This window comes from Pezoporus flaviventris, unplaced genomic scaffold, assembly GCF_033815535.1.
Source record: "Pezoporus flaviventris isolate CSIRO_AGI_PZ_B2104156 unplaced genomic scaffold, CSIRO_AGI_Pfla_v1 ptg000030l, whole genome shotgun sequence".
NCBI classification, from domain to species: Eukaryota; Metazoa; Chordata; class Aves; order Psittaciformes; family Psittacidae; genus Pezoporus; species Pezoporus flaviventris.
In genome coordinates, this window is record NW_026892578.1 from 6,229,994 (window position 1) to 6,301,534 (window position 71,541).

The following is a 71,541-nucleotide window of genomic DNA, read 5'->3' on the forward strand; positions in this document are numbered from 1 at the left end:
GTGAGGTGTCCCTGCCCATGGCAGGGGGGGTTGGAACTAGATGATCTTAAGGTCCTTTCCAACCCTAATTATTCTAGGATTCCAAGTGATGCCTTCTATTAGTCTATCTGTTGAAGTCAGAAAAAAGGTACAAGATTTCAGACATGATAGATGGCTTTTAAGGTTGGTAGTACAATGTATTTGTCAGTCGGGGAGAGACAATGTCTTACAGTAAAAACCAGATTTACATATGCTGTTGCACCTAGATACAGTCCCTCACTGATGTTTACTTCATCCTTCTTCTCCCCAGTAGGTGTGATACCCTTGCTCTAATGACTTACACTTCAGACTCTGAAACCTGAAGGGAGACATTTACTTTAGGTATCTCACTACAGTGAAAAAATAATAATAAAAATAACTCATCTGCCCAACACAGAATGTATTTGAGTAGAGACACTGTTTACCCCTGCTGCACTGCAGTACTGATGCTTGATTACATCTTTTAAAAGTAACATGTTATCACTACTTCTTCTTGCCCATATGTTTTACAGTATTATTGAATGTAATGCTTGAAACAGTTCTTTCATCAGAAAAACAGCCTATGAAAGCTGTCACAGGTGTGGCTGCTGTCACGGCATGGGTAACTTCAATTCTGGTATTTTGCAACTTTTAAGAGCATTTATTTACTCTGTTATTTTAAAATAATACACACAGTCTGGGGCTACCATAATGCACAGGATTATAAATCTCTGCCATACGCAGTGTCTCACTGTGCTGCTACTGAAACTTTCTGGAATGTAACTAGATCTGCTTTGTGTGCTCCCGAATTCAAGTCTGTAGGAGAAAGTGTGATAAACTATGCAGGGACTCTCAGCCTATAAAGCACGAACTATTTCATGCTGTTGTACAGTAGCAGTAGTTTCTGCTTTTACACTATCCCTTAACTAAACCATAGAAGAAACAAGAGCAGAACCAGCAGTTACCATCATCTGCGATGTGAAATAGTACCTCTGCACAAGAGCTGAGGTCTTGCTGCAGCTGCCGGGTTGGTTGACGGTGAACTCCTGTGCCATTTTCACTGGTGTTTTACAGTCATTATTTCCACACAGTGGCTAGCACCAGCCTGCCGTTAAAGGCTACTTACTGCAGTCTTGGTTTCTCAAGTGATGGGACCTGGTTGGAAAGGTCCTTAAAGCTCGTCCAGTTCCAACCCCACTACCATTGGGCAGGGACACCTTCAACTAGACCAGGTTGCTCAAAGCATTATCCAGCCTGGAGTTGAATGTTTTCAGGGATGGGGCAGCCACAGCTTCTCTAGGCAACCTGTTCAGCGCCTCATCACCTTCATACTGAATAACTTCCTCCTTCTATCTAGTCTAAATTTAAACGTGCCCCACCGGGAAGCAGCCCCGTTCGCACCTGCCGGGTGCACGCACACAGACAGCGCCGAGCACCGCGTGCGCCTGACGGACAGCCCGGGCTGCCCGGAGCAGCAGGACTTCTTTCGGAGACCCCTCACCGCGCTCCCGCCCCGCCGCCAGGCGCCGCTGGAGCGCCGCTACCATAGAGATCGCTACCATAGAGATCGCTACCATAGAGATCGCTACCATAGAGAGAGAGCGTTGCCGCCCCTTGCCGGCTGGGGACTTTTCCGCTATGCGGAAGCGGAAGAGGCCTGGCGGCGCGCGGAGTGGCAGGGGCTGGGGTAGGCAGCGGCGGCGGAGCCAGCCCAGCGGATGCCGGTGAGGTCGGGCGCCGGTGGGATCCCTGCAGGGGGCAGTGGGCAGTGGGCAGTGCTCTGGTGGTCCGGGGACGCGTACAGGAGGAGAAGGAGGAGGGTGCTGATAATGCTGCCCGGCACGTCCCGCTCGGGGCGGGGGGCCTTTCTCGGCGGCGTGTCCCCGGGTTCTCGCCCCGCCGCCTGGGCTCCTCTCACCAGGGGCAGTTGTCGGCTTTCCCGCAGCCGGTGGTGGTCGGTGGCGCCGGTGCGGGTCACGGCGCTTCCCCGCCTCCTACTGCTGCGGCTGCTGCGAGGGAGGGTGGTGGGGCTCCAGGCCTTTAAATAAAAGGAGTGTTTTTCTCTCCTTGCAGACACCTTCCAAGCCTTCCTGCTGGAGGAGTTGGGCTCTGCCTGGGCACCGGCCTGCTGGGATTTCCTGGTTGTTATGTAGACTTCAAAGCGGTGTAACATTGCTCTGCCAGTCCCTTCCTTCCTGAGAAAGGGTAGCTGCTTTCTGAGCGATCACATACCAACTTCACGTATCCCTAAGATTGTCATCAGCTTCTTGTTTTTTGTTTTTTCTTTTTTTTTTTTTCCGGAGGCCTTACTGAGGTTTTATTACTTAAAGGCTTTAGTAGTCATAAAGTAATTTAAGATGTTTGTACTACTCAGTTTTAACTCTGTAATTGACTCTTGTATTAAGAGACATTGTTTTACCTTGGGATTGGTTAAATGGCCAAAGAATTCAATTATTTATGGATAAGGGCTATTTTGTTTGACTAGTGTTGGCCTGTGACTTAAACTCGCATCTTTTATTTCTTTTATCCTATGCTTTTTCTGTGTTATGGCTGCTGCAACAATAGTTCATGATACATCAGAAGCTGTAGAGCTCTGTGCTCCCTGTGGGTTATACCTTAAACCCATTACAAAAATGACCATCAGTGTGGCACTCCCTCAGCTGAAACAACCAGGAAAATCCATTTCAAACTGGGAAGTGATGGAAAGATTGAAAGGGATGGTGCAAACTCATCAGTTTTCCACTCTGCGGATTTCTAAAAGTACAATGGATTTCATCCGGTTTGAAGGAGAGGTTGAAAATAAAAGTTTGGTTAAATCCTTCCTGGCATGCCTCGATGGCAAAACAATAAAGTTGAGTGGCTTCTCTGACATTTTGAAAGTCCGTGCTGCAGAATACAAGATTGACTTTCCAACCAGGCATGACTGGGACTCATTTTTCCGCGATGCAAAAGATATGAATGAAACTTTGCCTGGGGAAAGGCCAGATACTATTCACTTAGAGGGCTTACCTTGTAAGTGGTTTGCAGCAAAGGACTCTGGCTCTGAAAAGCCAAGTGAAGAAATCCTTATAAAAGTGTTCAGGAACTTTGGAGAAATACGTAATGTGGACATACCCATGCTGGACCCGTACAGAGAAGAAATGACTGGCAGGAATTTTCACACTTTCAGTTTTGGAGGCCATTTAAATTTTGAAGCTTATGTTCAGTATCAAGAGTATGCAGGTTTCATTAAGGCCATGAATGCCCTGCGAGGGATGAAGCTCATGTATAAAGGTGATGATGGAAAAGCAGTGGCTTGCAATATAAAGGTGAGAAACTGCAAGCTTTTGTTTTTTTTTTTTTGTGAGAAACCAAGTGCGATTGTTATGTCCCTAGTGCTTAAAACCTGCGTCTGTATACTGTAGTGATGACAACACGTAACACTAACAGCACAAGCATAGTTTTATGGAGCAGCTATAAGATAATATTTAAAGGGAAATGATGCAAGAAAGAGGTGGTGTTAAATTGTGAATAAAGCGTGTGGGGGAGGTGGTGTTGCTTTTTTAATGAGACAGTTCTAGAAGGAACTGCTTGATGGAAGGACCAAGTATGCAAACATGACCTGCTGAATAGTTTTTAGAAAGCAATATGTGTTTATGTATTTTGTTATTTAAAATTCTAATTCTGAACAAGTTCAGACATACTTCACCAGAAGGCTGACTTTAAAGCACATTGTTTTCTCTTGTGTTCACTACAGATAGAAAGATTTGGGGAGAATTTCACAACCTCTGTGTTTGGTTCCTGCACTCATGATGAGGTCCACCAGACAAGTGTCAGAACTCTGAAGTTCAATAGCATATGGCTGGTACAGCCTGGGGAAGACACAGTTAATCATTAGTGTGCTTCACATACAGAAAGGCCCCATAAAAATTTAAGTGATAACATTTATCTGAAGCAGTTTGCTGTAAATGCAGCCTTCATCATGTATAATATTCACATACTGAGTTTTCTAGATCTATTTTTTTTTGTAACCTCATTGTCTTAGAAAAGACAGCTATGACAGGAGAGAACAAGACAGTCTGTTCAGATGTAGTATCTATGAAAGCATGACCTGAAGAAAACTTGCTCCACTATGTTTGTAGGTGGTCTGTGCACGAATGTATCGGCTGAGTAAAATGTTTGCAGATCTGTTTCAATATGCTCAGTAGTCACTCACCAAATCAGAAAGTGGATTTCAGAAAAAAGCTTGAGTATTCCTGTGTGTAATGTGGGAACATGCAAATATTTAGTCGGTATAAGTAAAATACTGTAATCTTTTATGTTGTTGTCAAAGGTTGTTGGTTGGAAGCTGTTTGTACCTTGACCCTCAAGGTTTTCAAGGGGATGTGAAATTCAAAGTGTCACGTGCAGGGGATCAGGGTTCCCAAATTTAGTTTGGCTGTGTGGAAGGAAGCGTGCCTTGCTGGCAGCTGTCCTGGGGGTTGATAGGAAAGAGAGAGGGCTGCCTTTGCAACTCTGCAGTCAGGATAAGATCTCTTTCATATAAGGTCACACCTTGCCTGTCCTTCTAGCCTGTTGGTGAAATACCATTTTATGTAGAGCCTGGGTGAATTAAACTACAGAGTATGTGCTACTTGTTCTCTGCACCATGGTTCATGACCATGGACCTGTGGAAATGTCTCATAGATCCTCCTGCCTGCACACAGGTGGTACCTAGAATGGGAGATTAGGACACCAGCCCTAGTGTCCTGTTCCAGCATGCAGATAGACATGGCCAGGGTGTGCTCATATGTCCTATAAGCTGAGCATTTTCCTAGGTCTCAGTGCTCAGATGTGTGTAACGTTCTTTTCTTTCGTGTTCCCAGTCACTGACTTACTGCTTCAGGTCAGTGTACCTCAATTTGGGAATCTTGGTGTTAGGACTGATGTGGAAGCGCTTGCTTAAACCAGGTGCAGAATGTTGCAGGACTGTTTCTTCTGCTGAATTTCAAGATCACGGTTTTAGACAGAAAGAAAGGCCTTTATTTAGGCTCATTTTTACCTACTGCTCTACAGTCTTTAACAGCATACAGGAGTTGAAAGAGTTCTGTATGTTTCTGTTCTGACAGATTGAAAGCATTGGACAGCCAGGGCCTAAACCGCACTAGGGTTTACTTTTTAATGTCAGACACATATACAGGTGTAAACTGGCACCTGATTGTTCACGTGTGCCAGCATTTAGTTCCCAGTTACCTGGTTATAGTACTCTGTACTTGCTCTGGGCACAGAGAGAAGTTCCCTTTGTTTCAGAAAAGGTTTTATATTTCTGATTTTACTTACATTGCATTTTGGATAGTTTTGTGCTAGATTAAAATTGTTGGGGCTTGTGCAGGTTGTCAGGGATTTATTTTATTTTTTTTCCCCTGTCTACTTGTTAAAACTGTTTTCAATTGTATCCTGTAAAGGTTTCTTTTGACTCAACAAAACACCTCAGTGATGCATCAATTAAGAAGCGTCAGCTTGAAAGGCAAAAGCTTCAAGAGCTTGAAAAACAGAGAGAAGAACAAAAACGTAAAGAGAAAGAAGCTGAAGAAAAAAAAAAAGAGGAAGAAAGGTATTTATCACTTATGCCTGATTCCTAAAAATAAAACTGAGCAATAACAAAACTGTAGTTTCTTCTTGTATCAGCATTGGCAAATAGAAAATAACTATACACAGGTTGGCTTTCAACTTCTGTAGCTAAAGTGAAACACTTAAAACTGAGAATGTTGTGTTCCTTTTGAGGAATCAAATCAGGGATTATGACATTTGGAGAAAGTGTTTTACACCTTTTTTGGTGTTTTTTTCCCCGCTAACTGTAATTCCAAGAGCTGGGAGTTTAGATAGTGTGTAGTCATTCTGTGATGGAAAAATCTGCATTATAACTGAAGAACAGAAAATAATGCACTAGTTCTACTACTAGAAAACTTTGATACTGTAAAGCTTATTTGTTGTATCCTTCAGTCCTTTTCCTGGAAAGGCATGAGATACAAGCATACCTTAACAGTGACATTTTAAGAAAATATATAGGGGTGTAAATGTCATAAGACATTTACTATTCAGAATATAAACAAAAAAGGAGCAAAATGTTTCAGAGGTTGTGCGGTGTCCATTTGCCTTGATGTGTATAAATTCTCACTAGGTCATCTAGTAGGAGCCACGGATTGCAAAAATACTCAATTTCCTAAAAATTATGCCATTTGACACCTGATCTAGAAGCCCTCGGCCTTTCATGGAAGCTACCGTTTTTTCCCTGTGACTGAAAAAAACCCCACCAGCTCCTGCACACATTCATGGGCTTGGTAGTTTTCTCACTATGATGATTCGCTGCCCGGTTGCCTGATGTGTTATTCTCTCTGGTTGAACTGGTTTAAAAAAATAATATTTCTGTTGTAGCCATGTTTTATGTTTGGATCCCAATTTGTTTTAAAATATTGGCAGGCTGAGGATTGTTTGCTACCGCAACTCGTGATGAAAATTTTCACTGTTTTCTACTTCTGTTTTCCAGTAATCAAAAGCTTTACGTAGAAACAAATTTACTTAAAGTACAAAATACACTTTTACATAGAGTAGAAGTCTAAAATTGTACCTGCCCTGGATAAGGTAAAAATGTTAATCTCTTTCTAGGAAGCAGAGAGAGCTTGAAGAATATGAGAGAGAGAGAAAAAGAGAAGAAAAGTTGCGAAAGAGGGAACAGAAACAGAAAGATCGTGAAGTTCGACGAAACAAAAAGCAACTTGAAAAGCTTCAAGCTGAAGAACAGAAAAAACTGCAAGAGAAGATAAAGTTAGAAGAGAGAAAGCTCCTGTTAGCTCAGAGAAATCTTCAGTCTATTAGACTAATTGCAGAACTGCTAAGCAGAGCAAAGGTAACTTCAATATTTGGGAAGCTAATGAAGAATCCAGCAGAACAAAGCCGTTTACTGACTTGGGAGGGGGCAGAGAGTTCTGTTCATTAAACAACAGATTTAGTACTTCAGATACTATTTCTTGGATCAAAAATTCAGAAAAGTGCAATGAAACTGTATTTCTCCCTTGGTAAAATATGCACAAATAGGTAAATGGAAGAATGAACTTAAACCTGAAGTCCTAAGTAGCATTTTTTATCTGTAAACTAATTGGCATGATTGCTCTTAAGTGTAGTAAAAGAGTGTATAAGCATGATGAAGTGAACTAAATACAGAGGGTAAAGGTGCAGGGCTCCTCATTCTAATTTGAATCTGTTTCCTGTTTGGCTTTCAGCAGTTCCATTAACTATTCTTTGCTGTTTCAGAGAATGAGCTTTCATTGATTGATGTTTGAGAATGTGCAGAATGATTTTTCTGTAGGAAAAGTGCTGTCAGCTAAGGTTTTGAATGTTAGATCCTCTAACAATATTTTTATTTTTCACTGAAGCAGGATGTCATTTGCCTAAGATTTGGATGAGGTTATGTTAGGGTGTAATGTAATGTATGTCAAGTATTTTCTGTAGAAAAGAAAAACTGTGTGCCAAAGAACAGTATTTTTCCTTGATGCCAGTGTACCTCAGGAGAGTTTTTGACCTCATACAGTGCTGTGTGGTCGGTTACATGCTAATAAAAGGGAGGAATACTTCTTGCAGGCTTTGTAACTTAGCAGCTGTGAAACATAAAGGTCATCTGATCAAATAGAGCAGCGTGTTTCTTTCACTCCTGCAGTTTTGAAGTCTACACTAAGCCTGTCTGGGTCAGAATAAAAGAAAAAAGTTTGAACCTTCTTTTTCAGGACCATGAGTTTCTAAAGTGGTTGAAAAAATGAGAATCAGTTTCTGCTTTATATGTTTAATGATTTGGACCCACTGTAAAGATATCCTTTTGGATATGGTTTTTATGGGCCCACTGTAAGGTCATCTAGGAACCACAGATTGCAATAATCTAAGAGAAATTAATGTTTTAAATTTGAAGCCTTCAAGTGCTAGCCCTGATAAATACATTTTAATACTTCAAATTTCACTTGTTGTTCTAGCTTATGTGTTACTTTCATCATATCAAGGAACCATAAAGACCAAGCTTTGGTTTTGCCTTGTCAAACAGATGGGAGAAACGTAACACTCAAAAGAGTTTGTGGACGTCAATAGTTTGAGATTATTGATGTCTCGCCTAACAGCAGTTTTGTGTTAGTGCGTTCTTTTTGTTTGTATTTTCTTTCCCTTTAAGAAAGAAACAGTAATTTTTTGGCAGGATGGTTCAGTTTGTTATATTTTCTTGCCAAATTGCTGCTTTTACATTATGGTATAACTTGAAAGTGTGAACAAGATTTACAAATATTTTTTTGTTTACTCTTTCCTTTGACTATCTTTCAGACAGTAAAGCTTTTGGAGCAAGAACAGAATGAAGAAAGGATTTGTCTTCAGCAGCTAGAGGAGAGACGAAGGCTCCAGGAGGCTGAACTGAAACGCGTGGAAGAAGAAAAGGAAAGAGCACTGGGGTTGCAGAGAAAAGAAAAGGAACTGAGGGAAAAACTACTGAACAATCTTCTGAGCAAGAAAATGGATGCAATTAATCAAAGCAAAGAAGAAACTGAAGCATCTCAGTCTGATGTGCTGAAAACCCCTAGTGGTGTTCCACACACTGTGTCTTCCAGCTGCATCACTTCTACCTCAGGACAGGCTGTTACAAGCAAACTGGCTTCCAGCTCTCAAGGTGACATTGCAGCCTCTGAAAATGTAAACGCTCAATGCAAGTACTTGAATGGCAATATTAATGACAAAGTTCATGTCAAAGAAGGTCAGAAATTTCATACCACAAACTCTGAGAGGTGTCCTCAGAAAAGAAGTTCAGGGGTACTTTCATGTCTTCCTGTCAGTAACCAGCAACAAAAGAGCCTCTCTAACTCTGACCAGAATACTTGCAGGAAGGACTTGCGCTGTGAGCAGCGCAAACATAGCACAGAGCCAAGAAGGAGAAAGAGCCGGTCGTGTAGCAGCGTAAACACTGATGAGAGTAAGGGTAAACGCGAGAGGAACAGGCACAGAAGAGATGAGAGTTACCAGAATGAAAAGCACAGGAAAGAAACGAGGTATTATAGACACTCTAGCAGAAGTTACAGTCCTCGACGAAGCCATAGTCCTCGTCGAAGAAGTGTAAGCCCTAGACGTTCACGTTGCAGAAGAACACGCAGTAGGGAACGTAAACGAGACAGACGAGAAAGAAGTCGTAGTCATAGAAGTGTGAGCAGGAGGTGGAGGCACCGGAGATCACTGAGTAAGCAAAGGAGTACTTGAGTGGGTAGTGGAGGCCTTGGCTTCTTGGAGAAGCTGTGGCTGGACAAAAAGGCCAGAAAGTTGTAAACGAGACCTCTTCGGTGTGACTGCTGTAGAAAACACGTTTGTTTCAACCAGTGGTTAATTTCATCTAGTCCCTGAAGTCAAGAAGATAGATGACTGATTTTTTTAACGTTCCTTCATGCTTTGTTGTCTCTTTCTAGGTTTCTACCACAATGTACAGGTATAACCACTTGTGCTTGTGCTCGAGTTCCTACAGTGCTAAAAGCCAACCTGTTTTCTTGGTTTTCAGTTTTCTAAACCTTAATTTTAGTCAATTTAGTTTTTATTATCACCTGCTTTGGCTTGAGAAGTACTGGGTGCCAGTTAGAGGAACTCCAGATGTGACAAGCCTTTTCACACATATTTGATTTAAAATGCTTTCTGCTGCATTCAATTAAATCACTTGTAACAGAGTAGAGTTTTTGCTGATTGAGATGCATAGCAGGACTTTTGCATAGTTCTTAAAACTGACTATAGAGATACACAGGAGATCTTTTTTAAACTGCTGTAATTCCTTCATACGTCTGTAGGGTGCCAAGCTTTGGTGCCCGAATTACTCTGGCATGTAATGCTGTTGGTATAATACTGCTTTCCATGGAAGAGAGGTGCACTGATGTAGGAAGTAAGAAGCAATGTTAAAATGGTTGAAAAATTTTTCTGGTATTTTGTTGACATATTTGGCTTTGTAACTACTTCAGGTGGTGTAGAGCCACTTGAAGCATTTTTTCAGGTACATACAGAGGTAGCCATTGTCTTTGATAAAGGGGCCTTCTTGCTAAATTATTTTTACTTGTGGTGTTGGAAAGTAAGGCTGCAGTGTCTCTTATTAAATCCATTTAAGAATACTTTTGCTTCTAAAATGCAGCTCAGGAATATTAAAAGCTATAACATTACAGTGAAAGAGTCTATTTTGCCTTTTTATGGTAAATTAAAAAGAAACTGTTTCCAGTGAACTGAAGTTGCTGGTTTTGTATGTCAGTGTATTAAAATCTGCTAAAGTGTCATGCGAGAACCCATTTGCTGAAAAAAATCACTCAACACATTTGAATAATGAAGCTTAAACACTCTTCTCAATGGTCCTGTGATGTGCAGCTCTGTCAACTGTTAATTCATCAGTATGTGTACTCTTTATCTTCAGCCTTCAGATGCCGTTTTAATCACAATTATCTGTCAAATCAAAGTGTATCCCTTTCCTGCAGTGCCTGAGGAACACTTTGGGGCTGCAGCTCAGCCAGATCCCTGGCTGTCTGATTTTGCATTACTTTCAGTGAATTCATGTGGGGGCTGTTTCTTTCTAGACCATGCTGCTGAAATCTTGTAGTTACTAGCTGTGGAAAGAATTTTGTCTTCCTGGTAAGTCATGGCTTTAATGATCTCCAATTAATTCTATTACTTACCGAGTTTTTGTGACTTCTCTTGTGAGTTTCACCACTGTCTTGGGGGCCAAGGGCTAGACTGACTTACCTTAATCATCTCAACACCAGAAATTTCTTGAATTCTAAGTAGTTGCTTTCTGTGGAGAGTTCATTTTTCTTCTGTGTCTGTTAAAGTGTTAAAGGCCTATCTGCCTGATGATAAGTTCATCTTCAGCAATGATTTAGCTAAAATCTAGTCTCATGTTGGCTGCAAATATTTCATAAGGTGGGTGGGATGCCTGTTTGTAAATGCATGCAATTCTTCTTAGCCTGCTATTAAAAACTGACATACTGCCCATGGTAGCACCATTTTAAAAAAAGGAAAAGTGTATTCTGTCTGCAGTTACACAAGAAGTTAAACTAATGGCTGTTGGCACCAGTGTCTTTCAGCTCCTGATTAAATTTTTACTAGAATTTCTGCAGTATATTTCTATTTAGATTTCCACTGGGATTGATGGATCGGGTGGGGGTCTTGATGGTGTATTACGTAGGCAACTGGGGAGATGCCGCTTTACGATGCTATGTTCGGGAAGTCATCAAGCTAAGAGTGCAGTGTCATTGCCAAGAGTAGAAGCAGTTAAAGCAGTGGCATTCACCAAAAAATGTTCAAGTTCTATGAGAAGAATCCAATAGATGCTGTTGTTTGATACTGAAAAAAAGACTCTGCTTGTTGGGGCACAGGGAGGGCATCAAGAGCAGGTTTCATATCCCACCCCAAAATGATTAAATTCCATAAGCTCCCCTGACGTTTAGGGCAGTCACTGAAGCCAGAGAAGAGAGTTGTGGGGAAGATCTTCAGCTCTCAAGTTTTGATAATCATTCAGCTTAACACACTATATCCAGCACTGGCTTCATGCAATGTCGTAAAAGTGCAGTAACGTGAAGTAACTCAGGTTTTTATAGTGTTTGTATTATTACTTTTTTTCACAGCAGCCTATGGAAGAAAAGCCTGAAAGTGTTTTGAAGTCACTTGCAAATACTTTCCAAAATGCAGAGGGCATGTAAAACAAGTCCGCTTTCAGTCAGACAGCTGAGCCCTGTAAAAACTTCTTAAATCTCCTAGTAGGTAAAGCTGCCTAATAACTGCTCAGCGCAGTGTTTATCTAGTCTTAGCAGTATTGTTGCTCCAGGTATATAGTTTGTATCAAAGCTCTCCAAGACTTTTTTGGTGCTGAATCCTCTGAAATCATCTATCCTTGCTTTGGGTCTGCTGTGATGGAGTTAACCTTCTTCATAGCTGCTGGTGTGGTGCTGTGTTTTGGACTTGTGACAATGTTGTTAACCCAGCAGTGCTTTTACCTATTGCAGGGCAGTGCTTGTACAGTGTCAAGGCTGCCTCTGTTTTGCATATTGTGCGCAACTTCCCCCTGAATGGGTACTAAGGTTGGGAGGGAACAGAGCTGGGACAGCTGACCCCAGCTGACCAAAGGGATATCCTCTGCAATATAATATCAAGCTCAACAATAAAAATGAGGGCTTTTGTCTTTCCAAGGTTGCTCCAACACGATCTGGGTGTCAGTTTGCTTGTGGTCTTTATTGATGATAGGCTTTGAACTGCAAGGAAACTTGGAAAGACTTGAAACTGTAATCTTTTAATAAGATCACAAATATAAATTATGTCCAATATAGTTTATTCAGGTTTTAATTATGGCTGAGGTATGTGCTTGTACAAAACCCTCGATGATGCAGTAACTTCAAGAATATAATTTTCAATAGAAAACAATTGCTCTTTGTTCTGTATTGATTATCACTCAGTACATTTCTATCAGTTATTTTCTAAAGGGTCTTAGTGTTTGAAATGAAAGAACGTAGGATACCAGCAGGCTTTATAATGTCTTCTAGAAGCTGAAATACCAAAGTTACTGATACTTTTCCCTGCTCTGAAAGAGTGTGATGCTGACTGCTTGAATCTGACCTGCTTGCTGACTTTCAGGAGCTGTCTAAAAGCAGATAAAACTAGTTGGTCTTTTTTCTTACATTTCAATGTATGTCTGAGTGACCTTGAATTCATATGAAAAGATAAGTATTTAATGTCCACCCTTCGCTGGGTTAGCTGCTTTGAAGCAATGTCCTTTTGAAATTAATTTCAAACTTTGGCTAACAAACTTTGGTCTAATTAATGGAGGAGTTCCAATAATCAGTTACTGCTCTTGTTTAATTATTGAATGTGCAGTGCTCAAATCACACTGCAGTTACAGGCTGTAATATTAAGGAAACTGAACAGTAAAGGATTTAGCAACTAATACTAAAGACATATCAAAGTAATAAATACTCCTGAAACACTGAATTTATGTTGGCAGGGTTGAATACTGAGTACAGTCTAACTTAGCTACTATGCTGCCTCTACTTTCATACCTGTAGCTACTAGAAATCCAATCCAATGAGAGTGCCTGCAGACTGGTCAGAGAGGATTATGTACCGGTAGTAACCTGACTCTCTCTGTCTAGGATTGTCATGAGTTGCATGATACTTGGGACCCATTGCGTCAAAGTTACATATCTTACTCCATTTGTCTGGCAATATTCAGTGTTTGTTTTGGTGGCTTTGTTCTGGTGGGTTGTAAGCAGGAATATAGATTTATTCACTATTTGTATCAGAACATCAAGGATCTGAGTGAGCAAGAATGAAAGTCTGTGGTTTTTTTTCTCCATTAGACTACTGTTTGATAAGTTGGAGCTTGGATGTCAGCTTTCATCTTGACTGAATGCATGGCAGCCCCAGGGGCATAGGGTGGAGATGCAGAAAGAAATCTCGAGCCAGTGGGATCCCACCTTGCTCATGAGGATGTGTAGGGTCCAGAAGTGTATTAATCATCTGTTGATACAAGGTAGCATGTGACCTCTTATCATCTGAGGATGAGGACCCTGCTTACCACAAACCACTTGCAGAAAGGTCCGAGCTGCAGTGGGTGGGAAGGTTGTGGGCCAGAGCTCCTGTAAAGTAATTTTGATGATGTATAATTCGTATTGCCAGAACTAATTGATATTAGTAAGGAGTGGTTACCAAAGATGTGGCCATACTCATGTTTTCATCTAATTGACTCTACCTTCGAAGAGTAATGTGTTCAATGACCTAGAATAAGTGCATATGCATGATTAGGTATGCATATAAAAACATTTGATGTTATCTGGAAGGATTGTCTTGAAAGCTGTTAGGGAAAATGGGATATTTTTGCAGTGAGCACAGGGCTATGCCAGGGACTGTGAATCTGTAACTGCAAACCAGTGAGACTTGATTACTGACCACACCAGTGTTAGCTTTAGGGCAGTTCTGAAACATGTATCAGATTGTGTAACAGACTATTACCACTACTCATGTTTGATAGCAGTGGTAGAGATGTTGGTAGAGTCTATATAAGACAACAGTTAAGCCAACTAGTTTGGTAGATGCCTTAAGTCATAAATGGGTGAGCAAACTTGACCACTGATGTCGTCTATTGCTATGCAAGTTAAGGGTGGGGTTTTATTATAATTAAGAGGTAATATATGTATTGCCTGTGTTTTGATCTGGTATTCTGACTTTCAGGTTTGGTTATAATTTGGATACAACACCTATTTCATAGAATAGTTAGGGTTGGAAAGGACCTTAAGATCATCAAGTTCCAACCCCCCTGCCATGGGCAGGGACACCTCACACTAAACCATATTACCCAAGGCCTCATCCAACCTCGTCTTAAACACTGCCAGGGATGGAGCATTCACAACCCTATTCCAGTGCCTCATCACCCTAACAGGAAATAATTTCCTCCTTATATCTAGTCTAAACTTCCTGTTTAAGTTTTAACCTGTTACCCTTTGTCCTGTCACTACAGTCCCTAATGAAGAGTCCCTCCCCAGCATCCCTATAGGCCCCCTTCAGATACTGGAAGGCTGCTGTGAGGTCTCCACACAGCATTCTCTTCTCCAGGATGAACAGCCCCAACTTTCTCAGCCTGTCTTCATATGGGAGGTGCTCCAGTCCCTTGATGGTCCTTGTGGTACTCCTCTGGACTTGTTCCAACAGTTCCATGTCCTTTTTATGTTGAGGACACCAGAACTACACACAGTACTCCAAGTGAGGTCTCACAAGAGCAGAGTACAGGGGCAGGATCACCTCCTTCGACCTGCTGGTCATGCTCCTTTTGAGGCAGCCCAGGATACGGTTGGCTTTCTGGCTGCAAGCACACACTGCTAGCTCATGTTCATTTTCTCATCGACCAGCACCCCCAAGTCTTTCTCCACAGGGCTGCTCTGAATCTCTTCTCTGCCCAGTCTGTAGCTGTGCCTGGGATTGCTCCGACCCAGCTGTAGGACCTTGCACTTGGCATGGTTAAACTTCATGAGGTTGGCATCAGCCTACCTCACAAGCATGTCAAGGTCCCTCTGGATGGCATTTCTTCCCTCCAGGGTATCAACCAAACCACACAGCTTGGTGTCATTGGCAAACCTGCTGAGGGTGCACTCAATCTCACTGTCTATGTCAGCGACAAAGATGTTGAACAAGACCGGTCCCAACACCGATCCCTGAGGGACACCACCTGTTAGTGGTCTCCAGCCGGACATTGAGCCATTGACCACAACTCTTTGTGTGCGGCCATCCAGCCAGTTCTTTATCCACCAAGTGGTCCATCCATCAAATTGATGTTGCTCCGATTTAGAGACAAGGACGTCATGTGGGACAGTGTTGAAGGCTTTACACAAGTCCAGGTAGATGACATCAACTGCTCTACCCCTGTCCATCTGTTCTGTAGCCCCATCATAGAATGCCACTAAATTGGTCAGACAGGATTTCCCCTTAGTGAAGCCATGCTGGCTGTCACCAAGCACCTTGTTGTTTTTCATGTGCCTTAGCGTGCCTTCCAGGAGAATCTGCTCCAAGATTTTGCCAGGCACAGAGGTGAGACTGACTGGTCTGTAATTCCCCGGGTCATCCATTTTCCCCTTCTTGAAAATGGGGGTTATATTTCCCTTTTTCCAGTTGTCAGGAACTTCACCTAACTGCCATGATTTTTCAAATATGATGGACAGTGGCTTAGCAACTTCATTTGCCAGCTCCTTCAGGACCCGCGGATGGATCTCATCTGGTCCCATGGACTTGTGCACATTCAGATTTTTAAGATGGTCTTGAACCAGATCCTCTCCTACAGTGGGCCCAAGGTCTTCATTCTCACAGTCCCTTTGTCTGCCTTCCAAGACTTGTGTGGTGTGGTCAGAGCCTTTGCCACTGAAGAGCGAGACAGAGAAGCCGTTCAGAACCTCAGCCTTCTCCAAATCCTGTGTAGCCAGTTCTCCCAAGAGCTTCCTGAGGGGGCCTCTGTTCTCCCTAGTCTGTTTTTTATTTGCTATGTACCTGTAGAATCCCTCACTGTTATCCTTAATATCCCTAGCCAAGTTTAATTCTAACTGAGCCTTAGCTTTCCTAACCTGGTCCCTAGCTTCCCGGACAACATCCCTGTACTCTTCCCATGCCACCTGTCCTTGCTTCCACTTATTATAAGCCTCTTTTTTCATTTGAATTTTCCTCAGCAGCTCCTTATCCATCCAAGGAGGTCTCCTGACCCTCCTGCTGCACTTCCTTCTAGTTGGGATGCAACACTCCTGAGCTTGTAGCAGGTGATCCTTGAATATCAACCAAGAGTCTTGGGACCCCCTGCCCTCTAGGACTATATCCCATGGAACCTTACTAAGCAGGTTCCTGAAGAGACCAAAGTCTACTCTTTTGAAGTCCAGGGCAGTGAGCTTGCTGCACACTCTTCTCACTGTCCTGAGGCTCTCAAATTCAACCATCTCATGATTGCTGCATCCAAGGCTGCCCTGGAGTGTCACATTTCCAACGAGCCCTTCCCTGTTGGTAAGCATGAGGTCAAGCATGGCACCTTTCCTTGTCGGCTCCTCTATTACTTGCAGAAGGAAGTTGTCTTCTACGCAATCAAGGAGCCTCCTGGATTGCTTGTGCTGGGCTGTACCGTCCTTCCAACAGATATCAGGGTGGTTAAAGTCCCCCATGAGAACAAGGGCCTGTGAGCGTGAGGCTTTTCCTATCTGTCTATAGAGTGCTTCATCCACAGGTTCTCCTTGATCAGGCGGTCTGTAACAGATCCCCACAGTAATGACTCCCATAGCTATATTCCCTTTAACCCTGACCCACAAACTCTCTGTTGACTGCTCACCTGTCCCCAGACAGAGTTCCATACTCTCCAGCCTATCCCTAACATAAAGGGCAACTCCCCCTTCCCTCCTGCCAGGCCTGTCTTTTCTAAAGAGCCTGTAACCTTCCATTCCAACACTCCAGTCATAGGAGCCATCCCACCATGTTTCTGCGATGCCTATTATATCATGCCCCCATAGATGTGCACACATCTCTAATGCCTCTTGTTTGTTCCCCATGCTACGGGCATTTGTATAGAGGCATCTGAGCTGAGCTCCAAATGAAACCGGCTCATTGGCTGGAGGAGCTGGGATATCTCTACATTGCTCTGAGCATTTATTATAGGTGCTGGCAACTGACTGGGTGTGTTGGGATGGAATGATGCCCCCTTCCCTCAAAGCATCTAGTTTAAAGCCTCCTTGACCAGTCTGGCAAGCCTCCTACCAAAACTGCTCTTTTCCTTCTTTATCAGACCAGCTCCACCAGCCCCCATTAGACCTGGCCTACAAACTTGGGTCCTGTGTTCAAGACACCCAAACCCCTATGACACCACCCTTTTAACCATTTATTAACCTGGCTAATCCTCCTATCTTTTTGTACGTCCTCCCCTTCATCCTGGAGAATTGATGAAAAGACTATCTGAGCTCCAGAGCCCCTAAACACCTCCCCCAGGGCTCTGTAGTCCTTCTTTATGTTCCCCAGGCTACTGCTATCTATATCCCTAGCACCCACATGTATCACCAGGAGTGGGTAATAGTCAGTGGGACTTACTAGAGCAGGCAGCCTCTCTGCCACATCCCTGATCCGTGCCCCTGGTAGGCAACACACCTCCCTTGAGACGGGGTCAGGCCGACAGACGAGTGCTTCTGTCCCTTTCAGTGTAGAGTCCCCTACTACCACGACCCGCCGCTTTTTCCTGGCAGCACCAGTAGAGATCTTCTTTCCCAGGGCATCAGGCGGCTGTTTCTGGCTCAAGTGCGTTTCCTCATCAGCCCCCTGCAGGGCAGCAAAGCCGTTCTGGGTGGGGACAACAGATTTAGGAGGAAACCCCTTGCTTTTGATTGTCCTTTTCGTCCTTTTTTTGTTTTTTTTTTTTTGTTTGTTTGTTTGTTTTTGTCACTAATTCCCAGCTTTCCAGGTTAGCAGCCTCCTTCTTTCCTTCATGAGCTACAGGTGAAGCTTGAAGCCCCTGCACAGTTTGGGCCGGGAGCAAGCATTCAGGCTACCTCTCAGCTTCCCTGACATCTCGCAGTCTATTAACAGCATCCCGCAGCTCAGCCCCTGCTGCAGGAGGACCTCCACCAGGGAGCACCGAGTGCAGCCCTGCCCATTGCGCACCCTCCCCTCACCAGACCAGTGCAGGCACTCTCTACACCCCCAGCTCTGCACTGCAGCCTCCCCTCTCATCGGCTCTGTCTGGGTGCCTACGCTGGCCACCGCCGGGGCAGCCAGAGCAGAGCTCCCGGACCGGGCCCTGCTCATAGGACGAGTGCTCACCATCCCGCTCCCCTGCCAGCGCGAACTGCCCCGCCTCGCCGTTTGCCCCTCCTGTTCGCCGCGCTCCCTGGGCCAGGTTTTTATCCACTCAGGGCTGGTGCAGCTGCTCCTGCCTGTGAGTCAGCTGCTCGCTCTCGTCAGCTGAGCTGCCGGCTCCTGGGCAGGTCCTGTCGAGGACTTGAGGCTCCCTCGGTGGCTCTCGCCGCTCTGAGTTGAGGCTCCTGGACGCTGATCTCCCCCCTGCTCCGGTGTTGAAGGCGTCCTCTCTCGAGCTACTCACCTCAGCAATTCAGCTACTCGCCTCAGCAGCTGATTAAGCATATGTTGCATTCTGTTGCTCTGGCATTTCCGCAGCCCAATGAACCTGGTATTGGCAGAATGTATCTTTTGCTGCCTCATAAAAAATTTGCAGAATTGTTGCTAGTGTTTGTACAAAGCAGCAGTCTAGTTGTGGGTGATCCTTCAGAACTGGGTCTGCAGCATGGATTCCTCTAGCGTCTTACATTCCTACATATGTAAGTATTATTACTGTTAAAGGCAAGTGTACCCTTGTTTTTTTTTGTTTGGCTTGATTTTTTTGTTGTTGTTGTTGTGTTTTTGCTTTGTTTTTTTGTTTGTTTGTTTTTTTTTTTTGCTTATAACGGGCTCTTGAGGCTTCTTTGAAGTGGTACGCATCACCATCCTTTCTTCTTCAATCACAGCACAGAAAATAATCTGATCTCTTTCCCCCTCACATGCTGTATCCTCTGAACACATTGCTTCCTGCCTCACAAAAAATCTCACAGATTAGCTCAAACAAATGCTTTGTCATAGTAGTAGGTTATAAACCTTTTGAAGAGTCAAAACTGATCAGAATTGTTTTCTCATTGATATTTAATCTAGTTGTATGTGCACTGTGAACCACCAGAACCACTTTCTCATTTCCTGCGCTGCCTTTCCTTCCTTCCCTGGTGGAATGGAGGAGAGAACCAGAAAAGTAAAAGTGGGAAAACCCATGGGCTGAGATAAAGACAGTTTAACAGATAAAGTGAAAGCTGCACGCAAACAAAGCAAAATAAGGAATTGATTCAGTGCTTCCCATGGGCAGGCCGGTGTCCAGTCATCCTCAGGAAAGCAGGGCTCCATCACGTGTAACAGTTATTTGGGACAACAAATGCTGTCACTCTGAGCATCCTCCCCTTCCTTCTTTCCCCAGCTGTACATGCTGAGCATGATGCCATATATTATGGAATATCCCTTGGGTCAGTTGGGGTCATCTGTCACGGCTGTGCCCCCTCCCAGCTCCTTGTGCACCCTCTGCCTACACGCTGGTGGGGTGAGGAGCAGAGCAGGCTTTGACTCTGTGTAGGCACTGCTGAGCAGTAACAATAATATTCCTGTGATATCAGCACTGTTTCCAGCACAAATCCAAAACATAGCCCTATGCTAGCTTCTATGAAGGAAATTACCCCAGTGGAAACTACCATAGTTGCAAACGGCATAAGACTTTATAAAAATGTTTCAGGTGAGTCACCAGGTAAAGGCTTCAGGGATGCTTGCCCATGCCAAGCTGTGAAAACCCTTGTTTTTGAAACTCTTTGAAGAAATAGATGAGTGTATTATCAGATTAGCAATTGTAAAATGGTCTGTGCAAGTCAGTTGCATGTCCACTGACTGCTTTATGATGCTTGACAGAATACAAGTAATTTCTGACATGAGAGCCTGCCTCAGCTGCTGCCTAGCTTGGTTTTTGCATTTCTCTCTAGAGTTTTGGGCTCTGCCATTCTTAGCTAGTGAGCTTGTCTGTCCTCAGGGAGTGTACGCTTCTTCTCTGCTGGGACTTTCCTCTGACAGAGATCTCAATGAATATTTGGTTGAATTATTTGTTGAGCAATTATTTGCAGGCCAGAAAGTTAAACCAAGAATTACTCTGGATTGCTTGTGATAGATTTTGGATGAAGGCATTCTCAGTCAGTTGTTACGATAAGAAAGACTGAGGAGAAGGGAAGGCTTGCTTCAAGAGTGACCTGGGTATACAGGATTTCCTGCCCACTCCAAATGTTTGTCAGTAATATATGTGATATAAACAAGGAAAAAATAAAATTGGTGTCAAAAATTGACAGAAGGATGTCATGTTAATAGGGTAAGGCATCTGTTGTAAAACATGAGAAGAATTACAAGTTACAAAGAGGAAAAGGAACATTTTGTTTTAGAACTGGATGTTATATTTCAAAGAAAAGTGTGATACTGAATATCTTAGCTTTTTAGGGTTCTTAGAGAAGGGATGGGGCTCAGTGGTGGCACAAACTGTATTATCCTACTACACTTCCAGGAATATTTAGAGGCTTAGCAATGATAGCAAGGCACAGTTGTTTCCATATTAGCATTACTCCTTATCATAGTCACGTCCCTGAGATTTGTTCTTGTTACTTGTAAAGAAGGTTTCATATGTGAAAAAAAGTGTCATCTTCCATTTCTCACTGGCAGACACTTTAATTTTACTAAATCTGCTTTGTTCATAGAGAATTTCTTGGTTTCAGGTGTTATACAAAAATGACATAATTATTTCTTGTACAGTATTTTTCTGTAGTGAGTCATTTAGGCAAAGAAAAATTAATCACCAAAATAGAACCATTAAGGCAAAGTGCAGCTTTAACCTGCACATCGTCTAAGCACTGCGATGATAAGTTTTAGAGAAACCTTAGTGCAAGATTGCTCAAAAAAGCTTGATGAGGTTTTTAGAGAAAGCAAGCCATTGCAATTTTGTCTTCATGAATGCATTTGTAGATTAAAAAGAGCTTAGACTTTAAGCCTCACTAACAATTTACTTGGGAACAGCAACACAGTGTGTGTGGCTTTGCATCAGTCTGATGTGGATTATCTACAACCCTCTTCACCTACATTGCATTACCAGTAGTAATCCCATTAGATGATTACCTCTATGTGTCCTCAACAGACGGATTTAGTCATAATTGAAAGGTACTTCAGGTGGGTTTAATTAACCCTGTGGCCATTTTATTAACAAAGCCTCTTGTACCCAGTAGCTTTGCATTAAGTGAAGTGAATTTATGGCCCCTTAGGACATTCTAATCTACAGTTGTGAACATAAATGCCTGTTATTTAGTCAAAGCTACAAGAATCAAGGGTTGACCATTTTTGTACTTGTGAATCTTTAATGCAGCTGTGCTAAATGTCACTGTAATATCTGATAGCTGATCTATGGCCAAGTCATTTGAGGAAAGTGGTCTGTAAGCTGGTGAGCAGCAGCTCGCTTTGCCAAGAGTTGTTTTGTTTAGCTCAATGGAAGAGAAATGTATTACTTCATTGTGGTGAGCATTTACCTCCAGTGTGCATAATGGACTGGATCTGAGTAGTCATTACCATCCCAGGAATGGGAAATCTTTATGCTTAGGCAAAATTGCACCAGTTTTTTCCTCAGTACTAGGTAGGCAGGATATCAGGGGAAGATGTCCATTATGAATATAACTGTGTTCTTGAAACCTGTTGTTCAGGCCTTTCCTTCAGAGAACCATGTCTTGTTATATGCAAGCTGCACAGCCTCAGTCACTCTGGCAAGAGAGGAGTATTGTGATCTCCAGCCTCTACAGTACAATTTAAACAATATTAGTGTCTAACCTATACTGAACAGTGAAGTCTGGTGCACTAGCAGGACTGTAGCACTATATTTACAGGTGCTGTTGGCCAGGCTGAGGAGGTCTAAGTGTTCCTACAGTCTGGCGTTTGCCCTAACATTTGTGTGTTTGGACCTGGTAACACAGGAGAGCCTGTGGTGTTAGAGCCTGGGGAACCCTTACAGTTTCCAGAGGTGGAAAAGGCTGATAAATTTTGGGAACCTCTTAGCTGACTTTAACAACTAACTCTTAAAGTAAGTTGTTATTTCACTACTGGCTAAAATAAATGCAGGACTGCATTTCTGGCTAAAATGTAAGGATCTGAATGGAAAATACAGTTTCACAGAAGGATTATGCAGTGAAATCTTTCAGTTGATAAAGCTTCACTGCATACACAAAATGGTCAGAAAGAACAAGTGGAAAACATTAGACTGGCCTGTTTCTTCTAAAATGGGGCAGCTTTGAAAGAGAAGCACAGAAGTAACCTGCAGCAGCAGTGTATGAATACAACCCTCCTTCCTAGGAAAGGAAGGGAACACTAAAATGTTGTGTTGGGACAAAACTGTAAAGTGCAGTCTTTAAACATACACCAAGCTAATGTACACAAAATGCTGAGCTGCATGTTGATCACTGTATTGCCCATTAACTTAATCACTGAAGCATGGAGAAAGCTTCCACTGAAAAAAATGCTAGTTTGTAACATTCTGCAACCCATGTTATTACCTAAGTCATGTCTCATTTAATGTTGTTGCTGAAGGGTTGCTAAATGTGTGATATAAAAACCATGAGTCTTTACTTGATGGAGAGCATCTTTTCTCACCCAAGAGTTGCAGTTTCAGCCCAAAAAGGCAAAATGGCAGGCATTTACAAGCCAAAGGAGTGGACAGTGAGGCAGAGAGGTTTCAGGAAAGTAATCCAGAGTTTAAATTTTAAGATGAAAACCCATGAGGTATATTCTGCTTGAAGTTGAAATCCATGTCGCATCTGGCACTTGTCAGTCATGTTATAGTTTGTTCCCAAGGACATTCTGCATGACCCTGCTTAGTTTTTCAGAGAAGGGGAAGAAGAATGTGGCAACCAGCTGAAAAATGCAGAACATTTTGTCATCCCTCAGCACGCTGCTCTGGCAAAACATGGCAAAGCACAAATAGGACACCCCTACTGTGGTGCTGCTATCAGCAAGCATTACTTTGTAAGCCGTTATGTGAGAGACTGGCAAAATATGGAAAAACAAGAGCAGATTTCCTTGTAGACTTCACCTCAGTGATCATCATAGAATAGTTAGGGTTGGAAAAGACCTGAAGATCATCTAGTTCCGCCCCCCCTGCCACGGGCAGGTATGCCTCACACTAGACCAGGTTGCTCAAGGCTGAGTCCAGCTGGCCTTTAACACTGCCAGGGATGGAACATTCACTGCAGCAAAGCACAACAAACTCTTGAAGTTTCTTTTCAGACTGGCTGCTTCTCTACTTGGGGATAGGTGTACCGTACCGCCAGCTCTAAGTACACCTGGACCTGTGCCCATCACAGCAAGTTTCAGTTCCCTTCTGGTTACACCCTTGTGTTTCCTTTATCCATTCTGTGGGCACAGCTTGCAGGGAAGCCCACCCAGGTTTTCCACGCATGGGTGGAAATTATTCCAGGGGCAGACTCTGGTGGGATGCTTTCTTCTCCTTCAGCTCCTTGTGTTGATTCTGATCTCAATCATTTCCTCTTGCCTGCTACGTAGTAGTTATGCCAGTCGTTTTCCTTGAGCAGGTAAGGTCAGAGGCCCTGAGTACATGACCTGGTGCCAGAGGCAGAAAAAGTCTCTCTTTCAGTATGGTGAAGGTAAGTGCTGTGCATATGCTTGGGTGAGGGGTGAGTGGAAATAGGGCTCTGGGAGATGCCAGGTTTGACCAGGAATATGCCATGACTTCTTTGAAAAGAGCTAATATTCCTTCACTCCTATACCCTTGGGAATGTTCACTTTTCACGTAAATAATTTTGTTGCCAAATTTTTGTATTTCTTCTGGGGTGATGCCATTCAGCTGACTGACGTGTGTAAGGATTTCTATTCTTGGGAAGTCTTCCAGCATCAAAAAAGCCACCCTGATAGAGTAGAGCTGCTTCTGAACAAGCCCTGGTTAAGTCTCTGCTTTGGTTGATGAGCTCCTGGTGCACTGCACTGAATTCAGGTTCCTGATGCTGTTCTGCAGTGATTTCTGATTTGCTTGTCACAAGACTTCATATGCTTCTAATGTTACCAGCATGTTAACTGACTGCTGAACTGACAACATAAGCTTTAATCCACACTGATTCTTTAGCCTTGTATTTGATGATGGAAGAGCTAAAGAAACAGATGGACCTGGTAGAAAGACTCACTGAAGCCCAATAACTTAGCTATCTGTTTTGTAACCAATGTGTTTCTTGGAAGTGAGAAGATTAAGTGGATCAACTTGTGTGCTGTCTGCCTAGTAGAAAGAAGCTTATTTAAGAGGGAGAGAGAATCTGTGCTTCAGTCCAGAAAGAAGATGGGTTCTACAGAAGACCTTGACTATCCTCAACACATCTTGCAGTACAGCAGTGGATTTTTAGTCTCAAAGGTAAGAAATAGTCTTGGATAGATGTCTAGCAGTATGCAGACAGAAATATTCAAGGTTCTCACTTTAGGGGCTGAATGTAAGTCTTTGGAATGAAAACTGGCTCATATGAAGGCATCCTCTCTACTCCTCTTAGCAGGAAGGAAATTTGGAAAGAAAAAAGATTTGAAAGTGATCTGACCCCTCAGGAGAGACTTAACATTTATTGAGACCTCTCTGACCTCTGGGGGCTTGGATGAGCTGACCTTCTCTGAATGAGGCTTTAAAAAAACACAGGGTTTTATAGCTGAGGGCTTGCTGTCTGATTGCCTCAGATATAGAAGGTTCCTTTGGTGGTGGGATTTTTTTCCCACTTTTCATTTCCAGAGTTTGAGAAACAGAGAGCTGACATGAACTGCCTTTTTCCTTCTTTATTAGCCATGCAAAGAACAAGATTTTTCAACTACCTTCTCAAAGAATTTCCGTCCTTCTCCCATGGTTTTCTGTATGGAGGCATCATATTATGCAGGCAACTGATCTTGAGAGCTTCTATGTGTTGCCTTTTTTCACATGAAAGATAGACTCTAGTATAATGACTGTTTTTCCAAACAGCATTTGATTAAGGCACAAAGGTAGTACTAATAGTTCCACCTCCCTTATTGTTTACTGACATTTGCCTTTCTGTGGGTGAGCATATGGACATATAATTATAATATCCACTGCAGTGGAGATTTTTTCCTCATAACTATTTAGTTACATTTCCTATTGTCCCTTGCTACACCTCTTGCCAACATGGTAAGGTAAAGAATACTCTTCAGGTTGTGCAAATACTGCTGCATCCTATAGCTCCTGAAAGACAGAGCTGACAGTAAAGAGAGGAAAAATGAATCATGAAAAAACCTCTTGTGCTCTTGGGGCAAAAAGCAAGAAAGTCTTGAGAGTATGTGCTCTGAAACTAAGGAAGAGCCAGGAACATTCACACCCAAACCAGGTCTCTCAATGTGAACCTTTGTGAGCCAAAATCACTGGCTGGCTTTTCCAGAAAAGGAAAAGAAATGGGAAAAAAAGGTGCACTGCAAGCACTTGATGGCATTATCAGTGTTCAGAGAAACTTCAGTTTAACCATTTGTCTTGTTTATATGAAATATGCTTTTTACATGAAAAAATATTATTATGTGTATATTTTCTCCAACAAAGCTTTAGAAATGCAGTAGGCTTTTGTGCTTTCACCTGACACGTCACTCCTACCTTTCCTTTCCCCCAGGTTATGTTCACTGCTTGTGAGCTGGGGGTGTTTGATCTTTTGCTGGAGTCAGGGGAGCCTCTGTCCATGGATGCCATTGCTGCACGCTTGGGTACCAGCACCACAGGGATGGAAAGACTGCTGGATGCCTGTGTGGGGTTGAAGCTCTTGGCAGTAGAGCTGACACAAGAAGGAGGTAATAAAAGCAGAAGAAGGGGAAGAAACTATAAGAGTTAAATCTCTGATGGTTTGGCAAGTGAGGCAAGGTGGGGGGAGGTGATATCTAATCTTAGTACAGTTGGCGGAAGGAGAAGAGGATCACTTGCGAATGTCATATCCTTTTCAACTGAAAGAGAAGAAGCAAATGCCAGCATTATTAAATAAAGGTGTAAAGTAGAGCCTAGGTGAAGCGCTTTATATCCCTAAATGTCTTTGTGGAAGAGCCTCAGGGACCTCGGAGAAGATATTTAGGGTCTCTGCAGAGGTGGTCTCAAGAAAACTCTGAGGTGTGGGCATGATTTTGAACCTTAAAACAAAATGCCAGGGTAGATGGACAATGGCATGATTTAAAAACATGTTTTATTTGTCTTTGTGGTTTTACCAGCATGTGAAGTATTTAGTTAGGTTGCTGATCTGAACTGAGAGGTGATATTAAGTTTGTCCTTGCAGCAGAAATGTTGAGTCCATGGGGTCAGGAGGGATTTCAGACCATCAGACCGCTGGTCAGGACTGGCCAGAGTCTTGCAAGTTGTATCCCCTGCTTTGACTTTTGTTGTCTGTCCCTGTTTTAGGGCTTACAGTAGTTGCTCAATGAGTTTAAGGAGAACAGGATCTATCTTTTACATTCCTTTTGTGTGACAGTCCCATGGGTGAGTGATGCCACTGCAGATGTATTGGAGGAAGCAGGGGGAGATTTCTGCGAGTTCTTTAGGCATTCAGTCTCTCTGTAGAAGGTCCTAACCTAGTGAACTGAGAAGGGAGTAAGTGTAGTTAGCATGCTGTTTTGGGGACTTGCCTCCTGCTTGCTGATCTTGTTGACTGGCAAAGATGCTTGTCTGCAAGGGCTTCTTGTTTAAGTAGGCTTCTGCCTTTGGTGTGCTCTATCAGTAAATAATGATACTCATAAAGAATTCCTCTTGCTGTTCTTGAAAGAACTGTTTGGTGCTAGAGTAAGTATAGGTAAGTATTGCTTACTCAAATTGAATGAGGAAACATACATTTCAGCAGCCCTCAGCCACTGCTCATTGTAGTGGAAAGATTGATTGTAGAAGCAATGTAGTTGTGTCTTTGGTCATGTGGACATCTCTTGGTGACAAATACCATGCTGTGCAGTAGGTTTGGCAAGGTGGTATATACATGTTAATAAACATATTTATTTCACCTATTAGCCCTCTACAGAAACACAGACATTTCCAACATCTACCTTACAAAATCAAGTCCCAAGTCTCAGTATCATATTATGATGTATTACTCCAATACAGTCTACTTGTGCTGGCACTACCTGGCTGATGCTGTGAGGTAAGGAGGAATGTTGTGTGCTGTCTGTTGCAGACTGCTTTGTGGCATCTGTGTGGCTGCTCTGAGTAGTGTGTTTCTGGGGAGGGGCACAATGAAGATGCTGGTTGGTTCCCAGAAATAAAAAACAGCAGATCATTTCAGCTTGTAATCCAGCCTATATGTATGCCGTTTTTTTTCTTGTTTTCCATTTGTGTGTGTTTTTGTTTACCTTTTCTTTCTGTTGGTAGAGGTGACCCAGGAATCAGATTTTATGTGTTTGACCTTGAGGAAAGCATTTGAACATTACGGTGTCTCTTAATACATCACATTAAATGATGGGTAATGATGGCTAAGGTTGTTTCTGCAAAGATGTAAAGGAGTAGTTTAATATGGGGCTGGAGTCTTCTTGTTCAAGTCTGTGCAACAGATGATTAAACATGGTGTGTATCATGGTGATGGTTGCACCAGTCTTGTGCCTTTATCTGAGACATGTTCCCATAAATCATAGAATGGTTTGGTTTGGAAGGGACCTTAAGGATCATCAGTTCCAACCCCCTGCCATGGGCAGGGACACCTTTCACTAGACCAGGTTGCTCAAAGCCTCATCCAGCCTGGCCTTGAATAAAAACAGTCACTTATGTGAAAGGCTGAGAAATACATCAGCTTATTTTTGGGTGGCAAATGAGGATGCCTTTACAGCCATTACAAACAGGCTAGCATATATTCTGTACAAAGTTAAGCACCTTTCACAGTGATGAACTAGCTGAAACTGAAGCCCCAAGGTGTATTTGGGATAAAAGAAGTAGAAATCCACACTCATATGCCTTTTTTGATTGCTATTTTAGAGAAGGAAGAAACCAGTATGAAAGAGCTTTTCACATTTCATCTAAAGACCCTTTTGGAGCAATGTACAGGTAATCAGGATATTTATAGAAATTATTATTATTATTGTAGATAAAATTAATGTTTTTAATTATGGCTCAGGACAATTAAATATGATTATGTGAAAATCCCACTCATCAGAACTCATCACACAGCATTTTCCTTTCTCAACAGTATCCATTACTGGGACATTGTCTAATATTTTGGGTAGAAGTGTATCATTTCTTATTCTGAAAAACATATCACAGGTCTCCTGCATAGAAAGAATAATATTTGAAGGGGGGAAATAAAATCCCTTGGAAGCCTGAGAATTAGCATCATAATATACTGTTGGACTTCACTAGTCTTAATTCCATATTTAAATGCATGAATACATAGCTGTACCCTTCTGCTAGGTAAGTTTATATGGCAAAAGAGTGTATTTTGTGTCAATAAAACCAGACATTAGTGTTTAACTAAGACTACTAATAACATTTCTACAATAGGAATCTCCAAGGATATGGTAAATTACCTGTGCCGCATCTGTTTGCGTTACTAGATCAGAAGAAGAAATGCTGAAATTCATGGCTGGCCAGAACTCGGTATGGAGTGTATGTGGCAGGGATGTACTTGTTGCATTTGATCTTTCCCCTTTCAAGAAGATCTGTGACCTGGGAGGTGAGTGTCATTAGATCTTCTTTAAAAGCCTCTAAACTGTCTTCTGATAGTGTCCTCTCCTGTTCCTCCTCTTCCCTTTGGGCAACATGTGGTGAGCAAATGTATTTTGCCAGCTTCCATGAGGCTGAATGCACTGAATGTGCTATTGTCTGCATCACTTCATGAGAAGTTGCTGAGCAAGTTGGTTTTGTGTCAGCACCGACCTTTTTTTGCTTTCTTCCCAAAGGAGGTGGAGGAGCTTTGGCCCGGGAGTATGTTTCTTTGTACCCAAATTCCACGGTCACAATTTATGACCTGCCAAAAGTCATACAAGTGGCCAAAGAGCAATTTGTTCCACCTGAGGAGCATCGTATCGCTTTCCAGGAAGGTAGGTGTGGACAGTGGTGTAGTGTTGTCACAGCTGTTGCTCCTGAGCCCCTTGTCTCTGCTCAGAGGTACCACACTGGGGGACCAGGTCTCCAGTTGCCCCTTATGTTAGCAGTCCCATATTGCAGCCTCCCTAGCCCAGATCTGCAGTTCATTCCTACCACAGGGCAGTCCCAGTTGTGCATCTGCAGCTACTTTCTATCAGAGACAACTCTGTTATTCAGCAACCTGGAGACTTTTTACTCCTGAACAGCACTATTTCATTTCTTCAGAATGAGAGTATTTTAACACAAAAATAAGAATAAAAAAAAGTCCTGCAGTTCTGAAAAACTATCATACCATGTTACAAATCTTCCTATCACTCCCTTTTCTCCTGCACAGACCTCCTGGCAGATGTGTGGGAGGCCAGGCCTGCTCTGAGCAAGGGGTTTTCCTTCTCTGGGAATGATTTATTACTTTAAAGTCCTAAGAGATGTCAGGCTTTGAATGTAAGTGAGCTAGTCTGCATTTTTCTTGCCCAGTTCATAGTCTTTGTCTTAGCAATGGTCTTTGCACCATCTATGATGAACATGAGTGTAGGGAGATCTAACTTTAAATGTTTACAAAAGTCTTCACAGTGTTGCAATGACAATATTGCTTGAAGCTCAGAGAGTGGAAAGAAGCCTTGAGGAAGGGAGGGAGTATATAAAAGCAAAGATGGAGGATCACAGGAAATGTTATGTGTGACGGTGGTACAAAGAAATGGGAGAAGAAATGTCAAAGTAAGGTGCAGAGAGAAAAATCTGAATGTAATACATGAGGTACTGAAGAAAAGGTGTGATGATGCAGGTAGTGCTAGGAGGTGATTTTTTTCTTAATGATTTATGATGTTTTTCTGTTGTTACTGAAGGTCTTTGAAAATCTGCTTAGAAAAGGGGATTTTTTTTCCTTTTTTCCATGATAGAAACTGAGAGAAACTGTCTCCTCTTCTGAAAGCTTTATGAATCTGAATTGCTGTCACTGGATAAAACTTAGTCTCAAATGCTTTCCTATGCATCAAAGGTTGAAGAAGAGCTGCTGCTTTTAAACATTTTAGACCTTCTTGAGACTGAATGAAAAAAATACGCAATGCCACAGGTGTGAGTGATGGACATGGGAAGTCCAGAGTTTCCAGAAATGGGCAGAACTGAAAATACTTGTTTAACTTAGCCCGCTGTGGTTTAGGGGTTTTGTGTAATACATGTATTCTTGCTTTACAGGAGACTTCTTTAACGATCCAATTCCAGAAGCTGAACTGTATATTTTATCCAAGATATTGCATGATTGGGATGATGACAAATGCAGGCAGCTGGTGGCAAAGGTCTACAAAGCTTGCAAGCCTGGTAGGTGTGAGCTCTTGAAAAGCAGAGAGACTCCGGGCTATCAGTAACAAGAAGCATGCCAGTCTCTATGCTCAATTTGGGTTTCAGTGCAGGGATTTCCTTAGTTTAGTCTTCTGCTTTCCTAAGCTGCCATGTGCAGCTGAGCCAAATAGAGTTTGGGCTTCTAGTTTTAGTCTCCTTCTCTACAGGGACTTCTCTTTCAAGGTATTTAGGTGTAAGGATTGGGGATTTGGGGTATTGTTTAAATAGGTGTAGATGGCAGTAAAAATCCCATTAAGCATCACATTGCACCTTCAGAGATTTAAAAACAGTGCCTACACAGCCAGGTTATCAGCAAAATCAGTAAGCTTCTGCGGATTTCAGCTGTGGGAATAGGAAATTTACATCTCAGCCATAACACCCCCTTCAGACTTGGTGCATGTGTACTTAAGTATCTGAGCAGAGGCATGCTCCAGTGCTTTTGTTTTCATTGTCTTCTGTGATGCTGAAATAAGACTGAATATAGAGGCTGCTTCTCCCTGAAACTAAAGGTTAGGATCTGACCTAGTAACTCAGCTGAAAAATACCTCATCTTCTCAGAGCTCGGTGTGTGTTCTATTTCTCTTTATTCAACTAGGCGGTAGAGTGCTGCTGGTTGAATCACTGCTGAACGAGGATAAAAGTGGGCCTTTAGAAACTCAACTGTATTCGATGAATATGTTGGTCCAGACAGAAGGAAAAGAGCGAACAGCAGCAGAGTACAGCAAGCTCCTCAAAGCAGCTGGCTTTGGAGAGATTCAAGTCAAGAGGACGGGAAAACTTTATGATGCTGTTTTAGGAAGGAAATAATAACACCTCTTTCATATATTTACAAGATAGAGTAAGTCAAGAAATGTGATATTCTCACAGGGGAGTCATCAACTCAGCTTTTATTTGAAGTAGCCAACTTTCTTGTATTTGCTCCTGGTGCATTGTCAGGAGAATCAGTAATGACAGATATTGAACATGAATGGATTACAAGTCTTGCAGCCTGACTAGGGCTTGCCTTTGGGTCTGAAAGGGGGAGAAAGAAGTCAACACCTGTACCACAAGAAATAACCCAGAAAGAAAACGTGCAGTGTGTTGGCTTTAGATCTTTTCATTCTTTCCAATTTCAACAGTGTATCTAACAAAAGCAATGCTGAATTTATAATCAAATAAAATTGATCCCTGTACTGAGCTCTGTTACCTGAATTTTTATTCCTGGGGAATTGATATAGTATTGATATGGAGAAAACTCCAGGAACAAACTTGCCAAGAAAGTTTTCAAGCTGACAAGCAGGTATTCTTTATCGCAGAGCCAGGAGACACGGGGGCTAGCTCCTCCTAATGTGTGTCTCCCCATTGCCACACAAGCCATCCTTTTATAGCCACTGGGCACACATACATATTCATGAGGCTACGTATGGATTACGTAATTTTCCAGAAAGCTCCCCGCATGCGCACAGAATTGTGGTGGTGGTCTCTGAGGGTCGTTTACTTCTTCCAACAATCTTCATCACTTCTGGCAGCCTTTGAAGCATGCGCAGTAGATACTCATACCAGTTTAATTGTTCGTTAGCACCAGAGACATAATAATCCTCCTGTCCTCCTGCTTATCAGTTAGTTTAACTGAAGCCCATCCTGGACACCTGCGGCTCCCAGTTGCTCTTTATCCCTGTGTCCTGTTCTTCCAGACTGTTTTTCTTAAACTATGTCACAACTATAACAACTATAACGATTTATCTTGTGAGAACTCTCAGTATGTTCTCTAGCTGTACTCTATTTTTTTTTTCTCTATGTATCGTGCACCTCAGTAATTTTCCATTGCTACTGTTACAAAGCCATCAAACTTAACATTACTGAAATCTAATTCTAAAGGTTTCTATATTCCATTTTGTGATTTTGTGCCCCCTTGTTTCAGTATAAACAGAGCAAGTGACATCTCCGTATGGTTAGTCTTTTCAGGAGAACTCCTGTCTGAGCCTTGGGCAGTTTGGTGTGAAAAGTGGTTTATTTCCTTTAGATTTTGGTATCAGTTATGAAGAATAATTTTGTAGCTTGACTGGCTGAAGCCCAGTGATGCTCTTTACAGCGCAGGCCCTGAGGTGACACCTAAGAGGGAGAATGATACAGCCAGATCATTGTTATACACAAGGGAGGGCCTTATTGCATGCCTCCTGCAATTTCTTTAAATCGTTTGATCAAGCACAACTGGCCATAATCCACCCAGTTTTCTGGGAAGCGGAATTACAGGTTACTGGAGTGAGAAACATTTGCAGAAAGGCACCAGAAAGACTCTTTGCAGCTGTGGCTTGAATACAAATTGCATTTGTCTATTAAGCTGGATGCTAGAAGGGCCTGAGACAGCCTTCTCAGTACCCATCTGCTAGAGTCTCCTGCTCCTTTGATTGTAGGAGGAGCGTAGGGAGAAAGCAGCCTCAGTAGGGGAAAGCTGTCTTTTTTGTTATATTTTGTGATATCAAAATCAAATCACAAGGCTGCAGTGGCCTTTCTCATCCTTAAAAGCAACGGAGCACAGTTCATGAGCCACTGTTGCAGGTAGCAGATTTATGTTTAAGTAGGATCTCACCCTGTAGGTATTGACAGGATATTGCAGGTATTGACAGGATATTGCAGGAGTTGGGGCAAGTGTTTTTGGAGAGTTCCCTCCCAAGCTGCAGTCATTGTGAAGGTTATGTGGCATGAAGGTGACTTTGCCAGGAGCTGCAGCCTGTGAGTAATGCGTTCTGAATGCTTGCTCGCTTTCCAGACAAAGCGAGGTGTTACATCCTGCAGCAGCCAGGCACCAACACAAATAGTGAAACAAGGCTGACCTGGTCTTTATTTGGAAGGCCCAAAGCAAATGGCTTAGTAGAATAACTAGTTTAAAAAGACAGAATAAGAAAAGGAATATAGGTAGCAAGTAAATTTTGCATCCATTCAGATGCTAGGCACCCATGTTTGTACAGCACTGGATGGAGTCCAGCTGGATTTTTCTCCTCAAATGTGAGGTTTGTGGATGTCTTCCATCTGCATGCCATTGCAGCAAAGCAATTTTGATGATGTACAAGTCATAATGCCCCAATTAATATTGGTAAAAAGTGGTTACCAAAGCCACAGATGCAACTCTCCATCTGTCCATCCGTCTGCCAATGGACCATTATTTTTGGAGTGCAAACTGTTCAACAGCTGTAGACCAGAGGTGAATGCCTGAGTTATTTTGCTAATGAAACATTAGTTATCAGGAAATCACATCCTGAGTGCTGCTGAACCATACCCCTCCAATTTTGTCAAGGGCCTCTGAAGTACAAGAACAGGGTAATACCTGAGGACCCAGGGGTATAAACAGAAATCACATGTCACCAGTCACAGATAAATGCAACTGAAAAAGGTGGGCAGAAACAATTTTACAGCAGAATTTGAAAACATGTAGACTTGTATAGCAGACTCACAGAGCTGCCCATGTTTAATCACATTGCAGAGATGTCTGTAAGGAGAATATATAGCAGCAATGAACCCAAACTACTCAGTATTTGCACTTGTTCAGAACTTGTACAGAATGGATTCCTCCAGTGCTTATATTCTTAGACATATATTGTTTATTATTGTTAAAAGGAAGTGTACCTCTATTTCTTGTACTTGATCTGTTATTGTGCTCCTTAGGCTTTTTTGAATTTATATGCACCATTTTGTCCATAGTAACAGTTAAGAAAATCCATTTGACCTGGTATAGCCTCACATGCCTATGAAAGTCCAGAGGAAACATGGGTTCTACAGAAGGCTTTGACTACTCTCAAGTCATCCTGCAATACAGCAGTGGATTTTTAGTCTCAAAGGTAAAAAGATATAACTCAGTCTTGGATAGATGCAAAGACTAAGATGTTCAAGGGACTTGTTTAATGTCTTTGAGAAGAAAACAGTTAATAATAGAGAATCCTGGTACTATGCTGACTTTAAACTTGAAATACATATGATGGAAGTCTAAAAGGAAAAAAAACCTCAGTGCAGCCATGGCCCTCAGGATGGACCTAACTGTTGAGACCCCTCTGACCTTTGTTATCTTGTATATTTAGGCCTTGTATCTGCGTGAAGTTTCTAAAACACAGGCATTTATAGCTGAGGAATTGCTGTTTGACAGCCTCAAATGTGAAAGGTTCCTTTGGTGATGGGATTTCTTCCTACTTTTCAGTTTTGGAGTTTGAGAAACAGAGGACTGATTTGAACTGCCTTTTCCCCTCCCTGTTAAACCATCCAAAGTACAAGATTTTTCAAAGAAAGATCTCCTTCCCTCCCCAGATTTACCGTGCAGCAGACTGAGTTTGATAACATTTGTCTATTATATCCCTTCAGATGGAAGGGGCTGTGAATACAGAGTGTGTTATAATGACCCTCTTCCAGACAGCACATCTTTAAGGCAGACAGGCAGGAGTTTCAATTTCCTTAATGTTTGCTGATGCTGTTTTCCTATGTGTATGTGCATTTGCATAAAATCCCTCTATTCAATTTCAGTTTTATTTTTCCTCATTTACAATCTACAGCGCTTTCAAAATTAATATTCCTGTCATGGTTTTGAGGAGTAATCTCAACCGTGTTTTTGCTGAAGGTAAAGGAGTTTTGCCTCTCAAGGTTGTGACCAAATCAGTTGCCAACTATAATAAATTAGGAAGAACTATTGATACTCTCGAGAGTGAAGATGCCTTACAAGAGAGAACTTGATAGTCTAGAGCAATGAGCAATCACTAACTATATGAAATCGAACAAGTACAAATGCCAGATTCTACACCTGGGGTGGTGTAATCATGGATGTTCTTCTAGAGTGGGGTACAAGATGCTTATGAAAAGCCCTGCAGAAAGGGATCTGTTGGTTTTGTTTGATGGGAACCTCAATATGAGTCAACAATTTGCCCTTGTAGCCAAAATGCCAAGTGTATCAATGGTGTGTATTAAGCACGGTATACCTAACCTGAAAAGTGATTGTCACACCATACTAAGCATTCATGCAGCTTCACCTCTGGTAATGTGGAAAGTTTTGTGCTCCACAATATGAGAAGAATATAAAAAATAAAGTGTCCAAGTTAAACTAACAGTGAAATGCTGAAAAAAATACCACTGAAATTCATGGCTGGCCAAAACTCAATGGGGTAAGTGTGGTAGAAATGTTCTTGCTGCATTTGACCTGCCCCCTTTCAGGCAGATCTGTGACCTGGGAGTTGAGCATCCGTAGATCTTTAACAAGGCTCTGAACTGTCTTCCTTTACAAGCTCTGAAAAGAAAAATCACTCCTAATTTATATGAGTGATGGAAAGCAAGACATACCTCAGAATCTTGTCAGCAATAAGAGGAGTGTTTTACTGTCTCGGTGGGGTTAAAAAGGGAAATTTGAGAGTGGTGAGACCATTTGAGAGTGGTGAGACCATTAGGAAACTCCGTGTTTTTCTCTACAGTCTCATTTGTGTGAGTGGTGGCATATCCCCTTGTGACCATACAAGGTTTGGTAATTTTCACGCCCTGCTTAATACAATCTTCTGGTGCCAGACTTTTTCCCTCCTCCCTTTCAATCAGTGCCATTAGGTTGAGAAATAATCTGCAGCCTGTCACACAGCTGTCCCAGTGCTGATGAGACTGCCAGGACCCACGGGAGCCACCAGGCTGTCTTGCGGGCTCCCTCGTTGCAGCTGATTTAGTGGCTCTGTTTTTCATTTCTATCTTTCTAACTGTGGAAAGAGGAAGACAGTGGCCATCTGCTATTTCTTTAAATCAGTTGGTGAAGTACAGCTTGCAAAAGCCCAGATGCCTGGTGCAGGAAGCATTTGGAGGAGGTGGTGGGAAATGGGTGTCTGTACAATTGGCTTGAATGCTAGTTGAGGCTGCAGCAACTGGTCTAGTTTCTTAGCAGAGTATATGAAGTATACAACTCGTATAAGTAGGGATTTTTTTCCTTGTCAAGGCATGGTCTCCAAGTCCTGGAAGAAGAAATTACCTTAATTTTGTTGTGCCACACTTCTGAGCGTATGACACTGAGATGTTAACATTCATCAGGCTTTCCTTTAGAGAGGTGGGTATTTCGATGTATTGTTTCAGTTCAAGCTGGAGCTTAATTTGAAGAAAGTTATCCTTTGCCAGTGCTTAGCTCTAATTTTTTAGTAAAGCTGTGAACCCTTATCACTGCACAGGAAAAGCTGGAAAGATTAAGGCTCCAGGAGAAATTGACCCATCTCTCCTGAACTGCTGAAAAGTGCAAAGATAGTTGAATCGCACTATCCAGATATAGGCTATATAGACTATTCCCCAAACCATCTCTCAAAGTGTTGGCCACCATTAAGCTCAGGGTCTTTGGACAGAATAGAAAATGCAGATGCTCTTATTTCAGCCATCACTCAACTCTGGTTGAAGAGTGCATTATCTGATACTGTATTTAGAATGTTATGCCCATATGCAGCTAGAAATAAGGTACAGAGACCAGAAGATACGCCTTACAACATTGCTACAGTGCACATTTTGGGATGATCAAGAGAGATCCAAGTCCTCCAGGAAGTAGTATCATAACAGCAGTCTGTTAATTTTGTGTGACTACAGAGACAAGTATTAGAATGTCTGTCTCTAACTGCACATATTCATCTATATCTATCTATAACAGACACTGCCTCATAAGTTTTACATTGATACATTTCCCTGTTTGTGAAGAAAAGACCATCCTTAACTTTTTTTATCCAAGATCTAGCTTAGAAACATCACGCTTGGTATTTCTGGACACAATGTAATGAGTATATTTAGAACAGGGTATGAAGTAAAGTATGCTTGGTTATGATGGGTTGACCCTCTCCAGCAAGACATAAAGACCTCACAGCAGTCTTTCAGTATCTGAAGGGGACCTATAAGGATGCTGGGGAGGGACTCTTTGTTATGGACTGTAGCGACAGGACAAGGGGGATAGGTTCAAACTAAAACGGGGAAGCTCAGGTTAGATATAAGGAGGAAGTTCTTTACTGTTAGGGTGGTGAGCCATTGGAATGGGCTGCCCAAGGAAGTTGTGAATGCTCCACCCTGGCGGTGTTCAAGGCCAGGTTGGATGGAGCCTTGAGTGACATAGTTTACTGTGAGGTGTCCCTGCCCATGGCAGGGGGCTGGAATCAGATGATCTGAAGGTCCTTTCCAACCTAACTATTCTATGATTCTGTATCTTATTATACATCTAACGTTTCTCATGCTTAAAGCCTGAGTAGCTAACAAAACCATAATATAATTACTCTTGAAATTCTGGAGTTATGCTTCTGCATGTTTAAAATCTAAGAGTGCTAAATAGGACACAAACATATTGTCACCAAATCTGTTGGTGTTTGAAGTAGTAACACAGTGTTAGTCATGTGAGGCAAAAAGTTAAGACTAGCTTATATTTCAGATATATATACTGTATATTATATATGCCTATAAACATGAGGAAAAAAATTAAATACGAGTTATTGCAGAAAAAGTCTTCTGTTGCTGCTTTCTATCCTTGTACGTTTATTTCCGGTTTATACCTTATTAATTGGAGCTGGTTTCTGCTCTGGTGTAGCCGCCATCTCACTTGCCACTAGATGTCACTGTTGCTGCGCTTGTCTGCTGATACGGCATCAGCCACTGTCAAGGAAAAGACCGCTCTACCCGGTCAGCTGAGGTGCCATGGAAATTACAGCTTAGATGTTGGAGGTCCAGGTGAAAATTGTTAAGGAGCGTCTGTGCACAGCTCTCAATAAATGCAAACACGGTTTTGTCACACAGCTCAGTCTGGAGCCATGTACGCAAGGAGCAAACGTTGCATCTTCATGGCCGTGAGGCCACAACAGGAGCCCGTTATTCTTTACCATCTTTAACGCGAAGCAGAGCGCAGGGCCCTTCTTCATAAAAGGTTGTGCCAGCCCAGCAGAGCTCGGCTGTAAAAGCCCTTTTATGGTGCCACAGGAAAACTGACATTGTAGTACATGGGCCTTATGTTTCATTTCTTCTTGTTACTCGGAGAATAACAGCATCCTTGCAAGTGCAGACCCAGATTACACCATGGGGTTACTGCCTCTCTGCCAGTGCTGCCAGGAGGGGAGCAGGCACGGGGACCCTGGGTGCTGGGCCCGTTTCCCTAGTGCCCTACACTGGCCATGGAGAGACCCTAATCACTGCTCTCCCTGGTGCCGATGTGGGTGACCACCTGTCCTGTGTGGGTCACTGTCTGGCCCTGACTACAGTAACCAGTCAGACCCTGATGGTGTCCCATGACATTTGGCTGCAGCCCTTGCTGCCCTCATGGCCCTTGCCTCCGTCTCCCCCATGCAGGACCTGCCTTTGCCTCCTCACTGCAGGGGCTGGCACCCCCCAGTGCCATTCCCAAGTCTTCTGGTAGCCTCTCTGAGGGGCTGCCTTGCCAGGGCCTGCCGCTCTGTCCCCTCCATGGATTCTGATCTCCTTCACCAGCCACCCTGTGACCGCAGCCACCACTCTGGCAGTTTCCTAGGGTCAGCTCAGCCAGCAAGACCTCCAGCCAGGGCCCTGTCATCTACCATAAGTGCATAGCAGTTGTTCCTAGATGGGTTACTGATGCCCAGGGCACTTCAGCAAAGGCATCAAAACAGTGTGCAATGGAGGCTATGGCCCCTGTCCACCATCTGCAGCTGTAACCAGCAGATGTAATGCAATCTGCTTGGATTCACCACAAAGTCCAGGGTGAAGCCAGGAGCAGAATTGACTCCCACCAAGACCTTGCCAGTGCACAAGTCACTAGAGGGACTCCACTAGTACATGTCATTGTCATGGTATAGCCATGATAGCTAACCAGTTTTTCCATGGATATTGTTATGCCAGAGTTACCCTACTGGAGCATCGACCCATTTAGTTTAGAAAGTGGCCCATGTGATACAGCTGTAATCTTTTATGGGTATTTCTTCAACTGTGCGTACCCACATCTACCTGTGATGAGAAGACAGTGCACACCACTTGTTCATGTCTTTGGATTCATGTTCTGCACACATCCATGCTTTGTGTGTTAGCCTTTATCTCCTATGGTTGTTGAGGTCACACTCCTGCATTGAACAGCAGCATGTTAACAGAAACGAACAAGATTTTTTTTTACATTTGGACAATTTCTGGTTTCTTTTAAAGGCAAAAAGCATCATTGGAGGTGGAGACTGTGAAGGAACTATGTTTTTTCCCTGACTGAAACTGATCCCAACTGTGGTGGTTTGACCTTGGCCAGCAGCTAAGCACCACCCAGCTGCTCACTCACTTGCCCTACAGTGGGATAGGGGAGAGAATATGAAGAGTAAAAGTGAGAAAACGCATAAGTTACATAAAGACAGTTTAATAAGATGTGGTAAGAGGAATTAAAAAACAAACAAGTGATGCACATGCAGTCGCTCACTGCCTTCCACATGTAGACCAATTCCCAACCAGTCTCTAAGCAATGACTAGCTCTCCCAAAGCACCCACCCCTCAGTTTTTATTGCTAAGCATCACATTATGTGTCATGTAATATCCCTTTGTTTCTGTGTCAGCTATCCAGCATACCGCCTGGGGGAGCAAAGTGGGAAATGGAAAAGGCCTCAAGGCTGTGCAAACACTGCTCAGAAACAGCTAAAATGCTGGTGTGTTATCAACACTGTTTTAGCCACAAAACAAACATACAGCACCATACAGGCTACTATCGAGGAAATTAATTCACCCCAGACAGACCCAGTGCAGCCACTTAGAAGAAAATTCCACTGATATTCAAGGTCATGGTTTGGTATTGCAAATTGAAGTAAACTTCTGAAAGATCAGTGGTTTGCATGTGAGAAGGAGCTTCTTTACTTTCTTCCATTGCTGACCCATCACCATGGATAGTAGATGAATGCACTTAATGGGAAGTTACAGTTTCATTCTGAATATATGATGTCCATGTTAAAGCTCAGGCTCCAGGAGTGATGTGCATGTCTAAGAATACTTTTCTTAATTTTAAAATACCTTTTAATCCCCATATTCAAGGGAAAAGTTCTGAGAAGACAGTCTAGTGCATGTTAATGAATGACAAACTGATGCTAAATAAACAAGAAAAAAAATGTTTATTCATGTAAAGCAAGACTTTTGGTGAGTCTAATTAATGATGTTCTCAGGGTCAGATATTTCCATTTATGTAAGTGCACATTAAGCTAGTGCTATTGTCTTAAAGCCCTGGCTGAAGCACTTAATTCTTTGAGCACCTGGATGCATAATGGGGACATTCTAGAGCTGCTCGTACACACCTGGAGCCTCATCCTTGTAGGGTGAGCTCATACAGGAAAAAAACTGCTGAAGGAGGCACACAAGGTCTGCTGAAGATGACAGTGTAAGTACCAGGGAGAAGCCAATATCAGATTGTCCTGGGTTCAGCAGTAGCAGTCATTTTTTCTCCTTCTTGGTAGCTGGTGCAGTGCTGTGTTTTGACTTCCAGCCTGGGAACAGTGCTGGTGAAGCCGACGTTTTCGGTTGTTGTTAAGTGATGTTTACCCTGAACAAGGACTTTGTGAGGCTCATGCTCTGCCAGGGAGGAGGGGAAGCTGTGAGGAAACAGAGACAGGACACCTAACCCAGGCTAGCCAAAGAGGTATTCCATACCACAGCACGTCATGCCTTGGGGGGGGGGCGGTAACTTGGAGTTACCCAGAAGGACAGGGGCTTCTGGGTCGGACTCGTTTCTTGGCTGCTGATATTGTATTCTCTTCCCTTGTTATTTTCTCTTATCATTGTTGTCGTTGGTGGTAGCGGTGGTGATTTGTGTTGTACATTGGTTGCTGGACTGTTCTTGTCTCAACCCATGGGAGTTGCACTCTTTCGATCCTCCTCCCCATCCCTCTGGGAGCGGGGAAGGGGAGAGCCCCGGGGGGGGCCTCGGTTGCTCTCAGCCCAGCACCACTCACTGGGAGTGAGTGAACAAGCAGTCTGGCTAGGGTTTAAACCACGACACAGATATATGACAGGTGACTATCATGGGGCAACTGAAATACACAGCCGAGCCTGATATGCTGCTGCTTGCTTTCCCAGCTCCTTCACAGAAGTAATGCATTCTATCTGCACAGAGATGGAAGAATGAAAATGAGACAGGGAGTGGAAGTGTGGATTTGAAAGAGGCCAGTCTATGTGGTTCATTTAGGGTTTGGATTAGGGTTTGGGTTGAGAGAAAGAAAACCTGGACCTTCAGGTGGGGCTGAAAATGGGCTGTCACTGGGAATGAGAACTTGACTGCAAGAGGTTTCTGGTCTACATAATGACTTTTTGACTTAGTTGAAGTCTCAGCCCATGCTTAAATTCTTGTCTTTCAGCTGATGTGCAGAGTGCAAGGTTTCGGTAGATTCTGGATTTGTTGACCATGTCTTACAATTCCCCTTTCCTTCTACAAGGTCAAATAAGTGGAAACACCTTACTACTCTTTCCTAACGTGCCTTCAAGTCTTGATCTGACTGATTGTTTTATGGTGTAAGCAGACATTTCGAATGTGATACCTTTCTCCTGAATGTCCTGTTTATGAACTTTCTGACAGAGGTTTCAGATCATCTTTATTTATCTTTTTTGTCATTCTGCATTAAAGTTATAAAATTCCCCTTTCATTTTGGGCCAGAAGCTGTTATTTACAGTGTTGTCAACCCTAAGTGCTCAGAGATTAGGAAGGCCTGCAAATCATGAGATTTATTTGGTAGGTGTATTGGCATTTTTGACTTGCTTTTACATTAATGAGTCTCTAGGACATGTTTTTCATGTTTATGAGCATCTCTGCACAGATAGGCAGACTAGAAGTCTCTGTTTCTGTCTTAATGGAAGATGAGATTTTACTTGCTTGTGATTCTCTTGGCTGTCAGGAAAACACTTCTACCAGGTAAAAAAGAAAGCGAAATTGAAGGGATAATGAAAACAGAGAAACAGTGGTATAGTCAGCATTGTTTGAGGCAGACTCATCTCATCTGAACCTCTGAAAGTGGTCCCCTAGGTTCTGGGCACTTCAGCGTATCATTCAGGGTATCATTTTTTTCCAAAAGATTTTGCATGTCCTATTTTCCTGCAGGGAATAGAAAGTAAAGTGAGGGTGAGTGGCTGAGACAGATACATCAGATGATCTTCTCTATAGTGCCTTTAATTCCAGAACAGATATCTTTCTGAAATGAATATTCAGCTCAATGAGTTGTTGAGCTCAGTAATAGGCATCAAAGCATGCACAAAGAATCTTTGCAAAGGCTCTTATCTTTGTGGAGCTAATCTCACTGGGGTCTTGTTATAATCAGAGTACACTGAATGAATCATGTACAAGAGAAGTCTTCACTTACAGCCATCTACAGGAGCATCCCTCTCCCTTGATTGTAGGAGGAACACGGGGAGAAAGTAGCTAAAGCTAGCAGGGGAAAGTTGGCCATTTGTCACATTCTGTGATAGGCACAAAATCAAATCACAAGGCTGTGATGGTCCTTCTTTAAAAGCAGCCACTTGCAAAGCAACAAAAGCAACAGGGCACAGGTCATGAGCCACTTATGCGAGAGTAGGATCTTGCCCTGTCGATATCAACAGGGTATTTCAGGAGTTGAGGCAAGTGTTTTTGGAGAGTTCCCTCCCAAGCTGCAGTCACTGTGCAAGTTACGTGGCACGAAGGTGACTTTGCCAGGAGCTGCAGCCTGTGAGTAATGTGTTCTGAATGCTTGCTCGCTTTCCAGACAAAGTGAGGTGTTTCATCCTGCAGCAGCCAGGCACCAACACAAGTAATGAAATGAGGCTGACCAAACTGCCAGCAGGGATGTGTGGGGCTGACTCAGGTCTTTGTAAATTTCCCCACCGCCACCTTAAAGATAAAACAGTTAAAGAAATTTATTTTGCTTATTTGACTGCACCAGCAATATTAGTTTCATGCTAAAAAGTAGCCTGAAGGAAGTGGTGGTATCTGTGAATTAATTACCCTTTTAAGTGAATGAATAAAGTGGCTAAATATGAACCCTCTACAGTTTTTACCAAGGAAATGTAAATTTATCCTTGAATGAGGAGCACTGTAAAATCAGGCTATGTTATGTGCTGGGGAAAAAAAACCCTTGTCCATGTGTGCCTGCAAGTTCTCCCAAAAGCTTCCCCAGTGGACACACAACATCAAGCCCATCTCAGTATTTTCCATGCTTGTAATTTCTGTCCTCTTATGCCCTTTCCAACTGTCTGTTGAGATCCTTGCTGTATAAATCCCACTGTAAATTGTCAGATATTCAGGGTATGGAGCTGTCACTGCATATACTTTTAAAGCGCCCTGTATGCCCATGGATTGCTGTGACTCAAGATAAAGTGTTTGGCCTCAGGATGTGGCTTGTTTGTGTGGGTAAGGCACATGCAGTATGCCCCAAATCCAGTGATTCCTTACATAGGGACAGCAGCCTGGCTTAGTATTGCAGCAGTAGCTCCTCAAATATGTTGGGTGGGTGTCAATCAAAAAGGCACAGTCTTAACTCCTGAAGACATTTACACTGGAAATAGGAAGTCTTGCAAAGAAATGAAACAAAGTGACTTTGTTTTCTAAGATGAACCTGCAGGTGGGCAAGGAATTAAAGGCAAAAAAAGAGATAAAACCAGGGCATGCCCATGAACTGCTATTTGGTCATGTTGCTGCTTTGTTCCCTGACTCAGCAGATAGGCTAGTCACAGTCAATATGCTGCAGCTGCATATATAAACAGATGTTTAAGCTTGATGAGTCAGAGAATTCCTGACTCAGTCAGTGGTAAATCTGCCCTTGTCTTCGGTACGTGCAAAAATGGGACATTTTATTTTGTCAGACCTAATTCCCTGAATGCAGTATTTCCCTGAATTAATTAATTACAGTAGGAAAAGGCCAATGACATGGACCTAGCACTACCATGTCTTTGCAGGAAAACCTTTATGGGGTGAGCTCAGAGTCCTTTCTGTTCTTTTGGATGTTGAAGTCGTTTTGCTGTTTAGGCATCTGCATCTTTATGGGAAAATAAGAATCAGCTTGGATGGGTGAGCTTAAATGAAAACTGTACCACCTCCCCTTAAAAAACATGCTTATAATTATTTTTTTCTTAATTTTTTCCCCCATGAGTTCCAGTATTGAGGATCTGAAGGAGCCTGAAGCCAAGCTGTGCTTGCCAGGTTAGTGACAGGGTAATCCCCGACTGCTCTAAATTGAAGACAAAAGCAGAGAGGTGTCATCAGTCTCACCAGAGCCTCTTCCTAATTTTCTTGATAAATGACAGACACTGTGAAGAAGACCTTCCCCACATGAGAAACACACATGTTCTCAGTGGAACCAATTTGCTTCTTTTGCTTAGGAGGACAGTGCTGTGTGAAGAACAGCCACTTTTGGCAAGGTTTCTGCTAACCCTGGTGATAAATCTCAAGGCAAAACATGCCTTTGCAGAGGTCTTCCTGTGTAACAACTTCTTTGCTGTATGCAGGCAAATGAAAACCCTGTTTGCTCTATGGTTTCCATGCTCCAACAGGGATTTCTGATGACACCTTTTTATACTGGGGGTCTTTCAGCAGGATTTTTGTCTGTCATTGGATGTTTTCAAGCATATATTCCAGCCACAGATATACTGGCACCTTCCCAGCAACCTCTAACCATCCTTAAAGCAAATAGCAATCAACATAGCTACTTTTAGCAGTACTTTGATTGAGAAATGTGATCTGGGAGGCTCTTACGGTTGGATAATACAATCTACAAGATTCTCATTAAAGGCATTTTTACTACAAGCATTGAACTTTGGCCTTTAGTTTTCTACCTGGTGAATTTTCACTGTGTTGAACTTCAAGACATGACAACTGAAGAGCAGAACAAAAATAGTTGGTTGTGTGTAGAAAAGCCCTCTGCAGGACAGACTTGAGTGAATGCCTTGTATCACTGAGGGTGTCCCATTTCCATAGGCAACGATAAAGGCTAGACATTCAGAGGAAAAAATCCATGTGATTTTAGCAAAGGTTTTTCTGCCCCTCTGAGTCTATCCAGATGAAGCTGATGAAATGTGCTGGTGTATTTGAGTGATGACTTGTGCCCATTCATTCTGTGTCATTTTGGTTTTCTTGGCATCTGACTGGGTTCTTCCTAGAGCAGGGGCATGGGAGAAGCAAACTGGCTTGTGTAGGTTTTTTCTCCTCCTCCTAATGTTGAAACCTTTTGTGTGTTTTGAGTGATGGCTATACGGCGATACTCCAATTTGGACCCTGCGCTGTGGATGGAAGTTTGCTCTGATGAGTGCAGATGGCTCTCAGGGACAGAGTTCCTCCCTTCTGTCTCATCACTGATCTCACAATAGAGATCCTTTACATCTTCTCTGCCTTTATATTTTTTTAGATCTTGGCATCTTTGCTCCTCCAGAGGAAGGTCAGCTTCTCTAATGTGTCTATAAGGAACATCATGGTTGGTTTTTGTGAATGTATAAGCAACATGTCATGCAACAGAACTGGTCAGGGCAGCAGGGGAGTGGAAGCAGTTACACATTTATGTTCAATGGTATATTGTAACTCTGAAAGCACACTGGAGCTCATTAATTGCTTTTTATTTACACCAGTGGGGAATATGAGTAGAAAATACAGCTATACACTATAAAATTCCAATTTCATAAAGAAAATAAAATCTGTAAATTCTTATGTTTCATTTATTAATTTTTATAAGAACTTCTCCTAAATTCCCAGTAATGAAACTTAACTGAAAATTGAGATTTTGCCAATTTTTCTGAGGCAAAAATTAATCCACCAAACTTAAACCAGCCATGGTGCAAACGTACACCAAAAAAAAACCCCCATAGTACGAAAGCTTCCACTTTTCACCAGAAGTACTGGTTGCAAGTCCATTGCTTTATTTCTTTCTATTTCTCAGTTCTTGCTTTGACGTTCAATTTGTAGTGTCAAAATTATTTCCTATGCACTGTAGACTCTAAAACTTCAGAATACTATTTCATTTTCTTGCCTCTATTTATATTTTCTTATCCTGGTTCAATTACTAACAAAGCTCCCAGATGTATTTCTATTGAAGGTATAATCCTGTATCTATGGAGCAAGTACATAAGTTGGTTTCTCATTCTCCTTAAAACAAAATGGAAATTTTAAACTTTCATTAAAATATTCCAACTTCTCATGAAAAAAAATACTGTCCTACGAAAATTCAGAAGGCAAAAACTGGCTAAAAAAAGGTTCACACATGCACCCCTTCTTTGTTTGTTTATTGGCATCTATAGCCTCAGAGAGTAACATGGAAATGATCAGAGGGTTGGAGCACCTCTTCTATGAGGAAAGGCTGAGAAAGTTGGGGTTTTTCAGCCTGGAGAGGAGAAGACTCCAGGGAGACGTTATTGTGACCTTTAAGTACTGGGCCTACAAGAAAGATGGGGAGACTTTTTAGCAGTGCCTGTTGCAATAAGACTCATTCTATTGCAACCTAGGCTCATCAACCTAGGGTGATGGTTTTAAACTAAAGGAAGGAAGATCAGGCTGGACATGAGGAAGAAAGTTTTACAATGAGGGTGGTAAAATACTGGAACAGGTTTTCCAGAGAGGTGGTGGATGTGCCATCCCTGGAGACATTCAAGGTCAGGCATGACTTCAGAGCAACCTGATATAGTTGAAGATGCCCCTGCTTATTGCAGGCGGGTTGGACTAGAAGGGACCTTTGAAGGTCCTTATTCTATGCCATTCTATAAAACTGGAGATGTCTCTTATCCATATCACTTACAGTTTTCCTTGCAAACACAAAATGTAACCTGGCAGCACCTCCTGTGTTTCATAATCTGAAAGCTATTTTTTTTTTCCACAATGAAATAGAAACCTTAGAAGTCAGTAAGTAGAAGAACATGTGGCCTAATTTATTATTCTAGTCCAAGTGCACTACTTGGAGAAGATAATAAGCCAGTCAAAAGAACAACACATGTTGTGCATTAAAAGATATATTACAAGAAAAATTTGAATTATGAAGGTGAAAAATTACTTGATGTGAAGCCATTTAAAGAGGAATTTATCTTAATGAAAAAGCAACTGTTAGAACTAGCCTAAGTATTTATGTTTGACCTTGATTATTAAGTTCCTGTTAAAAAAATCCTAGCAGTTTTTATTAGAAAAATAGCAGTTAATGAAGTTGCCATTGGGTGTAGCTATTGTGTTACTCTTTTCCTAGATGATCAAATAACAAACACAGAACTGGTTATTTTTGCAATGCAGCCAGTATAGAAAAATTATTCCCCATAATAATTTCAGTGTCTTAGAAGGATGACAGAAATCACACTAATTATTAGCATTCCTTACAGTGTAAAAAGAAAGTTTACCAAAACCCCATTTTTTGTATCTGATGCATATTTAAATAATTGAACTGTTTTTAAAAAATACATGCAGTACTTTTGGTGCTTGAGTTTGAAGTTGGCATACTTGAGGAGATGTGTCTTTCCCTGGTTTGAATAAATTTGGTTTTGGAATAACAATGATCTGGAGGAGTGGAAAAATATCCACTTAAAGCTAATGAAACCTCAAGAGTATGCAGAGATGTCTCATAAGCAGATTCCGTGTGCCTAGCAGAACTTGTTGTTCTACTCCCACGTGATTAGTTGTTCTCATGGGAATAAAGGCAGCAAACTAAATGGTTCTCCTTCCCTCTCCCTCCTTTCCCAGCATATGGGACACTGAGATGCAAGCATTTGGCTGCTTTTAAAAATGGTAGCAGACAGTGTAAGAGAAGTAAGAGGATCACAGGACCACGCCAAAATGATACAGTGACCACTGAGTCTTTTCAGGTCTATTGAAGAGCTCACCACTTCGAGACTGGTGCCTACTTACAAATTTAAAAGGCTGGATTTTTGCCCCTTAGCAGACTTTGTCTCTATTATATATCTAACATTAAAAACATCACTTTCAAGATAAGGATGTGATGCAATAATAAAATAACTTGAACGGTGTCAGAAATATGAGCTCTTTGGAGCCTCTGAGATTTAAATATTCAGGGGGCAGGGTGAAGGACATTCCTCCTGTGTCAAGGGCTAGTCTGTTGCCTATTCTTCCACTGCAGTGCATCCTTCCCAGGGAAAGGACAGTAGAGTCACATTCCCTCTGATTTTCTTGTAGATTATAGAAATGGAGCTCGCAGGATGGAAAACATGGTGACATAAGTAGCATAAGTGATGTCAGGGAGACTCGTTGTGATTCTTCATTGTTCTGTGTCTTCACTTGAAGCCATAGCTGCTTCCAGGCATGGATATGGTCTCTGAAGTCATATTGAGCAGCTTCTGGTTTTAGCAGTAACAAACAGCTTCATTCTTCAAACGGATTTTTTTAAATGATCTAAAGCTGACTTCTGAGCATCTTGGAGCTTCAGCTTCAAGTACTTTAATATTCAGTTTCAAGTAGTATAGTACTTGATGTATAGTACTTATAGTACTTGAAATACTTTAATTACTATAAAGTACTTGCAAAGAAAGATAATTAACTGTATTACTTTAATTTGGTGTCTGTTAAAGAGAGGGACTTCTAACCCTAACTTGCACTAATACAGTACAAACAGATGTTTTCATGTATGTTTGTGGATCTGCAGACCCTTCAGCACTGTTAACCATGAAGTGTCAAGGAATGACCTGTGCCAGGATGCAGGAAAAAGTCTAACTCCAGGCTGGGATGATAAGGAAGAAGCACAAGTGACAAATTAATATAAGACACCTTTAACTGAGAGTCAGTGAGTCACTAATCTTGGTCTTAACTAGAAACATTTCCACAGCCATTTTAAATGGGCAATTATCTCCTCAGCTATCAATCTGTTTATTTGTGATCCAAGTTACGCAAGACCCGTTACTTCAATGGAGATAGCCGGTCACACACAGTGAATTACTTGATCCTTCTTCAAAGTTAGACAATCAACTAGAATATCCCTAAGACTCAGAAACCTACTGGTAGAGTAAAAGAATATTAAGAATTTTATATTTGACACAGAGAATTATAGGAAATGTGGATATAGACTCAAGAGTCCTAAAGAGTTCCGAAGACTGAAATGAGCATATCCTTTTGAAAATAGTAACTCTGTCCATGGATTAATAAGGTATATTATAAGATTCCATGCTGGACATATGGTTATTCCATACTGGAATTTTGATAACAAATACACAGAAAATATCTGGTGTTCATAAAAAGCAAGTGTAGCTAGGAAGATATTAGTGAATTGTACCTCAGTCAGTTAAGTCATTGGAAGGACAAAGAGCCTTTTCTCTGCCCTCATTCTGGCTCTCTCAAGGGGTCTGCTACCTATTTTAGTCTTTGATCCTTCTATGGTCTGGTGTTAACCAGGTAAGACCTCATCATGCTTCTTGTTTCCCAGCCTTAGGAGAGCTGGGGAGGGTCCTGCAGTTCCTCTTCTTTCAACAGCAGCTTCAAGTTGGCATGGATGAATGGAGCAGGTCTTGTTTATTCTCTTGCAACATTTCAGGATTAGAACCTGTGATTTTGCATTATACCCCCAGACAAAGCCTGCTTCCAGGGCTCTGGCTGTGATGGCTTTTTCAGTTGCACTGCATTAGAAGGACGTACATAATGTGGCACTAAAACTTACATTGGAGGATAAAGATGAAAGAAAAGGAAAGCAAAATAAAAGTGGTGTTTGTAAGAACAGAGAACAACCTAAGAACCACATTAAAGATAATGAAAATGAAAGTTAAAAAGAATCACTTGCAGTACTTAAAACTTTACTATGAGAAAGAAGGTAGGGGAATTACCAGACAGGTTTACCTAAATACTATGTAGCCATTCAACAACGGTTTCCAAGCAACCAGAACACATAGTCCGTGAGTAAGAGGTATTATGAATGCCTGAAGACATAAAAAGGAAGAAAAAGATGAAACAGAGCTGGAGTCAGGCTGGGAAGATGATGGAGTGGAAGGCTCCCCTCATACAGTGCCCCCACTGCAGCTAGTGAGGCAGAGGGTGAGCTGCCTTGTGCTGAGAGGAAAATACAAAGGAAAATGAAGAAAGCATACAGGGAATGTTGGAACCTAGATGAAAAACATATGCTTTATATCACTCTTTCAGACCTCCCATTAAAACAAATGAGCAAGAGAGCATATCTTGCAGGATGCAATTATCTCTATTTTGCAGAAGACTGACATTTACAGTTCCCTTGTACTTTATTCTAGCTGTTTAAGAAATGCTCCTATTAGCTTTTGTCCAGATCAGTATTTGTTCACTTCTTAGTATGGCAAATCTTTCATTAATGGCTGTATTGAATCACAAAGGAGAAAGATGAGTGTCTAAAAAATTACTATTTCACTAGCTATGTGGCAAAAGATGTATGTATAATGAAAAATGAAAAAGCTGAAAAGCTGCTCAAAATGGTTGTAATATTGCCAGCCAGGGTAAACTGGCTTTGAGTGTATGTTTCTATGCACTCTGAGTTATTGATAAACAAGCCGCAAAACTCCTTGTATCATCCTTGAGGAGAAAATTTGGATATGCTTTTTAAAATCTCTATGTAATCTAAAAAGTAACTCCTCTAATTCACATACTGGAAAGGGTAAACCAGACAGGCTGTGGAGTGTCCATCCTTGCAAATACGTAAAACCTGCCTAGGCATGATCTTGGGCAACCTGCTCTGGGTGGCTCTGCTTGAGGGGTTGGAACAGAAGATCTGCAGAAGCTCCTTCCTACCTCAACTCTTCTGTGATTCTGTGAAATCTGTGCTCCAGCACCTCAATATGTCTCTTGTAGTGAGGGGCCCAGAACTGAACACAGGGTTCAAACTGCAGCCTCAACTGTGTGTGTACAGAGGGATGATCACTTCCTTATTCCTGTTGGCCACACTATTTCTGATACAAGACAGGATGATGCCTGTTGGCCTTCTTGACTGCCTGAGCACAATCTGGCTCATGTTCAGCTGCCTGACAACCAACACCCCCAGGTCCTTTTCTACCAAGCAGCTTTCCAGACACTCTTCCCCAAGCCTGTAGTGTTGCATGGGGTTGTTGCAGCCCAAGTGCAGGACCCAGCATTTTCCTTTGTTGAACATCATACCACTGGCCACAGCCCATCAATCCAGCCTGTCCAGATCCCTTTGTAAAGCCTTCCAACCCTCAAGCAGATCAACACTCCCAGACAACATTGGTGTTGTTTGCAAACTTACTGAAGGTGCACTCAATCCCCGTATCCAGATCACTGATAAAGATATTAAACAGAACTGATGTGAGTAATGACCCCCAGGGAACACCACTTGTGACCAGCTACCAATCGGATTTAACTCCATTCACAACCACTCTTTGGGTCCAAATATCCAGCCAGTTTTTTACCCTTTGAAAAATAAAGTGAGATAGAGTCTGCAGCAATTTGCCTTTATTTATTCACAAGTTTTCCTGTCAGTGACCATGAACCATTTCAACAGCTAATGGAAAACATAAATCACAACCTTCTTTGATGGATCTGTGATGTGTACCTAGACAATGATTTAATTACCAAAAAGCATTCTGAGCCTCTGGTTTATTTCTAACTTTTTTTGAAAGTCTGAGGATTTTTCATAGATACTCTAGAGTAAATGTGTGATGATCCCCTGTGATTTACATAGGCTGTTAAACTGTTAATGTAGTATTTGATTTCAGCCTCAATTTCCCACTAATTCCTTATCTATGAGTAAGAAACTTCATAAAGCCACTTCAGCTTATACAGCTCCATTTCTGCCTGTCTAAAAGGCTTTTCTGCATTCTGGAAGTGATGTACCTTAGGCATTTCACTAAAATGCTGCAGGGGCATGGAAGTGGCTGAGCTGTATACCCGGTATCCTGCTTCTGGTACTTCAGAAGCAGGCTCTAAATTGAGGAGAATAGCTAGAAATAATCTGAATGCTTTGAAATTAGCTAGAAAAAGATTTGGCTTTGCAAAAATTATATTAATATAGACCTGATTCTCTAATCTGACATTCGTGTAACCTCATAGACTTGTGTGGAGTTAAACCAATACACAGCTAAGACAGGGGATATGAGAGCTGGGCTCCTGTGAGTTTTGCGCAGTGCCTGATCTGCAGTATTGAATTCAAAACACAACAGAGAAAGCACTCAGGTTAAACTGCCTAATCATAGAGCTTCATCCCCTCTTTCAACTAAGGATATTATTGTCATCAGGCAATTCAGAAAAGGAACATTTCAACTAAGGACAAATTGCAGAAGTCTTGTTTCTGTTGGAAGAAAATGTAGTCAGTTTTGAGCTCATGAGTATTAAGTGAGGTTATAAAGATGGTGGATTTATTTTTTTTTAATTTGCCAGAAAGAATTTTAAGTAGGAAACTCAGCTGGCTGGGAAGAATAACAAGGAACTGGGCGGGGAAGGCAGTAAAATACACAGGAGAAAAAGCAGTCAGATTGGGGAAAAAAAGCCCATAACCAAAATCAAACAAACCTAGTACATTTTTTTTTAATATTTCCTGAAAAGCAAGGGAACAATGGAAAACTAAGAAATGGTCCAGTGGATACAGACCTAAGGGAGGCCACAAATCTTCACAATGATGCTGAAAGCACAGACAACAGAGGGGCTCTGCAAAGACACCACAGTTTGCTCTGACAAATCTGATTGCAGGAGAAAGACTGCATATGGATATTCACAGAATACTGAATCAACACAATGGTGATATGCATTATAAAGTTATCCCAATAGGATCTCAGAGGACTGTAGGCTTTTTCTTAATGTCAGGCCACTTTAGGGACACCGGGTAGGGGGAGCTCTCTTTCCTTTTAATTATGTTTTTAAAAAGTAGATTGTTTCCCAAGTCATTTGGGAAGAGGGTTTGTGGGCAGAAATAGTTCAGCATTAGAAGGAAGATCCCAGTGAGAAACTATTTTTGTATGGGCAGATGGATTTGAAACTGCAGTTGGCTCAGTGCTGTTCATAATCTATAATAAGAAACTGTTGTTCTGTGTGATATCCTGGCCATATGCTAAAGCCAAAGGATAGTCTATTACAAAAGAGTGAAGAATAGTTTATCTTTCTGAATTTGTTCGTATACTTGGTGTCTCATGCTTCTTCATCAGACAAGGAAAGCTCAGAAGATGGAAGCAGTTACTCCTTGACTCCTGTCTTTATCATAAGAATGAAGCATCCTCAGTCTTTCCTGAAAAATACAGTTTTCAAAACAGACAAGAATGAACTGAACTTTTAGGCTCAGAGGTTTTAAAAAACTCCATCTCTCAGACCTGTACTCTATTTTATGCCATGCTAGCGGGAGGGTGCACAAAGCACAAAAATAGGCAGGTGACTAGGGAGAAAACTAAAAACATAAGAGTGTTTTCTCTTTATGCCATTACATCAGACTTTTCTCCATGTACTGTCCTAGACAGCTGTCACTCTCTTGTCCAGTCCCCCTTTTTCTAGGAAACACTGTTTTGATTTAAAGATTTTCTTTCCTTTGGAATGTAGAACCAATCCAGATACACGAATAAGGACAATGACTAAGAGTCTTGGTGCCTTGAGAAAAACAGCAGGACTAAAGCAAAAGCTGGATTTGTAAAACTGTCAAGTAATGAGACCAGGATCATGCACAATTATGTCAACCTGCAGGATCAGGACCTGCTACAACTTAGCAAGTAGAAAAAGTGAAAAAGAAACACCTTAGACTCATTCCTTCTTCGAAGGAAGCCTGTAAAACTGAAATGAAAACTGAATTGGTGTGTGAGTATGCAGATTCACTGAAAGAAAAATTAAAGGTAACTGCAGGGGCACTCAGCAGTTATCCCAGAAACTCCTTACAGTCTTATGAAGGAGACTGGCTGAGGAAGAGAAATTTCTTGTACATCATCAGCCCCTCACTATAACATCTGGTAAATATGCCAAGATAGAGATCACAGACTTGACACCAATTGACAGCCTATGTGCAACAGTAGCTGATGTCCTCCTGGCCAAGAACACTTACAGAGCAGCCTGGCCAATGTGAAACCTTGCAAGAAAGTGGGCAGAGTACCTCTATTTCAGTCGTATTATGACTTCTTTCACGTTTTTGTAGTTGCAGTTTCACATTGCTTACTCAGACTGAGTTATTTCTAGAAGCTGCAGATGCAGTAGTTGGTAGTCAGTACTGTTATGCTGTTAATATGTTTTTATATGTTGTTTGGTCATGTCATGGTTGTGATAAGGAAGGGAGACTGAATCCTTAAGAAGACTAAGGAGCACCTGGGTGAGCTGAAGCTGCTGCTCCCTGGTCAAATATATTCTCAGGTTTCCAAATGCAAATACTGTAACATTCTCCTTCTTAGCAAACACATAAAATTCAAGAAAAGGTATGAATATTTCCAAGACATGTATATTGTTAGGAGAGCACACAGTTGGTTGAAATATTTCCAGCAAGCTATAAAATCTGTACTTTTTGTCCTGTGTCTTTCTGGTTTAACATTTTTCAGGTGTTACTTTTACTGAAAGGCATGTTAAGAATCAGGAATGTGCCTAAAATTTCAAGTGAACTAGAGTTGTGGTGTCACATCAAGGTCCTGGCATTCAAGTGAAATGGATGAATATATGCATTTCAGAAGGTGAACAACTCTAGAGATAGATTGGTACATACCTATTCAGTTCAGAAAACCATCGTGTTAGCATTTCCACACCAGCTGCAAGCTAAGTAGCACACCTACACTCTGCATGACAATGCTCTGCACCAGTCATAAGGGCAGAGGAGTTAGCACACTGCTGACCGTGGGCTAATTCACCCTATTTCTCAGGACAGCTTATTGGTTTAGGCAGCACATCTTGCTGACAGCATTATCCTTCTTACAGGCAAGCAGCTGACCTGGGGAACTCCACACCCTTCTCCACTTCTCAGGGCACAAAAGTGCTCTACAGTTGCAAGCTTGATTTGACTTTACCACGTTTTAATTCTAAAACTCTTACCAATGTCACATGCCTTTAATTTTTTTTTAAAAGGGAAATATACATCTTTGTTACATACTAGGAACAGCCTGATTTTCTTCACAAAACCTATTCTTGACTTTCCAGGCATAACCATTTGCAGTGAAAATGAAGTAACTTTGTAATAACAGCTGGTCTGTCTTACAGGCCATTTTGACTGCAGCACGTGTTTTTCTCATGTAACAAATACAATTTGCATTTAAAAAGGCTGAGGGATACACCTTATAAATTAAGCTGTTTATATGCAAAGGAGAATTAATTAATATAGTGGGTTATAAAGTATGCCTCTTTATTGCCTAAGGTCCAGAGAAAGCTCTTAGATCTAGTTAAAAAAAAAAAAAGAAAAGAGGAAAATGGTTGTGAATATTCAGCTTTTTTATTCCACGGGTCTGGAAAATGGTTGCTTATACAGCCAAGATTTTCCAGTTGTGATTTTACAGAAGCTGTTTTGTTTTTTCACACCCATTTTTGGCCTTTTCCTTTTTTGCCTGTTTCTCTGGTACCTTATTGAAAAAATATAATGCAGAAGAGTGAGATAACAAGTTCATTTTTTTGTGTGTTAATTTTCTTGGAAAAATGTTATATGAAAAGTAAAGGCTTTTTTTAAACCCCTCAAATTAATGTTTATTGGAAGAACTTCAACCACCTTTAGAAACAGTAAAGTGCTGGCTAGTAAGAACAGGATGCTGGTCTTTACTGACTTTGCTTTGCATTCCGTTGCATGAAATTACTCATTTGAATGGGTTGTGAGAAATGAAAGCTAAATATCTCTGCTCCTGTTGGACTGCTGTGCTAGGGAAGATCATGAATATTATTTTGGTTTGAAATGAGACATGAGATATTGTCAGATCTAATGTCTTGAAAGGCCAGACATGAAGCTTATAATGACAAAAGAAATAAAGTGAAATGCTTTAAGGGAGGACAGAAAGGTGTGTGGTTTTAAATGCTGAAAAGTTAAAACCTTCTTAAAGTTGAGTAAGAATGAACTGCTTTCAACTCTGAAACAACAGAAAGGATTCTTTGACATGACAATGTATATGATTGGTTTGTTATAATAAATTGAGAGGTGTAATGTAATTTAGAAGTTATCCTAAATCTAGGAAAGAAAAATTGGCTGATGACTTAGTCATGGTGGAGAGAATAAAGAATACATTGTAAGACTGTGCAGAAAAAGAAGTAGCACTTGAGAAACAAAAATCTGAAAGGATGAATGAGAATAAACTTGATGGATAAAAACCAGGTGGTCTTATTTTTGTGTAACTGTGTAGGGTATGAAGACCTCTTCATATGAGCTATTTCTGACCAGGGCTATCAGATTCTGCTATCTTTTGCAAGCTCAGGTGGAAGACAGTAATATCTGGAGACAGTAACTTGAATACTTATGGAAATGGATAAAAGATAGATTGACATGAAAACCAGATATTATCATTCTGTCAGAAGAAAAGTCTTAAGATTAGAGGATATGAGACTTACATGTAGAAAGGCTTCAGCCCTGGCAGACAAAAAAAAAGGTATTATTTGTATTTCATAGGTGAAAATGTTAATTGTGGTAATCCTACTGGAACAGGAATTCAGCTATATGAAAGACCACTCTTAATGCCAAAAATAAACAAAGTAAGGTTTTTAACTGGGAGGGATTTTTCCAAACACTGCCCTATTCAGGTCATCATTTGTGATAATCATTATATGAGTGATTTAAGTAATCAAAATATGCTTAAGAGTTTGTTTTACCAGATAGACATCCAATACCTGAAACCAGTAAATATTTCTGCCAAGAAATATGTTTGTCTTTTTCACAGATAAAAAAAAAGTCACATAACACAATTATATTGTGACAATAACTTACATTCTGTGGTTATGTCATTCTGCAAAGAGAAACCCACGTATTGATTGCCAGAAAAGCCGTAAGTTTTATGGCACTAAGTCAAAGAGGTTCATGAAACCAGCAGAAAACAGGGTGCTCTTAGGAGGTGAGGGTAGTGGAGCACCATAAAAACACTTTTAAATTCACTAGTCTGACTACAGGGTAGAAGAGTTATAAATTTATTAGTCTGACCCAGAGAGAGATAAAGTGCTCTAGAAAAAGACGGAATTAAATCTGCTGATCAAAAATATAAAAAGTGGGTTCAAAGAAAACAGTTCAGTCAATACAGGGTTCCCCCAAGACTTCAAATGACTGTCCTGCACCTGAAGCACTGTGGCTTGCTTACTTATGTAGTTACAAATACTAGCATTGACAAGACAATACACTACTTTAAACCCACCCTCATTACTATAAATCCTTAAGGTCAGATGTAGATGCCCTTAATCATATGAGGTAAGATCTTTCTTTCTCAGTTATACCATTAAAATGTGTTTGTGTGCTGGGAGCTACTTCCAGAACTTGGGTGTACCTCCACAGCATTTGAATATGTCCATCATATTTGGAAGGGAGAGAAGCATGAAATGTGCTCAGTTTTACAGGTTTTTTTTCACTTTTTTTTTTTTTCTGGAAACTCATTTCTATTTTCTTCATAACATAATACTTCTATTCCCCATTAAAACATTTTCCTCCCTAGCTCTCCTCTCTTTACAAAGAAAAAAAAAATCTCTAAAATAAACTTACCTTCTGCTTCTGCTCTGATATTCTCTAAGATGCCTAAAAGGAACTGAACTAATTTCCGAAGGGAAGCTAGTAAAATCTCAGGCATAATCCACAAGATGGTAGTGAATAAGAAATGGGAATAAATAATTGAAAATTAGGTTGGTAATGAATTCTTTGAGAGCTGGAAATTTCTTCTTAATGATGTGAAAGGAAGAGAAAGAACTTTTGGGGAGAAAGGTAGTGAGAAGGATGTAAATTTTAATTTTTTATTAACTTCAAGTAATAGTACTAAGGATAGCAGAATGTGCTGAAGTTTTCCTGGCCATGCTATATACTGCACCAGGGAAAAATAAATGCAAGCAGATATCCTTACTTCTTGTCATTAGAGGTTAATATCAAGTCTTCCCTTGTTTCACATTTGCTCAATGTATCTAATTGTTGGTTATCTAGTCATTCAGCAGATGTGCTTGTTGATCTTCTACAGTGAAATCATTAGTGTCACCCTTTTTACTTCTCCACAACTTCTCAGCAAATACCTCTGAAAACCTCCATTGTTTAGGCTGTTGTTTAGCATGTCCTGGGGGCAAATACAGACAGATTCACGGGCTTGGAAAGCTGTGGTTGCAGACAGTACATGCACTCCAAGGCACCCAGGCACAACCACTCTACCTCTTCTTCTAATAAGACAAGCTTATTCTTAGTGCAGCTGGGTCCTGCATTTTTAGGATGATATTTTTTTCAGCCTCCTGTAGGACACCTCCTCCAAACTGATAGGGGCCAGGACCCAGAAGAGGTTTTTCCTGAGGGTCATCATGCCCCTCACCAAAAGGAAAGGTAAGTGTGAGGCAAGCAGCTCTAAAAACAGCCGATGAAAGTGTGGAGAGCAGGTGAGGATTGGTTCATTGAAGGGTGATGTGACAGGGAGTGACAAGAGATGGGTGTCTCATGTGCCCTTGGTCTTTCTCAGACACTCGGTAATTGAGTTTGCATCAGGAACGGTGGGTGGTTCAGACTTTATTTAACTTAAACATTGCCCTTCCTTATTACTAATCACGCAATGACACTTCATCTGTCATGTTTTAACGAGCTGGAATGTTGGAAACTGTGACACATTTCTCAAGAGCACCATTGAAAAATTATTTGTAAGAGCTTATTTTGAGATTTATCATAGCAGTGTTTTCACATATATGCTGAGTGCCATATATTTTGTAGGCTGACATATGTATCATCATCATCTCTTTATCTGTCTCCATATAGTGTTTATTATCTCAGACACACTAATAGTTTACAAAATGATTAAATGTGCCTTTAAATAAACACAAAGGATATGGAAATTATTATAATTGCTTTATCACCTTGGCTGCTATTCATCAGCTCTCTCATAGTTATTATAAAAAGATTTACCCTTCAGATGAGACACCTTCTGTGAGATGTCAAACCCAATGCCTGCAAGTACCTCAGTAAAATCAGTCATTTATCCTGGTCAAATTTTTCCATCTTTCCTTATGTAAAATCCGTACTGTAAGCTCTAAGAAGGCAATGTCAGTGCAAATGTATTAGAATCCTTCCACAGTTGTCAGTTGTCAGATCCTTTGCTCAGGCCACGCTTCTCTGCTGAATCCTTTTCCAACTGGGTACAGCTGAGAACAAAAATCTTGAAGGAGCCAGTCAGTGATCCCTTAGCCATAAACCCAACCCAGACAGAGAGCAGGACAGCCTGTACCAGCAGGGCAATCCAGTGTGAAACACTGCTGCTGCAGGCTAAAGGAGCACACAACAGTGTTCCAGAGCAACCTTCCTCCTTTTCCTCTGAGGGAATTGTGATAAGGAAAAGGGAGAACACATTCTCTCTGTCTGTGTCTGTCTCTGCCTCTCCCCCTTCCCACCCCTGCAGGACCACTTGCTTATTTCAGAGGAAGCCCCACCAAGGCACTTGAAGTAAGTCTCTTCTTTCTTTGCAGTAATCTAAAGAAGATGAAGTCAGCAGTAGATCTACCTTCTAGTAGCTACGAAGTTTATTTTCCCCCTTTCCTTCCTCTCTATTTTCATTGTTAAGTGACAATCAACACAATCAAGCTGAAAATTCCTCCCTTTTGTTTTGCTTTCTATTTTTCTCCCCAGTGGAAGTGACTGCTCGTTGTCGCAAGGCTAGCAATTACAATAATATATCCCTGAAGGGTTTTCAGGTCATATTCTTTAGAGCTGATGCTTTTCTTTAGTGCTTTAAAGTTGGGGGTTTTGGTTGTTGATTTTCTTTTTAATTAAAGGTTTCAACCCTTCAATTTTCATCTTGCATTTGAGCCATTGTAGCATGCTTCAGAGGCTTGCAAACAGAGGGCCTATTTTTGCTCCCTTTGAAGTCATGACAAACCTCCTGTTGATTGCAGAGGGGAAAACTGGACCAAAAGTACAAAGTACTTTTATTTCTTTCTGATTTCTTCAGTTACCCTGTTACTGTACCAGGTATCAGAAGTGCTGCAGACTTTTGAGAGCAAAACAGATACATCATTAAAACACCTTCCCTAGCCATAATTCATCAAAGCTGCCAGGGCTAGGGTCCCTCTCACCTGACAAAACTGAGCTGTGTATACTCAGCTTCCTGAAGTGTGAACAGAGGAGCATCCTACTGTGTGATTCATTCGACCTATTTTAATTGACTTAGGATAATTGTCTTTAAGTGTCTTTAGGATAAGATTGGTTTCAACCTAGAGTTTCCTACTCTCCTTTGTTGGTTTTAAAATTGCTGAAAATGCTCTGCATTCAAACAAGGAGGACTAGGACAAGGAGGACCAGGCATTACTTGCTGACAGTGTGGCCAGGTTGATCCCACCCCAATAGCCATGCTCAGGAAGTGAAAATTACAGGCCTGGAAACTGCTTAAGAGATTTGAGTCAGCAGAGGCATCTGTGTTCAACAGGCCAGACTGCAGTATGGTTCAAAGCAAATCTCTAATATGAATGTCTGCTGAAAGACAATTGCATGCAATGAGAGACATTTGAATTAGTTGGTTCATAGCCAATCTTATAGCTGCTGAATTCTAGAGTGGTCACTCTACTGGCTATGGACTGTGAATAGCAACCTCTGGTGTGTAAAGCAGCAGGGAAACAACATCTGACAAATGGCAATGTCACACTCAATGTGAAGTGATGAAAGGCAGGAATTTTCCCTCAAACACCCTGTGGCTGTATGTACCTTGTCTGAGCTCCCAATGGCACATGCCTTTGTCCCAGTCTCCCCCATTGCTTGCATCTGACTTTTACTTCATAAAAAGACTTTTTTTTTTCCTTAAAACCTAACAATTCTGTGGATTAACAAAAAAAAAATCTGTATTATAAATTCTGCTATGACTTCAGAAGAGATTAAAGATATGTACACCACAGAAGAATTTTCACCAGCATATGACTTACTGGGCACATATATCTCTGTGAAGAGTCCCAACAGCATTTTGCATTCAACTCTATTTAGGAAGGATGTGTGGTCCAGTTATTAAAGGGAGAGATTACTAGGCAAGTGCCTGGTTTGTACTCAACTTTGCATGCAACACTAAGCAAATCCTACAGCTTCTATGTGGCTTAGTTTTCCCATCTGTAAAACGATAGTGATAGCACTCATTTATTTCACAGGGGTGAGTCTTAATTATTGTTTTCAGAATACCTTCTGAGCTGGCTGTAAATTCTTTCAGCTGTTAAAGCAAGTGCAGGTTTTGCTTTGTGTTATGGCAAAAAGATTGCGATCTCATCCTCGAAGTAGTAACAGAAGAAAGCTTCTGTCCTGTATTTGGAAACCTGTCTCTACCCTGCTCATAGATACCTCAACAACTCCGTGACACTACAAATCACACTGATTTAATTTATGAATTTATAACAGAAAAAAAAAATTAACTTATGAATAATAAAAATATGTATTTTCTGATTTCTGTTTTCCTTTCTTTTTTTTTACTTCCAGCAGGGCTGACTAAAGATGGCTTATCCATCCAGAACTGGTTTTTAAGTCCATAAGTGAACTGACTTTTAGTGACCATAGCTTTGTCAGCAGTGAGGTATTAAAACTTCCTTCCCCACTGCTGAAGAGCCTCAGTCGCTAACAACTGCTTCCTTCAGCTTTGCCTGTCATTCAGGATGCATTATCCCATGAAAAGGAATGGGAAACTTGCAATTAGGGAATTTAATTGTCATATAACCTCTTCCCTTGAATCCCTTATAAAAATTTAAGGAGGCAAAGCTGTCAGTCTCTTTATGCATCTAAAATGGCTATGTACAGAGACTTTGCAGTTGTCATGGAGAGAAAATCATACACATATTAAACATCAGGAAAAGACAAGCTTTGAGAAAATATCCAGTGACAGATACTTTAAGAAGATTTAAAAAAAATATAGGGTATTAGCTTATAAAAATTGAGAAATATCCAGATTGAAAGATTTTATATCCAAAACAGGAAGAATTTGGAAATTAACATCTTGCCAAGAAGAAACAACCTTCCAGCAGTAAAGAAGGGCTATTAAAATGTATGACAATTTATTTTGATGCTGAAAGAACAGTGAGAAGAAAAAAAAAAATCCAAAAAGAGAAGATCACTGGGAATTTTAATACTTTTATCTCTCTTTACTTCATTAAAGCTTAAATATCAAGCCCATTGCTCACCAGCAGGCTCCTGCGTTACTGCTGTTAGTGAATCTTGCATGTTGCAGAAGGCAGAACCTGCTTCTTCCCAAAGTGCCTTAGCAGCACTTTTCTCATCAGCAAGCAGCATCCCCCAGCACCTAGGGAATCAGATCCTCATGGGGCAATGAAACACACTTCCTGCATACAGGTTAGAAGTGAGAAAGCAAAAGTTCTTATTTTTCATTTAATAAAGAGTATTTTTACTTCCTGAGCAATTTCTGAAATCCTACCAGCCTGTGCAACGAAGGATCACTGCTGGCCAAGAAACAAAGAAATAAATGCACAAAACCATCCCTAAAGCTTACAAAACAATTTATGTCTTGGAACCAATATTATGAGGAAATAATGTAAACCATGCCTTATCTTTTCGTGATGACTTACAGGATTTTTTAATAGAATTCCTGTTCTTTACATTGTTCTGTGGGAATAAAGGTGTCACGAAAAAGACATTTCACATCTTAACCTGAATGAAACTTTAATTTTTCTACTTTTAACCCTGGAAAAAAAAAAGCAAATAGGCAGCATTAAAGCAAATTCTATACACAGCTGTTTAATCAATGTGAATATATTGTCAAAACGGTTACTATGATTGAGAAAAAAGTACTTTACTTGTTCTAACCCAACCACATCGGAATTATTCCTCAAGAAAGGCCTGGTCTAGAGCATACATTGATGAATGATACAAAATTTCATATTCATTCTGCAAATACTGATCCAGATGCAGTCAGTTCACTTGGAAAAAGGAAATATATTGATGGGGACAGGCTATGATAATTTTAGGTTGTGGAAAGCTGGGCTCAACATTTCTTTATAAAGTGCATTCATTTTTTTAAAAATTACATTTAAATTATATTTAAATATTTTTTTTTTTATATCTTAACAAATATAAAAATATTTCTCTTTTCCATTTGGAAATTTAGACAAGAATGACCATTACATTCTGTTGCCATCAAAGCATTGAACAGATCCAAATTGAAATTCAGAAATTCAGCTTCTTGTTTTACATTCAGGTATCATTTTTCTACTTGTTACACACCAGGATCAATTGTTTCAAATATCCTTAAAAATAATAATTAGCTTTGGCAACTTTTCCAACTAAAAGACAAATCCTGATAAATCAGAAACAGTGAGGATTTTGTTAGATAAATATGAAACTGGACATCTTATGGAATCATTCAGAAGGCAGAAGGCAAGAAAAATATCAACGTTTTAGGCATCCATTTCCCCTTGGAAACAGAAATAGAGCCAAGATTAACACAGTCCCAGTAACTGCATAGCTAGCAAGTGCCATAAATACATGGCAGGCAGTGTTATTTTCTCTTTAGGAGGAAATAAGTATAGTTGAAATGAATGCCAGTTTTAGCTTACTGCTTCTGAATATTCACCTTTATCCTACACTTCTGCCTTTAACATTACCTAAAAAATACTGTCTAATGAGAGCTTTAGCGAGCAGTGGAAGCTTACAAAACCAGAATCCTTGAAACAAAGCAAATATCAAAGTCTAGGAACTGCTTTTAGATTTCAGCAGTCCTACATATTTCCGACAAGCAGTTTTGATTATGGGCAGGCAAAACATTGGTTTAATCTCCTGGGTTATGGAGTGCCAGAGCATCTGCAGTAGATCTGGCTTCTTTATTCCTTCCCTGTATGGTGCCCTCAGCTTGTCACCAAAACCCTGCAGTGAAAGGACAGCACCAAGAAGTAGTGCACATCTCCATTTTCTTAAAAATCTGTATCTTTCTGTGTGTTAGGGAGAGCTCAAGCCTCTGCAGGGGAAATGAAACTGTCCCCTGGTTTAGGAATATCCTTTGTTCAATGAACTGACTGCTAATCACTCAATTGGAAAGTAGGTCTTCCTTTTGCAGCAGTGAAGGAAAAAGTCTGCCAGAGAATAGCAAGAAATAGTGATATATCCAGGAGAACTAGGGCACTGTCCTTGCAATAGCTCTGACACTTGGAGGGTCACAGTGCCCTGCAGAATGACCTTTCTCATCTGCTGAGGTTGCTTGGGTTGCCGCAGTGTGCAACAACATTAAACATCATTCACCACAAGGTTTAAATTAAGCACAAATTTCGTAAGGGAAGTTTAGGAGAAGGATCTCTGCTACCACAAAAACAATGGAAACACATTTTCACGTGCTCTCACATTCCTTGGAGCTTTGCTAAAGAGTAATTCAGCAGAAAATTGCTAGCAAAATTGTATGGGGGCCCCCTATTGACTATTTAAAAAAGGTGAAGCTAATCACACTGAGCCTGATTGTGTGATTTGGCAGGTGCTAAACTGCTGCTTATGCTGTAGGAATGCTTTAAGATTTCTACTGAAAGTGGGGCTGGGTGACATGCTTATATTTTCACAATCACTTTCAAACTGGGATGGCCACAGCTTCTAGATCCACATATATGGAAATAAGCGGGCAAGCACAAGGAGCTGGAAGATGCTGTCTCAGGTGGAAGTAAGTTACTGTATGCAGTTGTGGCAATTTTGTTTTGTGTGGGACAGCTTGGCTGCATGGTTAGGTACAATAACTCACTTGTCAGCAGCATCTGTGTTTTCCTTTAAAGGTGCAGGTGAAAATTTGGAAATGGGAAATCCCAGCATCTTGGGGGGGGTGGTTAATAATCAAAAGCTGAGAGCAGAATGATCAGTATTCTTTTTTGGGAAGATGCAGGAAAGCAGCACAGAAGATGACTACATTGTTGTCTGCTAGATGAGGGTTGAAGTACATACATGGCACAGGTTTGAAAGGCCTGGCTGCACTGGGAATATGTTGTAAAATCAGGCTTTCTCTTGCTCAGTGAATACTGAATGAACCTTCATAAGAGATACTAAAGGAGAACTCTGGCATATCAAGTAAAAGAGTATAAAAACACCAGCAGGACGGGAGATCAAGGCTCTGTGTCATCTAGATTTACATTCCCTAATAAAAATATTATACTGCTACGAGGAGAAAGGAAAACTGAGTTGCCAATATCAGGTATGATTTATACATGGTAGTAGTTGCAAGAGCACTTGATGTTAAATCTGTGACATAGCTCTTTTTTTGAATATTTAAGTTACACTAGACACCCTGGGAGGATCCAGGGGTATAACGAGCAATATAGCCATTGTGGGTATTAAAAAGAAGATATAGCCACCAGAAGGGCAGGTAACAGAGAGCAGAGAATGGAAAAGTCCTGAACAATTTGTCTTTGATGAGAAGGTGATCAGTCCTTGTTCCTTGTGGATCAGAGCTGTTTTTCTGAAGTTTTTGCCTCTAGACAGGAGATGTTTTATGCAGAGCAGGTGGTCACCAAAGAAGCAGATGGCACAAAAATGACCCGATGATGGAAAGTCTGTGCTCTGCTACCTGTGCACCTGATGCTGTCCTGCACTTGCCGCCATCCCCTCTCTCTGTGGTGCTGCATTTTGCAGGTTGAGTGACCCTTATTCTCTTGTCCTGAAGCTGGACAGCAGCTGCCTGTTGTACTGTTGCAGTATGCAAAGCAGGGAAACTGCCTTTTCATGAACACTCCCAAACCCACATCACCCACATCCTGGGCCCCAAATTTTTCCTCTGTTCCAAAGACACATGTCATGGAGTTTCAGGTGTTTTTCTCCAGGAAAAAGGTTTCAGGGGAAGAGGACTCCTTCTGATGAATTGCAGCTACTAAAATTCTTGGGGAATGGGAAAAAATAACTACAGGAACATTTTGTAGAAAGGGATATGGCAGTGGATGAAGACAGGAGGAGAGACAGCAGAGACAGAGTACTGGTACTGGTAGGGAGATACAAACCTGTGATCAGGGACATGAGTACGGCATATCATGGAGGATGGGGACCTATTTAAGCCAAAGGAAAAAGTAGACATAAGTATAATGCAGTACAGTTAAGACATGGGGAAAAGAAAGAAAAAAAATAATCAACCAACAAACAAAGAAACAATCAAACAAAAAAACCCAAACAGACAACCAAACACAACAACCAAACCAACAAAACAAAACCAACCAAAACCAACCAAAAAAAAAAAACAACAACCCCAAAACCAACTCGGATAGAATAAGATGTTTCCATGTACCAGAGAGTTAAGTTCCTGGAACATCCTGAAGAAGGTAACAAAGCAGTGTTAGAATGAAGCTGATGTATTTATGAAAGAAATTGTATAAGATGGATGTTACATCTGACAGGAAACTGATCATACTGGTAAGATCTCTGAAGGATCTACTTGTCAATGTTATCCCAAACACTCATCTTACCAAAATTAAACACTTAAAAGAGGCATCAGTCTTGACTGCACTGTAGCCAAACATGGGAAAAGTCATCACCACTCTTACCAATTAGGCATACACCAGAGCCCTTCTCCACCACTGTGGAGGTGACCAGCTGAGACTTTCCTGTTCTACATCTTGCTTGTCCTGTGGCTCTTGCCAGGATGTGCTAGCTGGGCTCTTCCCAGCACAGGCACCCTTAGGTGTGGGATGTGGGCTGCAAACTGGTAATGCAGGTTCATGGTGCAGGTCCCAGAGAGTCCCCAGCCTGCTCCCCCCTGGGCAGAGTGAGCATGGCCTCAAAGCCCCCTACTCTGAGGGAGCAGCAACATGGAAGATGGTTCCCACCCACCACAGCAAGTCACCCTGTGCTGGAACAGAAACTCAGAGCTGAGAAATAAAGGGTAATTAACATGTTGTACTTGGGCAAAGAGATCCCATGGCTAGCGTGAGGGTTAGAAAGACAAAGCTTATTAAGCCAGAAGAGTCATCCATGTGAGCTGCAGCTAATATAGTACCTATGGTTCCTAATAACATTGGTTTTAACCAAGAGATTCATCAAATGACAAAGGGTTGCTTAGGTGATGAAGAAATATATCTGGTAGCAAGGAAATGTAATCTACCTGGTCTTCACTAGAAATGAGAGGCAGTTTTGAGCTTTTTTGCTTCTTACTGCAACTGTATTGTGCAAGTGTTGAGTTTCATTTTGGCTTCTGGCCTCTGATGATGAATTAATTTGAATGAACACATTTTCCATTTCAAAGGAAAACCAAGCTTCTTCTCATCCTTCCTACAGCACACACATTTTTCTATGAACTCCTCCACTTCATAAGTTTGTTTTAGCATTATTTAGTCAATGTAAATATAAAGCAGTTTAGGGATGTAGTTGCATATTTCACACTTTTTTTGGTCTTATTTTACATATCTTCGTAATGAAAAGATATGGAATAGAGTGCTGCATATTTTCACAAAAATATATCTTTTATGCATCATACTTTTTGCATTTGCTTAATAAGATCTTTTTACTCTTCTTTCATGGAATATCCAATGTCCTCTGAAGGTTCAGTTGATAGAAATCGTCTATGGAGTAATTAAGAGTATATGCTTGGCAAGAATAGCCTATTGTGAGTAATGTCTACATATTTTTCTCCTTTTATAGGCTGTTTACAGATTTAATGCTGAAGCCTTTAACACATACATACTTACATGTATGTGTATGCATTTTATATACATGTTTTTGAAATGTATCAGTTCCAAAATAAATTCCAGGATTTTTCTTAAATGATGAGGTGCAGTAAAATAGAGAATTTGTTGAGCTGCAATTCAACCTTTTCCAGAAAATTTAAACCAAACTGCTATGTATGTGAAACTGTCCATAAATATTTAGTAAACTTTCCAGAGCATTTGAAATTGTGCACAGTATTATTTCTGTTGCAGACTTCAGAATAAAATAAATATCTGGATTCTCACAGAGTATATCAGCATTTAGCATCACTGCCTGCCCTCCAGCCTCAGCCAAGTTCTTCAACACACTACATAGTTTTATTACAGAAGAAGCTTAGCACCAAAGCCCCCCAGAATACAGGTATCACCACTGATATTTCGATGTGTTACCATAAATTCTCCCCACTCCCAGAATGAGATATACTTTGTGTCCTGGGTTCAGTAGTAGCAGCAGTGATTTGTGTTATACCTTAGTTACTGTTCTTATCTCAACCCGTGGGAGTTGCATTCTTTCGATTCTCCTTCCCATCCCTCCAGGAGATGGGGGGGGGGGGGAGTGAAAGAGTGACTGCTTGATTTATGGCTGAGTTTGTTTAAACCACAACACCTTGTCAAAGCTATGGAGATCTAATAGATTTCTGTTAATTAAGGGGAACACTGTCTTTTCATTAAAATGGCCTGATGAGAGGCACACTGTTACTCAGTAAAGGAGCAGCACCACTAAGCAAGTTCCCCATCCATGCTGTAACTGCATGAAACTCTGCTTTCCCATCCATGGAAAATGTCTCAGATCTACCTCAACTCTTAGCTCACTCACAAGGACATGAAGTGACATGACAAAGGGGAATGGCTTTAAGCTGAAAGAGGGTAGATTTAGAGTAGATATTAGGAAGAAGTCCTTTATTGTGAGGGGGGTGAGATACTGGAGCAGGTTCCCCAGGGAAGTTGTGGTTGCCTCATCCCTGGCAGTGTTCAAGACCAGGCTGGATGGGGCTTGGAGCAACCTGATCCAGTGGAAGATGTCCCTTCCTATGGCAGAGGGGTTGGAATTGAATGATCTTTAGCTCCCTTCCAACCCACACCATTCTGTGATTCTATGATTCCATGGTACTGAGGTTGGGTAGCTTAAAAGGGATCCATCTGCATTTTACAGCTGTGCTGCCACTGTTCTCTGTACCTCACCTGGGATCTTGGGTTTGCCAACATGGAGAATTGGGTGCACAAAATGTGGAGTTAAAGCACAGATCCACAGCTGCTTTCCACTGATTCCTTGGGTGGACCATAGGTGTACATCAAGTGCAGGGAAACATTATCCTGTATTTAAGAGAGCAACATACCTTCTAAAACATTGTTATTAGGTATCTTGTAAAGGACCTTAAAAATGTCAGTGTCCTATTGGCTGCTATACCTGACAGGAATAGAAGTTTGAAAGACCAAATTTGCCAAGGTCAGTTTGTTCATTACAATTAAGACCACAATTAAAGACAAGAAACAGTTTTTTTGGTGATCCGTGGAGCTGCAATAGTCTTAGTGAAGATGAGTAAATATACAGAAGACCATATCATTTATACTTTACATACATTTTCTACTATTCTTGCTAAATGTCAAATATGCAAAGAATATAATCGATGTCCTTGGCTGTCAAAGGCATGAAAACTTCACAACAAGCATACGTTATAGAAATATTTTAACAAACCAATTCCTAGCTGTTCTATAATTATCACTCACTGCAATCCTAATGTTCCTAAGGTTCAGCAGTAACTTACAACATCATTGCTTCAGCATTAGGGTGATCAGGCTCTCACTTAATGGTAGGAAAAGAGATGTAATTCTTACTTCAGGCTAATATATATATTACATACATCATTAGGTAACAATCCACGTGAGGACTTGGCACTGAGTTACTAATGTGCTGTAAGTAGCATTCTAAGTTACTCTGTGATAATAAGGAAGGTGTTGTGTAGACAAGCGTCATATAACTTTAGGAAAAGAAAATCCTGGCCTTTTGTTATTACTGAACTTTACGATAGCTGAGACTTCATAACAGAAGCCACCATTTATGCTCATATATAACTTCTCCAAACCTAAATCATATGATATATCCATGCTAGCTTTCTGACCTCAGTAATGGTCATTCAGAATGGGAAAGAGGTTTCAGAGACAGAAGTTTGTGACTTATGTACAAACTCCCCTGTGCATGCCTAGGACAAGGCTTACAAGGTCAGAGGCTAATGTGACATTTTTATTAGTTGAAGAGATGTACTTGCAGGTAGGACCAAATAGCCTTTTGTCAGCTGATTTGGCTTCTTTTATTCATTACTGCAAAGTGATGTTGGAGAAGAGCTCATGAGAAAATGAAACATGGCTCTCCTGAGATATTATTTGTTTGTTTGTTTGTTTGTTGAATTCTTGTAAATAACCAAGCTTACCATTTTTGATGGTTTGTCTGTCTGGCTGAGTGAGCTTCCACAAATCCATCAGGCATGTGGCTGTGCACAAATATCTCTTGGACTCAAACAGCTGCCCAAGCAGAAAACCCTCATCATCACAGGAGTTTGGTGGGTGAGGAATGCTGAAGTGAGAGTGGGCAGTGCACCTCTGAACTCATGTAGGTGAAGCTTGCAAATGCTTCAGCCAAGGTGATGCTCTCCTGACTTACCATTATTCACTCCAGATCTCCTGTTTGAAGAACATGAGCATGGACCTAGTAGCTAGAGTAGCTAGAGTAGGGACAGTTAAATTCAGGCTCTGTAGGGAAAGCAGACCTAAGTATCACAGTATTTTCTGTTCACAAGTGCTTTCAGTTCCCTTCTTATATGTGAAAATGCTTCTCTGCAGCTCTGTGCCAGAGCTTCTTCCAGGCTTCTTGCACTGCACATGAAGGCTTACCAGTACATCTGCTCCATTCTGCTATGCCCTAGCAATTTGTCTAATAAGCTGTTATATGACTCAGGATGACACCAGCAGCTGTGTCTTATTCTCTCAAACTGTTTTTAAATGATTTATTAAATTTACCCAATTTGATGGGGTTTAGCTCACTTATTGTACTGTTTACATGTGGAGTATTTTTAAAGTTTATCCACTCCTGCTCTTCTCATTGCATGCATTTATTTTTTTTTTTTATTTCATTCTGAAATTTAAGAAACGGAAAATTCTGTGCAAGTAGTTCTGACTTAGGGTTTAATAACCATACAAATTTATGATGATTCATTTATGTTGTTATAAACCCTAGCCATAACTAGTTCTAGATGTAGATATCTTCTTAATTTTTCTTATCACTTTATTTCTGTTCCCATTTTTCTTGCAGCAGCATTAATCCTTTGATATGGACATCATTAGTTTGCAGGACCTGTAAGCACATTTCGTTTATGCTTCTGTACTAAGCAAGACTAATTCATCCATTGGTCTGATTGTCAGGGTTAATATGGTAGTATGAAAAATGCTTGCTGAGAAACATCTGCATTATTAAAGATAATGAA

At 41.3% G+C, this 71,541-nt stretch overlaps 2 protein-coding genes across 4 annotated transcripts; both read left to right on the forward strand.

Annotated features, from left to right (window-relative positions):
• Positions 1 to 1,614: 1,614 nt before the first annotated feature.
• On the forward strand, positions 1,615 to 10,229 carry AKAP17A (A-kinase anchoring protein 17A). Of its 3 annotated transcripts, XM_061459812.1 has the most exons (6): positions 1,615 to 1,721; positions 2,071 to 2,161; positions 2,563 to 3,305; positions 5,421 to 5,569; positions 6,622 to 6,862; positions 8,314 to 10,229. In XM_061459812.1, the coding sequence occupies exons 1-6, from the start codon at positions 1,716 to 1,718 to the stop codon at positions 9,232 to 9,234; spliced, it is 2,151 nt and encodes a 716-aa protein (XP_061315796.1). In that variant the 5' UTR covers positions 1,615 to 1,715; the 3' UTR covers positions 9,235 to 10,229. The 3 variants fall into 3 exon arrangements, with proteins under 3 accessions (XP_061315796.1, XP_061315797.1, XP_061315798.1); XM_061459813.1 differs by having other exon boundaries at positions 1,668 to 1,721; positions 2,071 to 3,305; XM_061459814.1 differs by lacking the exon at positions 1,615 to 1,721 and having other exon boundaries at positions 2,071 to 2,202.
• A 13,126-nt stretch (positions 10,230 to 23,355) lies between these two features.
• On the forward strand, positions 23,356 to 31,689 carry ASMT (acetylserotonin O-methyltransferase). The gene is made up of 8 exons (XM_061459815.1): positions 23,356 to 24,510; positions 25,751 to 25,925; positions 27,118 to 27,247; positions 28,072 to 28,140; positions 28,647 to 28,765; positions 28,992 to 29,132; positions 30,370 to 30,492; positions 31,109 to 31,689. The coding sequence occupies exons 1-8, from the start codon at positions 24,439 to 24,441 to the stop codon at positions 31,318 to 31,320; spliced, it is 1,041 nt and encodes a 346-aa protein (XP_061315799.1). The 5' UTR covers positions 23,356 to 24,438; the 3' UTR covers positions 31,321 to 31,689.
• The last annotated feature ends 39,852 nt before the right edge of the window (positions 31,690 to 71,541 follow it).

What these genes read in the sequence shown, in the direction of transcription:
- AKAP17A (XM_061459812.1), top strand. An exon ending in CAGTGGCTTGCAATATAAAG is followed by an intron (nt 3,306 to 5,420) that starts GTGAGAAACTGC and finishes TATCCTGTAAAG; the next exon opens with GTTTCTTTTGACTCAACAAA. An exon ending in AAAAAAAAAGAGGAAGAAAG is followed by an intron (nt 5,570 to 6,621) that starts GTATTTATCACT and finishes ATCTCTTTCTAG; the next exon opens with GAAGCAGAGAGAGCTTGAAG.
- ASMT (XM_061459815.1), top strand. Translation starts at nt 24,439, where the DNA reads ATGGGTTCTACAGAAGACCTTGACTATCCTCAACACATCTTGCAGTAC. An exon ending in GTGGATTTTTAGTCTCAAAG is followed by an intron (nt 24,511 to 25,750) that starts GTAAGAAATAGT and finishes CCTTTCCCCCAG; the next exon opens with GTTATGTTCACTGCTTGTGA. An exon ending in TACCTGGCTGATGCTGTGAG is followed by an intron (nt 27,248 to 28,071) that starts GTAAGGAGGAAT and finishes TTGCTATTTTAG; the next exon opens with AGAAGGAAGAAACCAGTATG.